The sequence below is a fragment of the Lissotriton vulgaris genome, chromosome 3_1 (assembly GCF_964263255.1).
Source record: "Lissotriton vulgaris chromosome 3_1, aLisVul1.2, whole genome shotgun sequence".
Lineage (NCBI taxonomy): Eukaryota > Metazoa > Chordata > Amphibia > Caudata > Salamandridae > Lissotriton > Lissotriton vulgaris.
The window spans coordinates 1,848,329,844-1,848,401,932 of NC_141689.1; positions in this window are offsets into that span (position 1 = coordinate 1,848,329,844).

Sequence of the window (72,089 nt, forward strand, 5' to 3'; positions counted from 1 at the left end):
GAAATCGCAAAATGCGAATTCGCAATTTCATGCATACCAATGAGGACACACCCAGGAAACCAGTACACTGATTAGACTCAGCTGTAGTTCACTTTAAACTGCAGGAGTGGCTGTTGGCAGTTGGAGCTCTGCTTTCAGCTACAGGAGGAGTGTGTTTGGTGTGCCCTTGAAGGAGAGCTGGCTGCTGAAAGTGCTGTTGAAGACCTGCATTCAAGAAAACGAAAATTAAAGTTCAGTGACCAGGAACTGGAAATATTAATTGAAGAGGTCACTCTGAGGCATGACCAGCTTTTTGGCAAGGATTCCTTGAAGGTCCCAGAAGGATTGAAGAGGAAACTGTGGCTGGCCATTCAATCAAAAGTGAATGCTGTGGGGGTTGCCCACAGAGATATCACAAATTTACAAAAACGCTGGTATGACTTGCGCAGCCGTGCTAAGGACAAAATTGCCTCCAGGATTAAACATGCTAACAAGACAGGTGGTGGCCCCCCAAAGGATAAACCAAACACCCCACTGGAGGAGAAGGTTGAGGGGACCCTGCTCACTGAAGCAGTGGTAGGAGTGACCAACATAGATACATCTGAAATGCCTGGTACTTCGCAAGGTAAGTGTTTTACTGTAAATGTTATTACTCAAAATATGTCACAGATTTTTGCCTTTAGAATCATTCTCAAATGATATAAGTAATGTACAGCATGTACTTTGAAACACACACAAAAAGAGTCATAGGAATAAATGGGAGTCTGCATTGCAGCAGTGCATTGTGGGAGATGTAGTTCGTATGAATTTTAGTCTTTCAATTTGTTTGAATTAAATAATTCCAAATTACTTACGAAGTCAGAGGACAGAAGAGTACACGAATTGCTACAGAAAGAACATGATTTTTTTAATTTTATAAATCAATTTATTAGAGTAAGAAAGGAAAATCACATAAACATAATAATGTTAACTAAACATTTATTTTTAATTTGTAGATTTTCAGAAAGAGAGGGAAAGCATGGATTTGGACAACAATGTCAATACAGACATAGAGGACATGCAAGTCCATCGTCAAAATATGTCATCACCAACAGTATGCAAAAAGAAAAAAAGTAAAAGGATTCTGCAACTGGAAGAGTCTGATAGTGATGAACAGATAAATATAAATGAAAATTTGCAACAATCAGTTGGAAGTAATGTAACAAAAACTGTTAATCAACGCAGTAGACTCCAACAATTTTACAGGAGAAGATCACGTCCTGCTCACCAGGCAATGTCCACACAAGATGAGAGCCAGGCCAGTGTGGTGGAGAAAAAGCTCCTCAAAGTTCAAAGGCTGCAAGGCAAAGACATCAGGGTTATGAAGGGCCAACTGAGCCACATCAAAAGCAACATTAGCACCATGAGTAACAGCCTTGTCAGAATGACTTCTGTGTTTGAAAATGCACATGTGGCCACTAGTTCGAAACTTGAGCGCATGGCAACAGCCATGGAGAGAATGTGTGATGCAATAGAGTCACAGAACATTGCTAATACCAATAGGCACCTGAGAATGTACTCTAGCATACACACTTACACTAGAGCAATCCATCGCTTATGCAACACAAACAGCAAACTTATTACAACTACACTGTGTATGCAAAAGGACTTAAGGAAATGCTGCAAGGCCCTGTCAGTAAGAATGGTTTCCAACAGTAATTCAAAGGAGGTAATGCAGGAAGACATGACTGTGCTTCCATCAACACATGGATGCAATGCAAATGATGGTGCAGAAGCAAGTACTGCATCAAAAACTGAAACAGTGGTTGGCCGACGTAGTACCAGACATGTCACACTGCAGGGCAGCACATCTACAGCTTTGAGGAGTACCAAAAGCAAAGCTTTAGGTGTGAGAGGACGAAAATAAATGTAAAGACTAATGAATGAATCAAAACTTGGCAATACTGGCCTGAGCAGCTGAAAAATTAAAGCTACATGTTGTTTCATTTTCAACTTCTTTTGCATTCATGTTACATTGGTTTGTCATTATTGCTATTTTCATTTTCAATTAAAATCAATCTGAATTCATGAACATTACCTGGCTTCTTACCTGTTTTTAAAAATAATGCTCTGTGATTTCTGCTCGTCTTCGCCTTCCTTCAGCAGCATCAGGTCCACGCATTCTTGCATGAGGTTGTTGAGGCTGGTTGTCATTATTTGGTAAAATGTCATCTACATCCAGTTCCAAGCCTCTACGTGTGGCAATGTTGTGCAGGATGGCACATGTCGCAACAATTTTGCAGCATACATCTGGACGATATTGCAATGCTCCACCGGTTTTGTGCAGTATCCTGAACCTAGACTTCATGACCCCAAAGGTCCGCTCCACTACATTTCTAGTTGTAATATGGGCATTGTTGTAGTTCTGCTGCTTACGGGTTGATGGATTCAGGTATGGTGTCAGTATATATGATCTCACACCATATGCACTGTCTCCTATGAGATTTAAAAATATTTGAATGGCATTTAAGTTATCATGTAACAGTAAAAGGAATGTAATTTGAGCAGTAGAGCATGACTTACCTAGCAAATATCCATCTCCAAATTCACCAGACAACAGTCGCCCATGGATGGCACTATGTTTGAATATATAGGAGTCATGGGCACTCCCAGGGAAACTTGCAACTAGGTCAGTGATTATTGTTTTGGAATTGCAAATTACTTGGATGTTTAAAGAGTGGTAGTTTTTTCTGTTGCGAAAAATATACTCATTGGTAGATGGTGGACAAATGGGAATATGGGTTCCATCTATGCAACCAATGACATGTGGGAAATTAGCCATGTTGTAGAATAGAATTCCAACTTGGTTTCCAACAACTCTTGTTGATTTCTAGGGAAATGGATGTGATGCTGTATCCTTGTCAGCATTGCATTAAGGAAATCTTAGAAAAATCTTGAAAGTGCACTCTGTGAAACCCCCCCAGCAATTGCTATTACTCCCTGGAAGGATCCTGAGGCTAACAGGTGTAGACAACATAAGACCTGCACATGGGTCGGTATGGCTAGGGTCCTACGTGTTTCTCTGCGTAATATTGGGTCTAATTCAGCAATAAGATCTATTATGGAGTCAGCATTCAACCTATACTTGTCATATATTTCTGCCTGTGTCTGACCAAACAAAGTGATCCGCAATCTAAATATCCTTTCACTAAGCATCCTCCTTCTCCTTCCTGCTGCTCTCAACCTCCAGCGACGTGCAAGAAAAATGACTGATGCCATCCTCAAAGAGGTGTACTGCTCATGAACAACCCCTTAAGTACCCAAATAATTGATTTCACATGTTTCCCTAGAAATAAAAAAATTTACCACCTGCTCCCAGTACTTCTAAATTTAGAGATTCCTAAATGCGATTCCTTCAAAAAACGCTATTTGCGATTTTTGATGCATACACTTTTTTGAGATTTTTTTGCGATTCCTTACAATTGCGAGATTTTAAGGAATCGCAAAAGCAATTGCGAATTCGCAGATTGAGAAAAATACAATTTTGAATGATGCATCTCAAAAACAGGAATTGCATTCGCAAACGGCCGAATTCTGCGATTCGCACCGTTTGCGAATGCAATTCAGTTTGATGCATGTGGGCAAGGGTTCCTTTACACAAGCAATGCTCTGTTTGATACCCAAAAAAGACAAAGGTCCTTCCTTGTGCAAGAACTATAGACCAATCTCCTTAATAAACACAGATTGTAAAATGTATGCAAAAATCCTTGCCCTTCATATTAATAGGATTATCCCTGATTTGGTCAACATCTATCTATGTGGTTTTGTTAAAGGCAGATCCATTACAAATAATTCACGAGCTTTCCTTTATATCATACATCTAGCTTCAAAATATACCTCTCCAGTGGGGCTATTACTTTGGATGCCGAAAAGGCATTCATTAGCGTAGTTGGGATTTTCTATTTGGCGCTTTGAAATGGCATAGTTTTAGTCCCTCTATCATTCAACTTATACAAATGTTATATTTGGCTCCAACTACAACTGTTTGGGTAAATGGATGTCAATCACAATATTTCCCTCTCCTTAGAGGAACTAGACAGTGTTGTCCTCTCTCTCCCCTTCTGTTCATTCTTGTCCTGGAACCCTTTTTAGAGACTATCAGACGTTCAACACAGTACACAGGGTTTCAACTGCAAAACCTGGATATCAAATTCACCGCATGCGAGGATGATATCTTATTATTTATTTCTAACCCTTCTGTGTCCTTGCCAGATTTCTTTTCATTATTACATGATTATTCCAATGTCTCCGGTTATAAATTAAATGTTGATAAATCAGAAATCCTACCTTTAAATAAATTCTGTCTCTCATCCATGTTTGCAGATTCAGGCTTTCAGTGGAACTCCTCGCATATTCAATGCCTTGGAATTCTATATTGTGACAATATTAAAGATCTAGTCAAACTCAATCTCTCTGATATTCTTAAGAAACTCTCTACCCTAATTGATGGTTGGTCTCCACTTTTCCTTTCTTGGTGGGGGAGATTAGCTACTATTAAGATGATGCTTCTCCTAATTATTAATATCTATCGCTCAATGCTCCCTGTGTCTCTTCCGAATATTTTCTTTTGTATTATTAATAGCTCATTGATCAAGTTTCTTTGGAATAAACGTAAACCTAGGATCTCATTGGCCCATTTCCAACTATCTAAAGACTTAGGTGGCGTTAATGTTCCCAATCTCAGGAGATATCATTAGGCTTTCACCTTGAAACAAATATGGACCTTTCTATCTGACTCCACCAACTCTTCTTCTACCGCATGGAGTGCCTTAGAGCAACTCCAATACTCTCCTTTCTCTCTTTCTTCTGCACATCACTGTTCTTTGCCTCCGAGGCACATGTCTTGTCCTACTTTCACTCACTCAAGGGATCTTGCGTTTTCGTCTGGGATATACCCCTCTTTGACTGATGGTTCCCTAAACATTCCAATTTGGTACAATAAAAATCTTAAGATTAACAATCGTGCCTTATTCTGGAAGGAATGGATTGACAAAGGCCTCATCACTCCCCAACATCTGATGAAGGATGGTTCTTTTATGTCATTTTCAGAACCCCAATCAATATACAATATTTCCCTTCAATATGCCTCCCAGTATACCTTACTTAAGGATCTCCTTACTCGCTGTTATCTCCATACAACTCCTAGTGTTCTCCCCGAACACCCACATCCTTCCTCTATTTCTATTGATCTTTGCACTCAATTTAAAGCTGCCACCATTTACAAGTTACTAACTCATTCCCCTGTTGTTAGAACTAAATCCTCTTTGGAATCAATATGGGAAACAGAATTAGGCCTTGACCTTCCCCTTCGCACATTGGACTCCCTTTGGTCTAGAATACACACTACCTCACGCTCTGCTAGTACTACACAGACCTTATACTACTTTTATAATATATGATAATATTATTTTTTACCCCCAGTGACCTTTACAGATTTAAATTCATTGACTCTCCCAAATGCTGGTCCTGCCCTGCAGAGAAAGGGGATTTTCTTCATATGTTTTTTCAATGTCCCCTCATTATTACCTTTTGGTCCCGTATATGGTCTAAAACAAACGATATTCTATCGTCAAATATCCGCTTCCATATGAAACATGTTTTTTAGGCAATCTTTCCCCCGTATGAGTTAATCATATTAGTGAAGGTAATTTCATCAACCTTTTCCTAACTGTTTCCTTCCAGATCATCACTACTAATTGGACAGAGCTCATGCCACTACCACTTCTTTGATGATTAAAAGAGACTTACTATGGTTACCATTAACTACGTTTTTATCTAGAGTATCAAGTTGATTCTCTTCCTTATGTATATTGTTATTATTTATTACATGCTTAACACTGCTATTATAATTTTTATTGTTGCATTTTTAGGATCCATTTTTCTTTCTTCCTTCTTTTTCTCTTTCTCTTATCTTCTTGTTCTTTCCCCTCAGCTTTTCCCTTCTTCTTTTTCTTTTCTTTCCTTTCTTTTCTCTTCTTGCTTTCTTAAAACAAAAATCTTTTCAAAATGCATTTTTCTCTTAGTATAGTTTTTCTGTTATAATGGTTTTTTAATGTTATTTCCACCTACACTATGTACTTTTGTATTAATATCTGATGCTTCCAGCCTTTGTACTGATATTTTACATTGTCTATAATATCAATAAAGCATTCTAAACAGTAAGAATGCACAGAATTTTGGAACTGACACTGATGAGACTGTTCTGTCTTTCATTGAACAACATGTTACCTGTACTATACCAAAAGAAAAAGCAGGAAACAACTTGAGACAGCAAGTTTTACGGTTTCAAAATCATCGATGTGGAAAATATTGTTGACGGAAATACAAGTCAAAGGAACAATTTTACACAAAATGTCGTTTTGGATTTACCCGTCCAGTAATTTCTAAAGGAAGAGTGAATAGTTTTATGTCAGCAGTGAGGCATACTATCTCTTGAAAATCACCAAAAAATACTTATAATATAAAAAAAGAACAGAAGAATCAAAGTATATTAATGATTACAATACAGTGATTTTGGCGATGTGGAATGCAAAAAAGACCTGTGCAACTCCCTTGCCTCCTTCTTCCACTGCAAGATCGCAGACATCCACGACAGCTTCGACAACCAGACCACCACAGCAGCCAATGACACCTCAGACCCCACGGCCATTACTCACAGCAACCCACTGCTCTCCTGCACCAACATCTATGACAACGGCACCATCAAAATCATGAGCACCATCTACTCCGGCTCCCCGTCATACCCGTGCCCCCACCACATCTTCAACAAAGCCAGCGCCACCGTCGCACCCTGTTAAAAGGGGTTCAAAGACAACCAGTAACCAAAGACCCCTTTATGTTGCCCGGCGGTGTCGCCTCTATGACCCACCAATATTAATCAATGAAGAAGCAGGCGCTGGAGACTGGAAGGCAGGAAACGAGGATTTTATTTTCTCCGGAGGAGAACACATCAATTCAGACAGCAAGTATCGTCACGAGGTGCTCTAATCACATCTCTGAGGCCTGGCCTCTTATACTAGGGTTTATGACCTTTATTGCACGTAACACATTCTCGCAACACTTTGATATTTGAAAGGACATCCTCGGAATCTCCCCTTCAAACCCGTTCCCACATACATTTACAGTTGAATTCCCCACCCCGGTCACAACAGGTGATGATTGTCGCGCAGCAGGGCATTCCGCCGATTCACGGAATGCGTGGAGTTGATCGGATCTCATAGGGTGGGGGCTTTGATCGGCTCGAGGGTCTTTTGATGGGGAGGGGAAGCTTCCTACTGTACGGGGTAATAAACAGTATCCGCAGGGCCAGGTGGCGGCCTGGGAACAAGGAAGACAAACAGGGACACAGGGAAAGGGGGTTTGCATCAAAAGGATCTGAGACCATGAAAGGAATGAGGGGAGGTGTCGCGCTGGGAACAGGATGGGATTCTGTGGTGAAGCTGCGCTGAAGAGGGGTTTATGACCCAAGGCATGAGAGAGCGGGGGTTGTCAGCGTGCGGGGGATGCTTGCGAGGTCAGGAGAGAGAGAGAGAGAGAGACGCGCTGGCTATCAGCGAGGGGCAGGGAGGCCATGGTGTTTAAAATGGCTGCCGCTTATGCGCAAGGCATGTGAGAGTGGGAATGACCGGTGCGTGGGGGTCTTTCGTGAGGGTGATTCTGATCGTAACGGCTAAAATATGGCGGATGTGCATGACGAAAAGTGTGGCATCGGGAAAAAGGCAAGATGGCGTAGATAATGTTCACCAAACTGTATTAATTTTCCACAGTCCTCCCTTTAACATTTCCAAGACATCTTGCTGGCCTATTTCCTATCTATACCTATTGCAGCGGTCATAAGTAAGGGAGAGGGGACTTAGGCAAAAGAACTGTACATAAACATCACATTATAAACATCACATTGAAAAATCTCATCATCTAGTAGGCGGGTTCATCGTTAAGTTGGTTGCAGAAAAAGTCATAGTAATGCGATATCAGACTAGAATTATGTAGCGAGGGCGTTGGGTACAGATCATAGATACTTATAGTCATTTGGAATAGGAACTGGTAAGTTATCATATAAGTAAGTCCTTTTTGTACTCGGCGGGAGCATAGTCAGTCCAATGGTGGTTGGGAGAGAAATGAGATATAGTAAATATCAGAGTTCTCAGTGTCTTTGTCGTCTTCTGTTGGCACTGTTAAGCACCTGGATTACAATTCGTTCTGTCAACAGGAATGTTCATGTGGATTGAGTCGTTGGAGGTCGGCGGGCGGGAGTGCATCTTTGTTTTGTTTCGCCAGACCTCTTGAGAGGAATGCGTCATGGTTCCGGAGCACGTGCATTTTCTTCCGTAACTCAGAGCATAGTTATTAGGAGGCAGAAAGGATTGTGATAAAAAGTGCAATTGTCTTTGAGTGGTGGGGTCTGTTTGTTTCTTGAGTCTCTGTGATGGGTATTTCCTGTTGCTTCCATCATTATCGAGGCGTTCGGCAGCGGGTAGAACCACATACTTCGTTCATCTTCTCTTCGGGGGCGACCCTTGGTGGAGTTCTAGGTCACCGTTCTGAGATTAATATAGTTCGTGGTCTACTTAGTCGGAGCTCCCTCCCTTTTGACGCAGGGAATACCCTTCTCTGGATAGCTCAGTAGGATTTGGAGGAACTTGAAAGTTCAGGTGGAAAGGTGTGTGTGTGAACAGTCCTTATGGTAGGTCGGAGGAGGAGGGGATGGAGCAGGGCCAAGTCGGGAACAGATCAGGGGGACGGAGAATTTGAGACAGGCGGGTCCATAACCAGGTTCAGAGAGCGGGGACCCTTTTTTTTTTTTTGGCACACGTCGATCATAGAGCAGGGGCTTCAGGTCAGCCCCTTCCTTAGCTTTGTCTGAAACAGTGCCTTATCCTGCGACTCCTTACTGCCGTGGTCTCGCCTTGGCCTCCGTCGCTGAGGTTCCACGATCCGCAGTCAGGCCGCGTGCTCCCACATCCGGTCTCTTTCTCCTCCGACAGTGGTACCCTTAAATGAGTTCGAAAAGACAGTCTTTAGAGATTTTGCAGAAGAGGGTAATTACATAAACCTATTTCTCTCCCAACACCAAGCAACTGGGGTAAACATCCGCTACATTGAGATTTGCAGCCAACGTATAAACAATTGATGATGGGTTTGCTGGATTTCCTACAACTTCCCTTTGTGGCTAATTCTTTGGCATTTTGTTGGTTATTACATTCATTTGTCGTGGTACAAGGTCTGATACCCATTCATTGCATTCGTCTATTACAGTAGATGTCAGTTCTTCTGGTAGAGACCCATTTCCCTAGTACGAGTCTTGCAAGGCTAGGCCGGTCTTCAGGGCTTTGTATCTTACGGAAAAGTGCAACGTGCTATTCACCATAGTCTGATAGGCATCATTCTGAGGGATGAACATAGGCTAAACGACTCTCCATTACATCAATGCGTCCTATCTTTTGGCTAAACATCCTATTTTCAACAAGGTTTACTGCAACAAGTTCCTTCAGTTTTCGATCTAATTTTAACTTTGCACACATCTTTCTAACTTTCTATATAGTTTCTCGCAACCTGGCTACTACAAAAACTCGGGGGGGGGGGGGCTTGCGATAATTATTAAACTTATCCTTGGGGTGGGTGAGGTCTGTTGGAAAACAACTAGGAACACAGCGAATTGGAGCAAGGGGCGTTTTTCAGATTCTCGTTCAGGGCAGCTGATACCAAACTGGGGGCATTTTGGGAAGACGGGGGTGTCTCGATCATTTTTTTACTGCTTGGGGTATGGAGACAACTTGGAATGGGGAAGGTCGCGTTACCACAGACATTTTTTTTTTATCATAGAAGCCACTGACAAATAGTTCCCTGACTGTGGGTCAAATTTAGGGAACCTTAGTCGTCTTACCTGTCCCTTTCCTTTTGGCCAATTTAATTTTCATCCATATTTAGCAGAAAAGGAGAGGTAGTAACGTGGTATCGATACGATTTTATTTAGGATGAATTTGTGCAAATACTTGTGGTATTTGGGGCCAATCAGGAGGTGCACCAGGTTCGCCAATTAGGTGCCAGTCGCTAGGAAGAGGGAAAGTGTGGAAGGGTGAAAGAGAGAGAGAGAGAGAGAGAGAGAGAGAGAGAGAGAGAGAGGAGAGAGAGAGAGAGAGAGAGAGAGAGAGAGAGAGAGAGAGAGAGTAACAATAGGCCAAATAGTACACGTGTGACATGGAGAATGACCGTGTATCGTTTGGGCTATTCAGTGCATTACCCAACGTTAGACGTTTCGGGTCTGTGTTAGGATGTAGAAAGCATGCAGTTTTGGGACGGAAGGGCATTAGGTCAGGTACAAAAAGGTCGCGCATTGAGTAGGGCGTCCTTTTGTGTCGTCTTGCAGCGTTAGTCCGTTTTCATGCATCGGGCGTGACGTGGCTCCAGATCCTTTACGGTACCCTAATCGGGACTCCAATGTAATCTGCAGAGGGAAAAAAGGAGGAAAAGGGAGGGGGAACAACATCCGAGCACATCAAATGTACGGGCACGAAAGTCCTTTACTTACCACATACTCGTACTTATCTCCCCGGGATATAATCCCTAGGGTCTTGGTTTCTGAAGTCAAGGGGGCGGGCAGTGTGATAGGTGGTTCATGGGGGGTTCGAGGGTGGCATTATGGATCGTGTGTAGGGAAACGCTAAAAAGGGGAATCAGAGGTGCCTAGCGCGAGGTACCTGGTTTTGTAGATGTATCTGGCCATCGGGATCCTTAAATCATTCCCAAAGCTGTGATGTTCTAAGGCATATCAGTTCTTCGGTCAACCCTGTCCCTTAGTACCTTCGACCACCATACCTTTATAACATTCTATCAATCACACCGCTTTACTTTACCCATTCTCAGAAGTCGAGGTCCTTCTTCATACGTTAGTTCCTGAGCTTAGTCGCATATTTTGGAGGCAGCGTATCATACCTTTGATTCGATCATCAATCCAGGGCCGAACAACCATTTTTCAGATAACCTAAAAAAAAGAGCAGAACGGTTGCGCACAGAAAAAGCCCTCCCACCAATTCCCACATTTACAAAAGCATGTGATGCCTATTCATAGTTTGGAAAACCTTTATTTGCATAATCGTTCAGTACGTGAGAGTGCAATCATATTTTGGCCGGACATGTCGACGATGGAAGCACATACAGTAGGGGGGTTATTTTGCGGCACAAGAACATGTTAAAAAGGCCTAATTAATTATTTGCAAGTAACTAAAAACGTTCCATTGCGTGATGAGGGATCAGGGGCATTTCAGTTCATAAATGGAAACACAGTCAAGCTCATCGTAATCGCATTTCCTAGATGTATACCGTGGGCGTGCATCATAAGCGACGTTATGTACCAGTTACAATAAATATCAGAATAAATCGTTCATTGAAATCAACATTTTTACGGGACCCCTTTCGAATGTTCGCCAAGTGAACCCTCCTCCCTTTTTCATCAAGTGCGCAAAGGTTCGTATATATATCTTAGTACATCAAGTCTCATTAGCTAAGGAACACCACGAGGCATCCGTTAGTTCCTATTGATACCGGCGCCATTTTGGGCGAGGCCGGTTTAGTCCGGAAGTAGCATCAGGGGCAAAAATGTCTCGGACGATTGGCGGTTGGACCAGGGTCCCTTTCGGCAGTTCAAAAAACCTGTGCTAACAGAGGGGCTGGTGGTGTGGACCGTCAATCAAGAGAGGGAGGGAGGTAGAGTCTTTCTTACCGGGTCATGTTGATGTTCAGCCGGAACTTACTCGAGTTTGTTAGCCCATAATGTTCCTGGGTGGTTCAGACTGAAGCTGGTGCAGACACGAGAGCACCGCCATCTTGCTGCTGTGTCGTGGTTATTTCATTAGTGATCAATGCAGCTGTTCCCCACCGGAAGCCTGAAGGGGCCGAGGGCTCTTGGGACTTTGGTAGAATCTTCAAAGTCGAGGGGATGTTTGTCGATGGTGGGGGCTTGCGCCCAGGTGGGCAAGTGCCCGAGTTGCAATTTCGGACAAAGTTCCTCCAGCGGCCTAGACCCGCCTTCCAGAGGGCCCAGGCGCCATTTTGAGACCCTGCAGCTGCCGCCCTTCGTCGTATCTATCAGGAGTGGAAGAAACTTCTTGTGGTGATGAAAGCGGAACATCATGCTGTTGGAGCAGGGCATTTTGGTTCGGGGCGCCAGGGTGCAGCTGTGGAGCCTTCATCTGGGGAGGTGAGGGAGGCTCGTCCGTGCCGTCTCCCTCTCCCGGCGCATCCCACGCCGTCCCTTTGAATCAGGGGTGTACATGATGACCACCCTACACCCCTGATTCCGACTCTTGGGGGACCATTGTACGTCCGGTGCTGCGCAAGTATGCCCGTCGGACATTGTATGTCCTGTGCTACGTAAATATATGTGCGTCGGACATTGTAAGTTCTGTGCTGCGCAGGTATATGGCCGTCGCCCGGCTGGAGGACATCGGCGCCGGGCCAGGGCTGGGAAACCTCCTACCTGCGGAGGCGGGAGAGGCTCGTCCGCGTCGCCTCTCCCTCCCTGTCCACCCTGCATCAGTTCGATGGAGGAATTCGTGATGGCCGGACCAGGAGATACGAGGGAGGGGGTCATTTGCATCCGCCCCCTCCCTACTCGTGGCCCGGGGGATGCCATCCCTGGAAGGGTAGTATGGGAAGACCATTTCATTGCCTGCTTTGAGGAGCCTCCTGTACCTTCTCGCCGGCGATCTCTTTTGGTCTATGGCTGTTGGCAGGCCCCGCCCCACACGTGCTATGTGTTTCGGGTGGGCGGGACCGTCGAACTGTTACATCTCGAGGACTTCCGGAGTGAGCGTAATATGTTTTGTATTTCTCCTATTAGTACAGTTTGCTTTAGAGAGTGTTTTACTAGTTATTCTATTTACCGTTGGTTGTGTGTTATCTTTACCGTAATTAAATCCTAAATTATATAACAGATGCTTGGCTTCCTTGAGTCCTTTCTCTAACGGGGGTTGTTTACACTGGCCTGTAATTGTTTTTTTTGTTTTTCAGAGTGGGGGAGCAACAGAGAGCAATCAGTCCCAGAACTCTAACATGTCGTTAAGATTGGTCTGACGAAATCTGTGCCATCGAGCATAATCAAACGTGGTGGTTCTATCCGTCCTGTCCGTGCTAGTCTGATTGGTTTTTATCTCGCGCCTTTTCCCTTTCTGTCGGCCAGTTCTTTCTGTCGACCCTCCGCTCTTACCCATGCTCTGTAGAGTCGGGCATTGGGCTTTCCAGTGCCCGGGGCATCTACAGAAAGCACATTGGTTTTGTTTTAAATCTGTTCGTCCTGTGCATAGTGTCGGGGGATTATTTTCGGGTCGTTGTGTCCCGGGGTTGTTCTGTCGGCACATCCCTTTACACCGTTCCCTTTTCATGTCTACTCCTCGGGACTGTGCCATCACTGGCCCTTCCCTTTGCCTACTAGACGTTTGGAGGGTTGTCCGTCGTGTCTCTTCACCCTTTCTGACTTCATCGCTTTCCTTTCGTCGTGTGGCTTCTTTGCGCCACATACCGAGACTATCGAGCATAATAGGTGTTGTTTCATTCCTACGAAGGGCTATTTCTACCGTTTCTATTTTGTCAAGATCGAAGGATCCTATCAGTGGCCACTGACTTTCTCGATCCCTTTTCGTATATTTATGCCACAGCTCGCTATAGGCTATAGCGATCAATCCATGCTTCATGAACATGTCCTTATTAGGGGTGCCTTCCAGCGGAGCCGGATGGTTCATCTCTAATAAGCGGTCCGGGCTAAACAGGCTACTAACCAGTGGGGAGAAGACAGGCATGACGGATCACAATGGGGATAATAGTCAGCACTACCTATCTTATCACTGCGTGCAAAGACTAGACAGAATATTTCTATTCTACGTTGTTTGCAGGCAGTGAATACCTCATGAACCAATCTTGAGCAATCAATGTTAGGTCAAAAATAAAAAATCAATATGGTCAATGGGGAGAATAAGTAGGCTAGCAAAGGTCCGCGTCACCTACCCTTTCACTATCTGCAAAGAGGGGACCTATTCTTCCCTGTTTGCAGACAGAGAATCTCCAGAAAACAATCTATAACAGTTAATCAATGGGGGAGGGGCAATTGTTCAGTGGGGGAGAAAGATAGGTCCGACGGATGCGTACCTATCCTTCACTGTTTATAAAGGGAGAGCCTGTTGTTTCTCCGTTTGCAGACAGTGAATCTCCAAATAAATTAACAAAAAGTAATACTAGTATTTTCTCATCAATTATCAATCACTTTCGCAATTCGTCGTGTTTACACGACCTTACCTGGACCGCATGGACAGTTTCTTGTCTTCCGAATCCAGCGCCCGATCGTCCTCTTCTCTTCGTACTCCTTGTGGCACTCCTGATGGTTCCCAGTCAGGACCGCAGATCACTCGAGAGAGGTCTGTTCGGAACCAGTGAAGTTTGGATGATCGGCTGTCAGACGAGGGTCTATCGGACAGGGTACCTTCCGATCGTTGCAGTCGTTCACTCTGTCGTCAGGACCTCTCCCACTGGATCCACGAGTCGCTGATGGGCCCCACGCTTGGGACACCAATTGTTAAAAGGGGTTCAAAGACAACCAGTAACCAAAGACCCCTTTATGTTGCCCGGCGGTGTCGCCTCTATGACCCACCAATATTAATCAATGAAGAAGCAGGCGCTGGAGACTGGAAGGCAGGAAACGAGGATTTTATTTTCTCCGGAGGAGAACACATCAATTCAGACAGCAAGTATCGTCACGAGGTGCTCTAACCACATCTCTGAGGCCTGGCCTCTTATACTAGGGTTTATGACCTTTATTGCACGTAACACATTCTCGCAACACTTTGATATTTGAAAGGACATCCTCGGAATCTCCCCTTCAGACCCGTTCCCACATACATTTACAGTTGAATTCCCCACCCCGGTCACAACAGGTGATGATTGTCGCGCAGCAGGGCATTCCGCCGATTCACGGAATGCGTGGAGTTGATCGGATCTCATAGGGTGGGGGCTTTGATCGGCTCGAGGGTCTTTTGATGGGGAGGGGAAGCTTCCTACTGTACGGGGTAATAAACAGTATCCGCAGGGCCAGGTGGCGGCCTGGGAACAAGGAAGACAAACGGGGACACAGGGAAAGGGGGTTTGCATCAAAAGGATCTGAGACCATGAAAGGAATGAGGGGAGGTGTCGCGCTGGGAACAGGATGGGATTCTGTGGTGAAGCTGCGCTGAAGAGGGGTTTATGACCCAAGGCATGAGAGAGCGGGGGTTGTCAGCGTGCGGGGGATGCTTGCGAGGTCAGGAGAGAGAGAGAGAGACGCGCTGGCTATCAGCGAGGGGCAGGGAGGCCATGGTGTTTAAAATGGCTGCCGCTTATGCGCAAGGCATGTGAGAGTGGGAATGACCGGTGCGTGGGGGTCTTTCGTGAGGGTGATTCTGATCGTAACGGCTAAAATATGGCGGATGTGCATGACGAAAAGTGTGGCATCGGGAAAAAGGCAAGATGGCGTAGATAATGTTCACCAAACTGTATTAATTTTCCACAACCCCACCTCCGCAAGACCAATAACATGTCATTTGAGACCGCAACCTTCCCGGAGAGCTGGAAGCACGCCGAAATCAACGCCTTGCTCGAAAAATCCAAGGCAGACCTGAGGGACCTCAAGAACTTCCCGCCCATCTCCTTGCTCCAGTTCCCGGCAAAGGTAATTGAGAAAACCATCAACAAACAACTGACCCACTACCTTGAGGAGAACAACATCCTGTACCCTTCCCAGTCCGGGTTCCGCAGCAACTACAGCACCAAAACGGCCCTCATTGCCGCCATCGATGACATCAGGGCCCTGCTGGACAGCCGTAAGACCACAGCCCTCATCCTCCTGGATCTCTCAGCCGCTTTCGACACGGTCTGCCACCGCACCCTACGCACTCACCTTCACGATGCAGGAGTCCAAGGCAAAGCACTGGACTGGACCTCCTCCTTCCTCTCCTACAGAACACAGAGCGTCTGCCTCCCCCCTTCTGATCAAAAGCCTCCAAGATCATCTGTGGCATACCCCAAAGATCATCCCTCAGCCCGACACTGTTCAACATGGCCTGCTCACCCACGTCGCCAGACTGCACAACCTCAACATCATATCCTATGTCGATGACACGCAGCTGAACCTCTCCCTCACCAAGGACCCTCACACCGCCAAAACCAACCTCCAAGAAAGAATAAAAGCCGTCGCTGAATGGATGAAGAACAGCCATATGAAAATGAACTTGGACAAGACAGAGGTCCTCATCCTCGGCTCTACCCCCTCAACCTGGGATGACTCCTGGTGGCCGACTGCTCTATGAGCAGCACCGACACCCACCGACCACGCACGCAACCTGGGATTCATCCTCGCCTCAACACTCACCATGACTAAGCAAGTCAACGCCATCTCATCCTCCTGTTTCAACACCATGAGCATGCTCCGAAAGATCTACAGGTGGATCCCCACCAACACAAGAAAAACAGTCACCCAGGCCCTCATCAGCAGCAGGCTAGACTACGTAAACGTCCTCTACGCGGGAGCCCCGGCCAAACTACTGAAACGGCTGGAACGCATACAGAACACATCCGCACGCCTGACCCTCGGCATCCCTCATCACAGCCATATCCCACCCCACCTGAGAGACCTGCACTGGCTCCCGGTCAACAAGAGTATCCCCTTTAAGCTCTTCACCCACGCACACAAAGCACTCCACAACACCGGACCAACATAGGTCAACAGAACACTCACCTTCTACACCCGAACTGCCAACTCCACTCCGCCGACCTCGCCCTCGCCACCATCCCCTGCATCTGAAGAGCAACCACCGGCGGCAGATCATTATCCTACCTCGCCGTCAAGTCCTGGAACACCCTCCCCATCCTCCTACTACAAACCAAAGACCTACTAACCTTCAGGAGACTACTCAAGACCTGGCTCTTAGAACAGTAGCAGCACCTCCCCCAGCGCCTTGAGACTCTTACAGGTGAGTAGCGTGCTCTCCAAATGCCTGATTGATTGATTGATTGATTGACATACAGTTTGTTGCAGATAACTCATTTGCTGGTGCTCGTTATGTTACGTCATATACAACTAAATCTGAAATGACTGAATTCATAGAAATGTGGGAAGAAATTTCACAAGAGAAGACACTTAGCAAAAACAAATTGTACAGCTTCAGCTTGAAGATGCTTTCACTTTGAGAAATTGGATCCCACGAATGTTCGGATCGATTGACATCTGCAAGTTTATATTCAAAGTATTTGGATAAGTCTAGGTCTTGCTGCAGCACAAAATTGAGTTTTGAAATCTGGACAAGAAATTGAATACTTAGCATTAATGAACCAGAAAGAACAGATATTCTCAAAACAAATATGTTGGATACGTACTATCCAAATAGAAGTCCCCACCTGGAAAAGATATGTCTATATGAAGTACTACATTACATCTTTAAGGGAAATGTTACAGAAAATATAAATGAAGTCAAATATGCTGTTATTGGTTGTGAAGGATATTTAGGAAAACATGCAAAAGGAAACCTTATTAATCACAGGAAACTCAGTTGCGATACTCCAGATAAAAGGGAGTTTTTCTATTTAGCTCTTCTGCAACTCTTCAAACCATGGCACACTGAAATGGAATTACTTGGAGATTTTGAGTGCTATGACGATTATTTCAATACATGTAAAGATAGCAATGAATGTACAATTTTTCCAAATTATCTCTGAATGTTGAACGAAATGATTAATCAAGAAAGTACTATTGCAGCTGAAATAGCTAGAGACAGTTCTCAAGAAAGTCAGAGTTCTGCTGCACAAAGTCAAGATCAACTAGAAGAAGCCATTCTTGAAAATAAAGCAGCAGTAGCAATGAGTGAAGTGGGAACGGTAATGCAACAAGCACAATAGGACAATATTGATGTGAAAAAGTTAGAAGAACAACTGAATACTGAACAGAAAGAATTATATATCACCAAGTTACACAACAGATAGAACATGGATTACTGCATGAAAAGAATGTTTGCCAATGTACATCATTTAAACCTATTCTTATGTATATCAGAGGGCAACCTGGAACAGGGAAAAGTTTCTTGATTAAATGTTTGTCAAGTTATCTACAGAAAACAACAGATTCACATTTATCTTTTGTGGTAACTGCTCCAACAGGGTTAGCAGCACACAACATTAAAGGAATTATATTACATCGCTTACTAATGCTACCTGTTGAACATGAAAACAAGTTGGAATATCACAAGTTCTGGAGAAGCTTGTTTGGAAGTTTCAAGAGTACTAAAGAAAATTAAACTTCTGATTATTGATGAGGTGAGCATGGTCTCAAACTTAATGCTTGACTTTGTGCATTTAAGAATGTAGCAAATTTTAGAAACAGAATACGTAGTCTTATTTGGAGGAAACATGTGATCGTTTTTGGTGATCTACTGCAACTTACTCCTGTAAAAGGGCAATCAGTATTTAAAACACTTGTGCATGAAGACACTAGAAAGTCTTTGGGAAGTATTGGAATCGTGAACATTTGGTCTATTTTGAATACAAAGAACTTATTAAAAATATGCAACAGGCAAGTGATGAAGACTATGAAAGCATTCTTCAAGATATAAGAATTGGTGTATTGACAGAATATGGTAAAGAAGCTTTGCAAACTTGGCTACTTACAAACATGTTTTCAAATGAAAATGTTGCTCCGGAAATAATATACAAAACAATCCGAGAAAATAAATCTATAATCTGCCTAATACCAACGCTGAGAGTGTTCTACATTCAATTAAGAACCTTTAAAGCTAGAAAAACAACAAATAATAAAAATGGAAGCCATTAATAAAATAGAGCACAAAGGAATTACTAATATTTTGACAGAAAAATTAAAAACAAAATTGGATTCTTTGGAAAAATCTATATCTAAGACTGCTGGTTTAGAAAAGAATTTATATGTATGTGAAAACTGGTAATTTTATGGCGTAATTTGGATGTGGAAAAAGGTTTAGTAAATGGAGCAATGGGAAAAGTTGTTGACTTTGTTAATTATCAAAATAGAGATGGAATTTAATATTTGAAGATTAAATTTGATCAGATTAAAGAGGTAAAACAGATTGGACGTTGTTCTGTTGGTTTTTTGCTTGTTAAAGAATTGTATGTTCATAGAAAACAGTTTCCTCTTTCTTTAGCATATGCAGAGACCATTCATAAATCTGAAGGTTTAAGTGTAGACAGTGCTTTGGTAAACATTGAAAGTACTGTGTTTAAAGAGGCAATGGCGTATGTTGGACTGTCCAGAGTCAGAACTTTATCTGGATTGTGTTTGATTGTTTTTGATGAGAGAAAGATTAGTACAGATGCAAATTGTGTAAGAGAGTATAATCGGTAAAGAAGACTGTATGCTCCCAATTTAGGTGAATATCCTGTATATGAAAAGCGTGTTGTATGCCAAAAACGGACATATGAAAAACTCTAAGTGAGGTTGGAAAGAAGAAAAAAAAATCAAGAGAATGTTGAGATTCCAAACAAAAAGAAAAAGGACACTGTATAAGAGATTGTTGGATATCAGTTAGAAAACAGTTCAGGTATCAACTGCTATGCTAATGTAGTTGTGAACACCAAATTTTTCTAGAAAATCTCCAACAACAAATCACGGAGAATTGTGAAAAAAAATGTGTTCCTTGTTGCATTCTATTTTTGAAAAATTGAGAACTGATAAAACTAAAATCCAAAGTGTTTCTGGCTTTTGGAATCTTCTGGATATATGTTCTGGTTCTTCACAATTTACACAGAAGGTACAGCAAGATGATCAGGAATGTCTTATGTTTTTGCTTGCAGTATTGGAAGATGAAGGAATACAAATTGAAAATCTGTTTGGACTTCGTTATAGATGGGAACATAAATGTGAAAATTGTACATATACTTCTACCACTAACATAGACACTGAAAGATTCATACATTTGACAATACCAGATTGTAAAATAGTGTCTTTTAACAAATTAGTTAAATCAGCTAATCAAAATATGGAGTGTAGTCCCTGCAAATCAGAAATGTTATCAACATTATTTATAGAAAGATTTGGACAATATATTATTTTAATGATACAATGTTGCAGAGCAGATGGAAGAAAATTGGAAACTTTAATAAAAAAATTGAAGCAAGTCAACTATCAATATCAGGAAGAACTTTCATAGCAGTAGCAATTATTTTCCACAATGGACCTTCTACAACATCTGGACACTAAACTGTCTATTTCAAGTGCAATAGCACTCGTCACTTTACCTACTCACTCCCTGGGTCACACCCTTGATGGAGTTTGTACAAACTCTTCCTCCCTAATCACACTGCCCCCTTTGCCTCAGATTTGGTCTGATCATTCCCTGATCCCATTCCACGTTATGAGCGTAAATCCGCCTGCCTGCAATAAAGCTAATCCTTACCCCAACAACCACATCAACTGGAAAAAGGTCCAAGATAACATAATTCTTAAACCCCTAATGCAAACTCAAACCCCCATTCTATCTGGTAACGTCGATACCGACGCCGACCTTTTCCACAACTGGATCTCACAGGAAATGAATTCCAGAATCCCTCCCACACGTTCCCGCACCTCCCGGTGTAAAACCAAAACCAATGCCCCTTGGTTCACACCTGAACTAGCCAATGCTCATTTGCTATGCAAAAAGGCAGAACGTAAATGGCGAAAGACATACGAGGTGGTAAATCGTCTTTCCTATATCACCACAAGGAAAAACTATCTCTCTGAAATCAAATCAGCCAAAAAAAACTATTACGTCAACGCCATTAAAAACTCCAGCCAAAAACAAAAGGCGCTGTTCGCGATAGTAAAATCTTTCACGCAGCCCAAGGCACTTCTGCCTGAAATTCCCCCATCTCAGAAGTTTTGCGACCAAATCTCTGACTATTTTGAGGACAAAATTGCCTCTATTCAAAACAACTTTCCCCCTCCAGCTACTCCTCCTGTGCCCCAACCACCGGACCCTCAAGGAAGCACTCTCAGTAGCTTCTCCCCGGTCACTTTAGTGCAAACTAGAGAAGCCATCCTGGCTTGCAAATCGGGTTCCCCGTCTGACCCCTGTCCCCCCAAAATACTTCACCAACTAATCGACGTGGTTAACCCGACTATCAACAATCTAATCAATACATCGCTCAGCACAGGTTTAGTACCCAGCCGTTGGAAAAAGGGAATTGTCAAACCCCTTATGAAAAAGGCAAATAAACCCCTGACAGACCTTACCAACCTTCGCCCGATATCGCTGCTCCCGGCCTTGGGAAAAATAACGGAACAACTAGTTCATAGAGAGCTAAAACGTTACCTGGATGATAACAACAATCTCCACCCCCAACAATCGGGTTTCCGGCCTAAACATTCGACCGAAACTGCACTAATTGAACTGTCCGACACCATAAAAAAATTACAAGATCAGAGGAAAAACTCCATTCTCATCCTTCTCGACCTAACGGCGGCGTTTGATACCATCTCCCATTCCATCCTTATCAGCAGACTAATGGACATTGGCATCTCTGATTCCGCCCTATCCTGGATAAAGTCTTTCCTCTCCGATCGATCTCAAACTGTCGCTCTGGGCCCCTTCCACTCCAAAGATAAGATGGTCTCTTCAGGTGTCCCGCAGGGGTCCATCCTGAGCCCTCTCCTTTTTAACACTTACCTCATTCCTCTTCTGACCCTGATTGAATCATTCGGCATACCTGTCACCTCGTATGCCGATGATACACAACTCATCGTGCCACCAGAGGACAACTCCACTGAAGCAGAACTCAATCTTAAACACTGCTTGACCGAAGTCTTCCGATGGATGGACAACAATCACTTAAAATGTAACTCGAGTAAAACGGAGATCCTCCCGATCGGAAAAAACACCTCCTTCTGTCCAGCACTCTGGTGGCCAGACAATTCAGTTGCTCCCCCTCAGACAGTAGCATCGGCCAGGAATCTTGGCTCCGACCTCTCCTTTGATCAGCATGCCAGAACCGTCGCAGGTAAATGCTTCGGAATGATCAAATCCCTTAGAAAGTTCTTCGATTTTCTCCCAATCGATGCCAGAAAAACGGTGACAGTGGCGCTCATAATCTCACGCCTGGATTATTGCAACGGCCTGCTCGCGGGGGCTAAAATGAGCACGATATCGAAACTACAAAGCGTACTACATACAGCCGCGCGTTTAGTCCTTGGACTGCCCCGCAGAGCTTCCATCACTGCAGCGCTTCGATCCCTCCACTGGCTACCCCTTCACAAAAGAATTATTTTTAAAATTCTGATCATAGCCTTCCGTGCCTTCAACAAAACAGGCCCTAAATACCTCACCAGGCGTTTTCCCCACTACACCCCTAGTCGCCACCTTCGCTCGACCCATGACAATCTCATCCTTCCTGCTAAATACAATTTGAAAACGAAGGATGGGAAAACCCTCAGTTTCCTTGCCACGAAAGCTTGGAATAAACTGCCTAAAACTCTCAGACAACTAACCCAGGAAAAACCTTTTAGAAAGCTTCTTAAGACCTGGATTTTCAGCCTCTCTGACAATTAATCCAAAGCAGCCATCTAATCCTCTTAGGACTGGTTTTTACAGGATCTTCAGTGCCAAGATGCTCCCTCCGGAGCGAACGTTGCGCTCTAGAAATACCCCACAAATAACAAATGTACACATTGTAATGATGCCCATTTGGTTTTCAAATATTGGTTGCCTAATGAATTACCAAATTCATACCTAATATTTTTAATGCCAAAGTGCTGAGAACATCATTCAGCCTATTGGGAAGATGTCAACAGTAATTAATGAGGTTATTTGGGATATTTTCAATACAAACAAATTCAGAAACATCATTCGGCTTATTGGGAAGATGAGAATATGAATTAAGAAGTTTATTTTGGATATTCTCAATGCAAATGATTCCAGAAACATCATTTGGCCTACAGAGAAGATATCTAGAATTGCTGATTCAATTATTGTTTCTGTTCTTTGATATTGTATTTAGAACATAGTCTAAGAAAGAAACATTTCATATATTTCATATTTGTTTTATATGCAATGTTGCTGCAGATGTTTATTTTAGGAAATGTGAACACATAGTTGAGTTTGTTGTAAATATTTTCGACACAGATTTGTTTTTTTTAACAATCTTCTTGATTTGTTTTTTTTGCCCGCTGTTACATGATGAGCAACATTGAAATCACTGTCTATGGTGAAATTCAATAGAGTCTGAGAACATCAAAAAAGGCAAACTGACTATCTTAAATAATGGTAAAATGATGTTGTGTAGTTTAAACTATAATATTATATGTTATTACTGTATTTTTTCTTCTTTTTTACAGACCAAAATTCTAAAGTTTGAAAGTTTTTAAAATGTAAATGATAAAAAAACGTCAAAAATGGTTTCAAAGACTTTCATATCTACTATCGTAAAGGTAAGATTAAGTAATCCAAATACTATCCATGCACTACTACATTTACCTCTGGAGTATCCATGCAGTCCTCTAACCACCTAGACAGTGCTCATTCAAATCTTAAATTCCCCATGTACTACCCATGCAGTCCAGCAACCACCCTGTCACTCCTGATGCAATCCTGAACCCACCCAGCCAGTAACATGTACTAATCCAATTCCTCCGCCAATACTCAAGCACGTATAAATTCACTCAGGCACTCTCCTTGCAGTACTCTAATCATCCAGTCAGTACCCATGTACTCATGCAATGCCCCAGTCACTAACACATGCACTGCTGCAATCCTTTGAGGACTATATATGCACTCCAGTAATCTCCCTGGTACTGCCTATGCACTCGTCAAATCACCTAGCCACTCCTATATCCTTAACCAATCACTGCACTAAAACGAAGCACTTATAAATTCACCATGCATTCTCCACACACTACTCTAATCATCCAGTCACTACTCATGCACACATGCAACGATCCAGTTACTAACACAGTGCTACAATCACATGTGCACTACCCATGCAGTCCTCTAACTACCTACACACTGCTCCTTCACACCTTCATTTTCCCAGGTAGTACCCATGCAGTCAAGCAATCACACTGTTACTCCCCATGCACTCCTCCAGTCACCCAGGCAGTACTAATCCAATCACTCCGCCAATACCCAAGCACTTGTACATTCACCATACACTCTCCTTGCAGTACTCTAATTATCCAGTCACTACCCATGTACTCATGCAATGACCCAAACACTAACACATGCAAAGTTAAAATCACATGTGCACTACCCATGTACTTATGCAATGACCCAGACACTAACACATGCAAAGCTACAATCACATGTGCACTACCCATGCAGTCCTCTAACCAGCTAGACACTGCTCATTCACACTCTTCCAATCACTCAACCACCCCTTATATACTAATGCAATCACCCAGGCATTATCAATCCACGCATGCAATAACTCAGGGATTACAAAAACACTTGTACAATCATGCAGGCAGTACTCATGCACTCATACAACCACCAAGCACTACCCATGCACTCTTTGAATAAATCATGCTCTACACATATACTCCACCAAACATCCAGACATGCAGTTATTTCTCTTTTTAAACCAGATAAGGTAGTTCTGAAAAGAACTCTTTTTTTTCTTCATTTTTGTTTTTCAATTTATGTTGTGTTTTTTTTTAATTTTGTTGGAAATTTTTCGGTTGTTTTGGGAAACCGAAGAAATCAACTGGCTAAAGTCTTAACTTTTGGAATTGTAAAGTCAATCCATCAAAAAAATTAAATAAATAGCAGCGATTTTATGCATAGCTGTTTTAAGTTTGCAAATTCTGAGCGTATATCCGGCACTCGAGATGATGTAGTTTACGCTCTTGAAGTGCTGGGACCAGCTCCCTGGTCACCTTGCTGCCTATTTTGTTGGGCACGTTGCACCTGCTCTCGTGCAAAATGTCTTGTTTGTATTGTCTGGAGGTGTTTGTACATACTCGATGTACCACAATAGTATTTTTTATCACTCCGTCTAGACAAAATCCGTGACAGAAAGTGCAGCTGTCCTTCCTTGCATTCACTTTCTTTTCACCATCTGGGATGGTGAAAAACTTCCAGACAATGGATTCTGGTCCCTTTCTGGGAGGTGGTTCTTCAATCTCTTCTTCATCAGAAGTATGTTGTTGCTCAGGATTGGACGAAGCCATTTCCAAAAACCTCCAAAAAACACCCAAAAGATTTACAGACAAGCTGCAAAAACACAACAGGTGTCTCTCCAATGAAACTGCAGAGAGAATGACAAAAATGGGTGGGGTCCTTGAACTGCTAGAATGGAAAACCTTATGTCCCAATGAAATGCTTTCTTTTAAAGTCACATGGGAGTAGCACACCCAGTGTGCAACCAGCGCGCACTTGACGCGACTTTGTGAAAATATATTTAATAATAATATAAGTTTATCACAAGTAGAAATATCTGATTTTTATAAATAGATTAGATAATCTCTTGCTCTCATATACACATTCAAGTTATATACATATAGTTTTATAACACACAAAAAAATTGAGGGAGTCGCGTACCCGGCGCGACCCCATACGTATATGACATTACGTGGGGCCCGGCACTGCGCCCCTGTCACACACCAAACGCCCACAAGAAGTGACCCCATACATATATGACATTACGCGGGGCCCGGCACCGCGCACCTGTCACATACCAAACGCACATACAACGCGATCCCATATGTATCTATTGCACACCAAACAAGCATCTTTCACGCCTTTATCAATAAGGCGGCTTGAATCCGCACACCCACTGAGATGGGTACACGATGGGTACGCATCTTCACTTTTTCCTAAAAAAACACACAAGACATTACATAATTTAAAAAAATTAAATAATAATAATTAAAGACCATTACGGTTCCAAAATATCACTAAAAATAAATAAATTCAGTTTGCAGAAAAAAAGATAGATTTTATAAATATTATAAACTAAAATTACCATTTAAAAAAACCTTTCAAATCCACTGAAAAAAACATAGGTTTCAGGGACATTATATTTAGAAATTTTCATTTAAAAAACCTTTGAAATTCACTGAATAAACCATAGGTTTCAGTAATGTTATAGTTAGAAATTAGCATTTAAAAAACCTTAGAAATTCACTGAAAAAACCATAGGCTTCAGGGACGGTATAGTTAGTTGGACATTTCACTCGTACAAAACCAGAGAAATTCGGCCGTTATAGTTAGTAGAGCTAAATCGCGCCCCCACAATGCACTGCTGATGATGTCACATAATACATCACTCATGACATGGTCAGTGATATCACTGATGGCAAATGATCTCAAATTACATCACTGATGACATCACTGATGACATCATCCACGTGATAATCTGATGCACCTCCTCACACCCTAATATAACATTTGATACACCCACTCTAAAATGCAGACTACCATTTTTAAAACCATTGACACACCAATACCAGTTACTACATATCCACTCACTGATTCCTAGCTCTACACACATGTCCACTTATTCAACCATACAGTTATTCATATATGCAGTCACTCATTAATACAGCACTATCATATGCACTGATACACTTATACAGACACTCACACACCACAACTCAACAATATAGTGACCCACAAACCTAGTCAGTTATGCAAATAAACCCCCATAAACCCCTCACACACCCATTTTACTAACTTATACAGTTATACACACACCACTTCACTTATTCATACAGAAACAAACACATACTTACTCTCTTCTACAATCACTAACACAAGCACACATTTTTCCATACAGCCACTCTCACAATCACTCACTCTCACATATAGTTCTTTATATACTCTAACACTCACATATACTGCATTTCATATATGTAGTTACTCACACATGTACCAGTGACATCCATTCACTCATCAACACAGCGATACACACACTCACCCACTCATACAGCCCTTCACAGATGCACTCTTAAACCCATATACCCAGTGAATCAACCACTCACACATCTATGCACAGAGTCACACACCAACCATCCACCCACACACACACACACACGCACCCATACAAATACTCGGGGAACAAATCTATATCCCATATAGACACTCATGTAGCTACTGACCAACCCATGCAGCAGCTTGCACAATAACAGACAAACTGATACAGACATTCACACCGTTTAGGCACTAACCAATGCATTCAGTATGGCATATTTAATCACTTACCTATACAGTCAATCACGCACCTACTAAATCCTCCATCCAGACACTTATACACCCACTCATTCTTCAATACACCTTGGCATATATTTAAAACAAATGTAAGCTTTAAAGAAACACAAAGTCACTGAATGATGTCATCAGTGATGCCATTTGAGATGTCATCAGTGATGTCATCAGTGATGTCACTGACCATGTCATGAGTGATGTAATATGTGATGTCATCCGCAGTGCATTGCGGGGCGTGAGTTATAGTTAGCTCTACTAACTTTAACGGACACATTTCTCTGGTTGTGTTCGAGTGAAATGTCCAACTAACTATAACGTTCCTGAAACCTATGGCTTTTTCAATGACTATATATATATATAGAGAGGACACAGGAAGGTTCCACCATTCCGGGTACCTGTGGTGGAGCTGGTACCCTTTGCCAACTGGTTGGGACCCTACTTATGGTCAGGATGTGCCCTGTCACTGCATGGGCTACATTATATACCCAAAGGGATTCTATCAAAGAAAAGTGAAGTGATTTTTTATTTTAATTTTTCTAATAGGAGTGATACTTGGCTCTCTCTTAGAGGTGAAAAGACGAGAGCACAATGTGCTTGTTAAAATACCCCTCACACACTAAAAAACCGTTAGTGTCATGCTTCATCATAGGGGTCTTCCAGCCCCTATAACGGGACGGGGCGTGCTACGACCAGACGACTACGCGGGAGCACTTAAGTTGTGACAGAGGCTATGTGTGGGTGAATGGGAGTCAGTGAAAGTGTAGGGACCTAACACTAGTGAGTGTGAAAAAAATGAAAAAAGGTTAAAAATTCCCTGGCATAGTAGAAAAAAATACACTTTATTGGTTTCTCTAGCTGGGAACGTTAAGAAGGGGTTGTGAGGTAGAGCAATAGCTGGCTACCTAGTCGACATGTTTCGTAAGCAGGCCCCTACTGCTTACTCATCAGGACCGAAATACTGATCCCTACATATAGGTACTCATTTCTAAGAAAAGATATGCCTACTGTCCTACAAACAATACAGCAAAAATCAGCTGACTGTTTGAGCTTCGGGGCATGAGTGGGCCCAGGTGAAGCAAAAGTATTTCAAATGAAAAAATGGACCCGTTATGGTCTCTGTAAAGGAAAAGAGAAAGAGAGAAACCAACATGTATGCATCAATAAGCATCACAATCTGCATGAAAAATACAAACAGATATTCGTGTCCCACAATAGTGGGGGATTCGCTTAGTTAATTCTGGGAGCGATCATGTGCCTGGTTAGAATCAAACAGGCAGAATCTTTTGTCTCTATCGGGTTCGACTATCTGTCGATTCATTTATCTCGGTAGAAAGTAATATAGCGACCTCGTCAGTGTGGGTACACTATCATCTCATCATACACTCCAACACTCATAACTCCATGCATTACCAACAATCTAGCGATTGAAAGGGGAAAAGGGGACCCTCCTTTGTACTATTAACACGTTAAAAATAATTATAACTTTGCATTCAACTCACAACCATGTTAAGGGGATCGATACATACTTTGGCAGTATTGTTCAGAGCCCCATGAGTTTGCAGGCGAGGGGTTTCTGCGCGGTTTACTGTGAAAACAAAACCGCATCTTGTGTTATAAGCAAGTCATTTACGAGTTTCTTAGAATCGTTTGCATCGCCCCTGTCGACCCGTTTATTAGAGACTCGAGGTCAGAGTCTATTAGTCACATGTCCGGCAGGTCTAGAAATCATTATTCCTACCCCTGTGCTCCTCCGAGGATAACTGATCCGTGTGTCCGCTGTTGTTTATAAGAACCCTACATTTCCGCATTGTCATTCTGGTGGGTGTGGTATCACGCATTGATGCTAGAGCGCGAACCTCTCAAGATGGCTGACATTAGTGGCACAATATTAGAGTAAGGCGGAAGTCTTTCTACAGTGTTGGATTTTTGCACTGAATGAGTTTCTTTTATTGATGATAATTCACAATCATATTTATTGGACAAAGTGTATGGATATTGATAATCCTCGGGAGCTGCCGGGTTCAAAAGGCATTCAGAGGATGTTAGTCTGGGTTACCGGGAGGGCTCATCATAGCTGACTCCAGGGTATGTCGTCATTGAGCCCGGTTTTGTGTGACTGGATGTGAAACACCCATCTCTGTTCTTTTTCCAATAGGAATCGTTCGTTGCTGACCAGTTCTATCACAGTCCACGTAATTTCCTCTGGTTTGTGATTTCTTTCCAAGAAGTGGTTCGTGAGTTTGGTGCTGGATTTCTTGCACTTTATAGTACTTTTGTGTTCCCCTATCCTGGTTTTTACTGCCCTGCTGGTCATTCCCACATACTCGAGTTTACAGGGGCAAGTGATCAGGTATATAACGTTGGCACTATTGCAGTTACTGAAGCTCCTCTGTTCCCAGACTGTGCCATTGTTAAACGTTATTTTCTTGCTTTTCTTTGTTAGGCCGCAAACCCTACATCCTCCACATGGGTAGTGTCCCTGAACAAAATTTGTATCTCTTTGTACACTGGTGTTATTTGGTTTCGGTCTGGTATGGACCAAGACATCTCTCAGGCTTTTTGCTCTTTTGTGCGCGAACATGGGTTTGGGTATTTGCATTCCACCACTGTTCAAAATCTTCCAGTTACGGTTAATAATTTTGGTCACTAGATTAGAACTGGTGTTATATGTAGTTACGCAAATTGGTCGGTTTTCTTGCTCCTTCGGTGTTTTTGCTTCTAGAAGGCTTTCGCGGCAATTGTTTCTAGCCCGTGTGTAGGCCTGGTTTATGATCCGATCAGGGTACATTCGTGATTTAAGTTTCTTTTTGAGATCCTCAGATTGTGTTTTAAAGTTTTCAATCTCTGTACAGTTCCTGCGTAAACGCAAGAATTGTCCATAAGGGAGGTTATCCCGGAGGTGTCTCGGGTGAAAACTGTTATACATAAGGAGACAGTTCTTGGAGGTGTTTTTGAAGTGGGTTGTGGTCATTAATCTCCCATTTTTGGGGAATATGTTTAGGTCCAGGAAAACTAGATTCTCTCGGGACTTTGTGCTGGTGAATCTCAAGAAGTCGTCTTGTAGATTGAGCCATGTTAGAAATCTCTCGGAGTCCCTTTCATCTCCATCTCAGATGATCAGGATATCATCGATGTAGCGTTTCCATAGTTTGATGTTGGATCTGAAGGGGTTGTTGGGATTCAGTATTTTGGTCACCTCAAGATGGTGTACGTACAGACCAGCTATACTAGGGGCAAATGTACTTCCCATGCTGGTCCCATGCTTTTGTAGATACAGGGTGCCATTGTATTCAAAAAAATTCTCCTTTAGTGCGAGAGAGCAACAGTTCATCACCACATTCCATGGTGTCTGGTATTCCCAAAGCTCTTCAAAAAGGACATCTTCAATGATTTCTAAAGTTGCTTGGTGCGGTAAACTGGTGTAGAGGCTCTCTACATCACAGCAAATCAATAGCTGGGTTCTGGGATCGAAACTGACTTCCTCCAATAGATTTAGAACGTCTTTAGTGTCCCTGAGGTACGTGGATGTTTTCTGGACCATAGGTCTGAGAAAGGCGTCTGCAAACCTCGATACAGGTTCCAGGATAGATCCAATGCCAGAGACTATCGGCCGACCTGGGGGATTCTCTATACTTTTGTGGATCTTGGGTAGCGTGTATAGATAGGGGGTTCTCGGGTCCTTTTGACAAAGGAATTCTCCTTCTTTCTTAGTGATCCAATCGTGTGCTACAGCTTCCTCTACCATGGTACCAATCTTAGTTTGTATAGAAGCTGTGGGATCCGTCGGGAGAACCTCATAGTTCCTTTTATCTTGTAGCAGCCTCATGCATTCATTGTTATAGTTCTCAAGATTCTGTATAACTGTAGCACCGCCTTTATCCGCAGGCTTGATTACTACTCGTTTATTGTTACTGAGGTCTCGTAATGCTTGCCTTTCCTCATTGGTTGTGTTGTGGAAGACACGTTTCTCTAGGGGGTCGATGTTCTCCAGCTCCATCATTACTGCTTTCTCAAATGTGAGCAGATCCACAGGTAGGGTATTGTCCATGGGAGTGAACTTGGATTTGGGTCTCAAGTTGGTGTCTCCGTTGTCTGATTCTTTGTCTTTGTCTTTAAAGTAGACCTGCAGCTTCAGGCGTCGCATGAATTCCTGTACTTCTTGGCACAGATGAAATTTGTCCATGCTGGCTGTGGGCACGTATCCAAGGCCTTTCTCCAGGACTCTTTTTTGTGGGGCTGTTAGCTCGATATCTGACAGGTTCACGATCAGACTTATTTCTTTATCCCCTTGGCGCCTGTCATGCTCCTTGTTGATACCCGAGGAGTTTCTTCTTCCTCGGCTTTCCAGTGGACCGTGGTGCCTCTCTGGTTCCTCCCCTTCGGGCGTCCTTGGCGCGCCCCTAAAAAAGGAGCGGAGGGATTGAAATATCCATAGTCTTGTTGCTGGTATCCCCAGGTGGGGAATGGTCCCTGTGGGTGTTGGAAGGGGGGTGGTCCGTATTGTTGTTGTGGCGGGTACATCATGGGAGGGTTGAAATTGTTCCACCCTCTAGAGCCTCGAAAGTTCGGTCTACGGAAGTTTCTCCTATTTCCCCGATATCCCGGACTTCTGTTCCTGCTGGAGTTCGAGCTGTTGGATCCTGAGTCTGATGTGTCATCATCTGTTACATTGTCCCTGGTCGATTTATAATCGTCCCTGATGTATGGATAGATTCTTTCTTTTGTCCATCGACTGTTATCTTTCTTCAGTTTCTCATATTTGCTATCTTTGAGAGTGGTTTCGAAATCATTAAGAGATTTATTCATCTCATCTAGATATTTCTTGATATCGGTCGGAGATTCATAGCTTTTTATGCGAACTTCTATAGTTTGTATTTCTACTTTCCGTTCGCTGGCTAATCTGCTCGCAGTTTTTATAATGAGAACAATCCAGTCTCTGGTGCATCGCCACGAGATTTTGGACCAGTCGATTTTAAAGGTCTTATCATGTAGAAAGATGAAGGGTTCATTGCGAACAACAAGGCCAGATGGTGCAGTATTCACCTTCAGGTATTCGGACATTAGTAGGCCGTGGATAGCTGTTTTTATTTGGGTTCTTCTTAGCTCTTCAAGTTCATCCCAATCATTGTTTTTACTGGAGGGACCCGTGGTGTTCAGACCATCAAATGTTCCCAAGGATGCCATCAAGTTAGAGATCTCATCTTCAGTGAATGTTAAACCTAGGTCGGCCATCGTTGGGGTCAGTGAAAATAAAATGTAGCAGGAGTCCCCTTTATCTTACAAAAGCTTGTTGTGGAATGCAGAGTCACTTGTGTGGCGGTAGAGAGGAAGAGTTCGTGAATTCTTCCGTAAGCCTCCGCAGCTGTGCGCTGCCAGTAAATCCAAACCAAAAAGAGGAGCGTAGAGGTATTGATAGACTTGTCCTCCAAGCAGAACTTTATATAACCAAAGGGATTCTATCAAAGAAAAGTGAAGTGATTTTTTATTTTAATTTTTCTAATAGGAGTGATACTAGGCTCTCTCTTAGAGGTGAAAAGACGAGAGCACAATGTGCTTGTTAAAATACCCCTCACACACTAAAAAACCGTTAGTGTCATGCTTCATCATAGGGGTCTCTGAGGACTCCGAGCCCCAGCATGCACCTGCCTGGTTTGGCTCAGCACAGGATACATGAACATCGTGGTGAGAGGAGGGGCGAGAGATCACCTGATGGGGAGTGACCTACGGTATTAAGACCTGCACATTTGGGCCCCTAGAAAGAAGAAGCGGCCATCAAAACGGCACTGAAGAAGCTATTATGTGAAACGTGTCTGCCATACAGTTTCATGGTCCTCGCTTACCTGTGCAAAATAAAAGCTGAATTAAGCCGTCCAATCCCCAGAGCTGAGTCGTCTCTTTTTTCCCTCCTGGGAGAAAAGTTTGCGGTGCATATTTTGCCAGCATACAGGCGCTGGTTGTGAAGACCGCCTTCTTGGTCTGGTGCTTTGCGGAAGAGCCTATGTACTTTGGTAACTGCATAAACTGCAAACGCAATGCCCCCCAATCATGGGAGAGAGCAGGCAACACTGTTTGCCTAAAAAGGGGACACAGGAAAGTTCCACCATTCCAGGTACCTGTGGCCGTGCTGGGACCCTTTGCCAACTGGTTGGGACCCTACTTATGGTCAAGATGTGCCCCGTCACTGCATGGGCTACTTCTGAGAACTCCCAGCCCCACCATGCACCTGCCTGGTTTGGCGCAGCACAGGATACACGAACATCATGGTGAGAGGAGGGGTGAGAGAGATTACCTGTTGGGGAGTGACCTACGGTATTTAGATCTGCATTTTTGGCCCCCTAGAAAGAAGAAACGGCCATCAAAACCAGCACTGAAAGGTTTGGTGTGCATATATATATATATATATATATATATATATATATATATATATATATATATATATATATCCGACTTGTATTCTCCTGATCACTCTCCTACACTCCAGCCGGACATGCCGAGAAGTGGGAAACGGACACCAAATGCTATGGTTGTAGCAGGTCTTAGTTTATTTTGGCCACGGTCAGACGTGTTTCGGATACCGGAGTATCCTTGTTCACTAGCGGAAACGGAGTCCGCTTTCTATTTTTATGCTGTGTTTTTTTCTCAGTGACACTTTCAACCCCCTCACATGGAACATAGACATGGAGAAAACTCTTATAGCTGATCATTATATCGTAGCTTATGTGCCCAGGTGGCTACAATAAAGAAACCTTTCAAGACACATTATGCAGGCATCCCATTGAATGGTAAATATTAAGTGCATAAATGCAAGACATAGTACTAGGTGCAAGTCAATCAATTTCTGCAGGACTCAAACTGATACATTAGACTGATTAAACATTAAAATCAGTAATGTGATAAATATATAAATATACATAAATATTTAATATATAAATAAATAACTAAATAGCAATTCCATATACAGTAATAATAATATCAGAATTGTTATTAAACAGTTCACTTTTGTACCATTGAAAAAAGATATCTCAGAATAAATTCCTATATCATATTGATCCCTTAATGGGTGTGCAAAATAGCATAATGTACAAAAGTTAATGCTTGGTCTGGAGGCTACGAATAGTGTTGGCTGTAAAGTGCTATAAGTAAAGTGCAAATAGTTAGTGCAAAGTGTGCAGATAGTATAATTGTGTATGGAGAGGATTAAAAATATGCATATTAAAAAAGTCAATATGTATAATAAAATGTGATGCTAAAAAAACTGACTCATAGGGAATTGGGACGACTAAATTGCAGTGAATGAATGCTTGGATGTTTGTACTGCTGTTTTTAAATGCCACTCTATTTTCATGTGGGGCCTAATCTTAAAGAAAGTTATGGAGATCATCCGTATTGTTGAGCCCTTTGGGGTGCTTGCTGTCCAATTCAAGAATGAACTTAGACTCCACTTTTCTTAACGCCTTTTCTCTATTGCCACCCCTAGGGTACTCTGGGATTGCTACAATTACAAAATATTGCAGGCATTTAAGATCGTTGCCATGCACTTCTTTAAAGTGCCTGGCTACTGAGTACACTGTATCGTTGTTGACAATAGCTCTCAGATGTTGGAGAATTCTGACATGTACCTGTAATTTTGTACTGCCTACATATTGAAGGCCACAGGTATATGTCATAACGTATACGGCATACACAGTCTTGCAATTATACGAACCAAGGATTTTGGTTTCGTAAGGGCTGAACTGAGTTTTGTATTTGGTTGTGGAGGTACCAAATTTGCAGGCCCTACACGATGTGCATTTGAGAAAACAATTTCTGGGCTTAAGCCACATGGTTTTGGTGTTTTTGGTAGTTTCTGGATTGCTACGCACTATTTGGGATCTCATAGAGATTCCTCTGCGATATGTGATAGTCAGAGTGTTCGGTATCTCTGGAGCTATAACCGCATCTGTCAAAATTATGGGACAATTTCGGTTGATGATTGATCGAACTTGGCAGTGTTGTTTATTAAACGTGAGAATGAGCCTAGGTGTGTTGTTTGTATTTGTAGGCTCCGTGATGGCAACCGGAGAGTCTAAAAGGGATCCCCTAGATCTCATGTTAACTTTGGTGAATGCCTGATTGAGGGTAGATGTTTTGGAGCCTCTTTTATGAAATCTCTCAAGTGCTGACTTGTGCATATCTCTTGTTGTTCAATGGTGCTACATATATGCTTGATTCTGAGTAGTTCACCATGAGGTATGCTTTGAATTAAATGTTGGGGGTGGGCGCTCGTCGCATGAAGCATTGAGTTGCCAGCTGTTGTTTTTCTGTGAAGCGTAGTGCTGATTTTACCTGCTTCTACATACACTCTGACATCTAAAAACTCAACCTCCTGACTGCTCAAATGTGAGGTGAATTTCAGATTGACCTGATTGTCATTGAGATTATCGATAAACATTTTGCCACTGTCATCGTTACCACACCACACAATGAAGACATCATCAATAAAGCGTAGCCAATGTTTGACATGTTTGCTATACTGTTCCAGAAGTACCCTTTTGAGAACCTGCTCCTCCCACCAGCCCACCATCAAACAGGCATAGCTGGGGGAGAAGCAGGATCCCATTGCCCCTCCCCTCTCTTGCTTGTACATTTGTGTTCCTAACATGAAATAGCTGTTGTTTAGACACCATTCAATGCTTTTCATTGTGATCTTATTGTGCTCATAGCACTCAGCTGGTTTGTTGTTTAGGAAGTGCTTGATTGCCTGGAGCCCCACATCATGATCAATGCATGTGTATAAAGATTCAATGTCCAAAGTTATTAATCTCATGCTGGCATCCCATTCAATGTTTCTAGTTTTGTTTAAGAAATCACCCGTATCCTTAATATAGCTTGGAAGATCTTTAACCAAGTCCTGTAAGTAGTAGTCGACGTATTGAGATAGGTGTTCTCCAACACTATCAATAGCTGCTATAATTGGTTGACCAGGAATGGGGCTGAAATTTTTGTGGGTCTTGGATACAAAGTAAATAGAGGGAAAAGTTGGATTAGCACTCCCTAAGAAATAAAATTTTTCCTTGAAGATCATACCGTCACGTTTAAATTGATGTAGATGTTTTCTTAGTGTCTCAGTAGCGTTAGTATATTCTTTGGTGTTTGTATTTTTTTAGCACACTTCGTCTGAAAGTTGTCTATGAGCTTCTTTCAAGTAATCACTTTTAGGCCAGAGGACTATGTTGCCGCCCTTGTCAGATGGTTTGACAATCACTTCGGTATTTTTGCCCAGTTTGTCCATCAGTTTAGAATATTCCATCTCGTTGTTGCATTTCTTTTGTTGTTTATGATTGAGGCGATAGTATAATTGTTTAATGTCATCTGTTACTCTCTCATGGTAAATGTCTATCGCATCTTTGGGCATCTGTGGTACAAAAGTAGATTTTGTCTTGAAAGGACTGCTACCGGCTCCTCTTTATGTTAATGCAGCCTGTTGTAATTGTACTTGGGTTGACATCTCTGGATCATTGTCATCGTTGTCTGACATTATTGATTGGACTGCTTGAAGTAGCGGTACATCTGTGACTGACAGCTTGCTTTTACTCAATTGATCTATCGTAGTTGTTGTTTGTCTATTCGCTAAACCATTTTTCACAGTAAAGAATTTGATTAATTAATTAATTTATTTATTTAAGAAGTTTTATATAGCGCGAACAAGATCTTTGCAGATATCAGAGCGCTTTACAGAAACAGGGGGTAGGGGCAACAGGAGGTTGATTAAGCAGGTTATTGAGTACAATATAGTGATCAGTAGTAAGTGAGTAGCTTAATAGAATAGCAGTCATGTGCAGATATAATACCAAAAACAATCAGTTAACCAATAATACAAAAACGGTGCAAGGTCTTTGATCCAGCAACAATAGAGTTCAGTGAACTATGGCAAAAAGGATGGCTTATACCTTTTCATAACATAAAAACATGGGGTAGGGACATCAAGAAGGTGATTAAACAAACGATTGGGTACAATATAGTAGTCAGTAGTAAGTGAGTAGCATAGTAATAATCATATAAAAATGTAGTAACAAAAAAACAAAAACAATCAGGTATCCAATGATACAAAAACCGGTTCCAAGTCTCTGATCCAGCAACAGTAGAGTTCAGGTGAACTTGGCCATAAGGATGGCTTTTACCTCTTTCTTGAAAAGTGCAGTGGAGGAGATAAGCCTGGTTTCAGGAGGGAGTGCATTCCAGATCCTGGGTGCCATTCCCGAGAAGGAGCGTTTGTATGTTTTTTCCTTCTGGAATGTACGAGGTTTCAGGAGTAGATTTTTTGGACTTCTATTGGATCTCGAACCTCCTGATATAGTCAACTTCTGAGTGAGGTAGAGGGGTGGCTTGTGGTGTACGGCCGAGTGTGTCATAACGGCAATTTTCAGCTGTATTCTGGCTTCAAAAGGCAGCCATCCCAGGAATTTTAAGTCAGGGGATATGCGTGAATGTTTTCTTGAACCAGTAATGAGTCTCGCGGCAGCGTTCAAAGAGGCTCTTAGGGGTGCGGTTGTTGATAGGGGGAGTTGAGAGGGCCACAATTCCATAGTCTATGCGGGGGGTGACTAGGGCTTGTACAGCAGTTTGGAAGTCCTTGGCTGGGACGAAGGGTTTAAGTTTGCGAAGTAGTTAAAGATGTCTATTCTGGTTTGCGTGTACTTGAAATTATGGGACAGTATGACAGACCTAACTTAAGGATTTGTAGTTCTTTTGCACTAAGTTTCATATTGGTCAAATTTATGATTGTTTTGTCATCTTAATCAGTCCTTATTTTTAGCGCCAATATCCTCTTTTTGGCTTTGAATTGTTTTTTTTGTGCCTTTCTCTTCTTTTGGGGTTTCTGCTTTTGTTTGAGGCTGCGTTATTTTCCGGGGTCTTAAGGTGTTGCGCCGGTCCTCCACCAAAATATCAAAAAAACAATTTCTTCGCCCAGGTCCAACCTTCTGGTTTCCACATTTTCCTCTAGCTGGCTTCTATTACTGCCAGTGGAACTTATCTCACTATAAGTGGAGTCCGTATCTGAACTGACCTCTCTTGAGCATCCTGCTGATGGAGGTTTTTGTTGTATATTTTCTTGTACATCTTTCTGTGTAGGGTTGGATTTAAGTTGTTTTGCCGTGTCGTATTTACGCGCAAACGTATAGATTCTACCCTGTTCAAAATCAGCCAAGTCTCTGGCAAATTTTTAGACCTTGTGTTGTTTAATTTTCTCTTCTTGTTTTGACAAACATTCTAGTATGTCCTTGCGTGTCTTGGTGATTAAGTCATTAGGTTCCAATTTGCTTAGTGCCATGTTGATCAATTTCAGCCAATAATTTTATATTGTCCGATTCCGAATACTTGATTAGTATACGCATAAGGTTCATAGAAGCTTCCAAATTGCTTGTGCCCCACTCCCTCAGCATATTGGGGTCCGGGTCCTCATAGCTAGGAGCTAAGAGAATGCGAAGCCCGCGAGGCATCCTACCAGCTTCCTCATATTTACTCAGGGATTTCCTCTCCCACCATTTAGTGGCTTCTACCTGCATGCACTTCTCTAATCGCTTGAGTAATGTCTTAGCAGTGTCATCAACTTGTACATTCATGTTATTCACATCACTGTTGTCCCGCGTTGTAAGTTTTGGCAGGTTGCTAAATAGATTGTCTGCCGCTGCTTCCCGAGCGCGGACCGCGTCCGCTGACATAGTGGCTGTATAAATGCTTGCTCCAGTCGTGAGCTCGCTGCGCCTGCCCACACCTACCCACCAAGCGAATTAGTACCCAGACACTCACCGCTGTGTGTGCATAAACTGGAAAGTCCTCCGACCCTTCCACAGTTTGCACCCACTCGGAACCAGTCCTTCGACTTTGCTCTGGGCCTGCCACTTAGGGAATCCTTTGAGGAACCAATCCAAAGTGAGGTTGTAAGCAGCTGCCCCTTCCGGGATAGGGGGTCCGTTAAGCGGGATCAACCAGTTTTCCGCGGGATAATAATCGACTCATATTCTCCCAATCAATTTCCTGCAATTCAGCCGGACATGTTGAGAAACGGGAAATGGACACCAAATCCTGTGGTTGTAGCAGGCCTTAGTTTATTTTGGCCACGGTCAGACGCGTATCGGATACCGGAGTATCCTTGTTCACTAGCGGAAACGCAGTCCGCTTTCTATTTTTATGCTGTGTTTTTTTCTCAGTGACGCTTTCACCCCCCTCACATGGTACATAGACATGGAGAAAACACTTATAGCTGATCCTTATATATATATATTTTTGTAAAGTTTAAATATGTTTTGCATATTGAAGAATGAGTGGATGTATAAGAGTATGGATGTAGGATTTGATTGTATAAGTGAGTAAGTATGTGTTAGTATATCTGTGAAAATGTAAGCTGTTCTGTGTTTAACTGTATAGATTAAGAAATCAAAGTGTGATTGATTCTTTACCGGACTGACTAAGTGTGTGAGTAACTCCATGGATGAGTGGCAGTGTGTGAGTGTCTGCATATGTGTATGAGTGCATATGATACTGTTGTAATGATGAGTGACTGTATGTACGAGTGACCTTATGGGTGAATGAATGAATGTGTGTGCAGACGTAGGAAGCAGTGAGCGCGTATGTAGTAAATGGTATTGGTGTGTCAATAGTTTCAAAAATGATACTCTGTATTTTACACTAGGTGTAACAGAGGTTATATTAGAGTGTAAGGAGGTGCATTGTATTATCACATGAAGTATATCATCAGTGGTGTGATCATTGATGTTAAATGAGCTGTCATCAGTGATGTCACTGACCATGTCATGAATGATGTAATATGTGACATCATCAGCATTGGATTGCGGATGCGCGAAATATATAGTTAGTGCAACTAACTATATGTGGAATTTCATTGGTTTTATATCAATAAAATGTCGAGCTAACTATATAGGAGGAATTTCAATGGTTTTTTATATGTTAATTCCTAACTATATAAGGCCTAAAACCTATGGTTTTTAAAGTGAATTTCCAAGGTTTTTTAAAGGCTAATTCCTAACTATATATAGTCTATAACCTATAGTTTTTTCAGTGAATTTCATTGGTTTTTTAAAAGCGAATATATATATATATATATATAAAGCACCTGCTTGTTTTTACATACGTTTAGTGTCCCACTTTTCTACACCACCTTACGCTCAGCTCCAATCTATCAACACTACAAGACAAAATTAGGTAAGAAAGAAGGGATACAGTTCATAGCTGCAGAAACTAGGTCCTAACTATATATACCTACTGGCTACCGCCAGTAGGTAATATATATATATATATATATATATATATATATATATATGATATATATATATATATATATATATACATATATATATATATATGTATATATATATATATATATATATATATATATATATATATATATATATATATATATATATATATTACCTACTGGCGATAGCCAGTAGGTATATATAGTTAGGATTTTTTCTCTATGGAACTTTTGAAAATTCTATGCCTAATAACTTTGGCGTTTGTGGACGGAATTGGCTGAAATTTTCAGGAAAATGGCACATTTTGTTTCTGAGCAGCTCCTGGAAATTTGGGGGGGTTCGTCAAGGGGGGGCCGAGAAAAAAGGGGGGTCCCAAAACGCGTTTTTCCCATGTTAATTTCCATAGGGCGGTTGGCCTCACTTTTAGCCCGAACGGCTGAATGGATTTCCACGAAACTTGGCAAAATTGTAGGGACTGATAGCCCGATGTGCCTCTGCTAGGTCTCAATATATGTGCTTCAGTGGATTTTGAGAAATTAACGTTTAAAACAAGATATATATCTGTAACAGCGCTCCGGGTAGCGCTCCGGTTAGCGAACTTTTCGCGTATCGGAACTTTGCGAAGCGAAGCTGATTGGCTCTCCGGTGTCTGTCAACATTCTAAACAGTCCGGAGCGGCCGCCATCTTGTCTCTCGGTAGGATCGAGAGACAAGAGGAGGCCAAAACAAAGGGGGAAATGAAGGAAAGGGGGCAAGGTAGACCCCTTCTGACCCCCTAGGATTGATGAGGGAGATATTATAGAGCCACGCGGGGCCAAAAAAAAAAAAAATCCGATTTTTTCGCCGTAGAGACGCGTCTTGGTAAGCGAACCGGGCAGCTAACCGGGCAGCTAACCGGGAAGCTAACCGGCAGTGTAACGGGAGTCTGAGGAGTAGCTGATTGGCTGTCAACATTGTAAACAGTCCGGAGCGGCCGCCATCTTGTCTCTCGGTAGGATCGAGAGACAAGAGGTGGAAAAAAAAAAGGTGGAAATGAATGAAAGGGGTAAGGCAGACCCCTCCTGAACCCCTAGGATTGATGAGGGGGCTATTAAAGTTCCCTGCGGGGCAAAAGAAAAAAAAAATTGCGATTTTTCGCGGTAAAGGTGCTTCCTGGTACGTTAACCGGGCAGCTAACCGGCAGCGTAACGGGAGTCCGACATATTGTGTTTTTTGAACGTTTGTGATATGTGCACGTGTGGATTTTGTCTAATTAAGGTTAAAAAAATATATATATATCTTTAAGCGTGTTCTGGCGCGCTTACGTTTTGGGTTTGGTTTGCGCTGCAGAGACGATACGTCACGGTTATGCGATGCATCATGAGGCGTCTCACGGGCTACGTGATACGTCACTTAATAAAGAATATATTTTACAGCTATAGATATTAGCTTTTAAAAAACCAATGAAATTCACAGAAAAAAACATAGGTTATAGACCATATATAGTTAGGAATTTGCATGTACAAAACCTTGAAAATTCACTGAAAAAACCATAGGTTATAGACCATATATAGTTAGGGATTAGCATTTAAAAAACCTTATTTTATTTGCACAAAACCATTGAAATTCCATATATAGTTAGTTGCACTAACTATATATCGCGGACCCGCAATCCACTGCTAATGATGTCACATATTACATCATTCATGACATGGTCAGTGACATCACTGATGACATCACTGATGACATCTCAAATGACATCACTGATGACATCACTGATGACATCTCAAAACAACCAAACTTTTCAGTGCTAGTTGTTGTGAAACCTTGACGGACTCACCCCCCGTCCGGAGGCACCTGCTGCGTGTTCGATGGGGTCGGTGAAGCGAGAAATTGATTTACGTTCACTATCTGAACCACTGCCAGCAGGAACACCGTCAAGCCAAAAGGATGTGGATTATTCAAATCCAAGGTACTCTACCATATGAGAGATATCTGCGGCGTTCCGGTGAAATTCATAGGCAGCAGGCGAGGGAAATTGACACAGCAAGGAAAAAGATTAAATGGGGTTACCACATTGGCGGCGAGATGGAAGGGAACAGTCATGGCATTATTAAAAGACGTTCATTGGATCACAATGAATTAAAGCTATTGTTGCATTGTGGGACATTGAGGCCGTCGGTTCCCTGTAAGACACACCCCTGACAAAGGAAATGCCGCCAATTAGAAGTGTCAGAAGCCCCAATAATAAGGGAAGACATTGTTGTTTTTAAGAAACCCAGTGCTGTGTACATAATATGGATTTATTTGCACTGATGAAGGTAGATGCCGAAATGCATATCTAGATAATAAATCTCAACTGGACTCCTGAGTGTGCTCCGAAGATTCGTAGCGTAGTTATTGTGCAACATTGACGGACTCACCCCCGTCCGGAGGCACCCGCTGCGTGTTCGATGGTGTGTGTGAAGTGAGAAATTTATATAAATATATATATATATATGTATAGATATATACATATATATATATATGTATGAAACAAAAGTCCTGATCCTCCAAATCCGAGGAGGAATTACTCGCAGGCACAGACCATAACAGAATTTTCTTCAAAAAGGTACGTAAGCTGGTTTTAAGGTTCCATCGTACAGTTTATTCTTCACCCATATTGAAGAGACAAGTGTCCGCCTCAGACGCGTTTCGATCGCCTCCGCGATCTTGTTCACCTGACGCGCTGAGACCGGACCACCATTTTGAAACAGTATGTAACCAATAATACAAGTGCGTGTAGAAATATGCAATAGATATAAAAGACATACATAGTCAAAAAGGAGCACTGAATTGAAAAACAATTATTTGTTAATCGTGCAAATTGTTTGTAAGTATTTTAAAAGCAAGCCTAAATATGTATATATAATACTTAGCGTCAACAGGTCCATATCATTTATAGTGGCGACATATCGGAGGATATATAAGTATTAGCAATACATCTATGGCTAAAATCAAGGCGAGTGCCTAATAGTGCCATATAGTCATACTTAATAAGCCATGTAACTCTGATGTGATGAACCACTTCTTTAGGCCATTGTCAGTAAAAGACCTATGACAAAAGGCATAAGATAGTGAGGGGCTGCCAATAAATAGATAAATAAATACAAATACAAAAACTGCTCCTAAAAGACAAGTGTCAAATGATGTGCTGAAAAGATATATAAAACCACCAGAGAAAAATAAGTTAAAAACACGTACAAACAGTGGGGCTAGTGCAGATAATGGCTAGATAATGTAAACAATTTATAATAAAGTGCTAATGCTGGCAAGTGCCCTACCACATAAGAAGTCAGAGATAAGTGTAAATTCGCAGTATGAATGATAGCACAAATCAGAAACAAAGTCTAGAAAAATACGTTTTTCTTTTTCTTTCATAAAATGTCTACACCTTGATTGCAAATATAAACCACTATGATTTTAGAACAATAGATATATAATACAGTTTCGCAAAAGGATTGGATACAAATTTACAAATAATTATGGAGATCTTTGCAGGTGTTTAATCCTTTAGGTATTATGGTATCTAAAGACAAAATAAAGCAAGACTCCAGTTGGCCTAACTTTTTCTCCCGATTGCCCCTACGAGTGCATGGAGGGACAGCTCCTATTACAAAATAATTGAGATCACAGACTTTGTTGAAATGGACAGCTTTGAAGTGCCGAGCAACTGGGTAATTGGGATCTGAGTTAATAATCGCATGGAGATGTTGTAATATGCGATTGAAAACTGGTAGCTTAGTGCTGCCAGTGTATTTGAGATGGCAAGTGCACTCAAGAACGTACACTGCAAAGTCTGTACGACATGTAAAATGGATTTTGATGGGAACTGCAGTGTTACTAAAAGCTGTGCAATATCAGAAACATGTTTCCCAAATTTACATGCTCGACAGGATGAGCATTTGAAAAAGCCACTTCTGGTTAACCATGTAGATTTACAGGTAAGCTCTGGGCTGGATCTCACTAGGGCGTCCCTCATGGAGGGTGCTCTCCTGAAAGTAATAGCAGGGATAGTCAGTAACAAAAATGTGAGAGTTACGTCAGTTAACCTCATAGCTGCTATTACACATTCCTCCCCAGTGCTGCGCTGTCCATTAGAACTAGTGCTGAATGGACGTTCAATGGTCGTGCACTGGGGAGGTAGCGCTGCTGACGACCATTGGCCGTCAGCAGCACTTAAGGGGTTAAAATGATTGGCCAGTGTTTGTAAATAATCTTGCGAACAATTTTATCCTGTTTACAGTATGTGGTGATAAGTCTAATGGGATGCAATTCTTCTGTTGGGATCTCACAAGTACTGGTTATGTCACGTTGCAGTTTGGTCATAAGGCAAGATTCATGAGAACAGGTATTGGCTTTTTTCAATGCTGACTCTAGATCACATATTTCATAACCTCTAACTAAGAAGGGATGGAATGCTTCTTTCTGACAACTTTCAAGATCTATCTCACGGCTGCAGATGCGCCGCAAACTAAGGAATTCGCCATAAGGGATACTGCGAATCAGGTGGGGTGGGTTGGCACTGCTGGCATGCAGTATAGAATTGCCAGCAGTGGACTTACGGTGTAGTTTCGGTTCCATATTATCACCCAAGAAGAACACCTCCACTTCCAAAAACTCTACCCTCTGGGAGCTAATGGTAGCAGTAAACTGCAGATTCATGGCCTTGTTGTTAAGCAAAGTTACAAATAGCAGTGCCTCTTGTTCAGTGCCTTCCCATAGGGTAAAAATATCATCTATGTCCCTGCCATAGTATTTGATGTTTTCGTTCCAAACTGTCTTGTGCGCCACTTTGAGGACGTGCTCCTCCCACCATCCCACCAAAAGGCAGGCATAGGTGGGAGAAAAGCACGCCACCTTCGCGACTCCCCTCAGTTGCCGGTACAGAATTTTGTAAAATAGAAATAGATTGTTGTGCAAGCACAGGTCGATCATCTGCAGAAGCATCTCATTGTGGTCATAGAGGTTAATGGCACGTGAATTTAGGAAGTGTTTGACAGCTTCCAAATCTTGTGTATGGATAAGGCTGGTGTATAAGGACACTATGTCAAGAGTGATCAAAAGGTAGTTGGCTCTCCACTCTTGGTTTTAATCTTGTTCCAAAAAACTCCTGTATCTTTAATAAAAGAAGGCAGGGACATCATATGAGGCTGGAGAAAATAATCAACATATTTCACATGGCCTCCAAGAGATTGTTTCTAGCTGATATTATAGGTCTCCCAGGTACTGGGGAGGTGCCCTAATGGATCTTCGAAATGAAATATATGACATTCCTCGTAGGGAAATCATTTTTAAGAAAGCGAAATTCATTTTTTGACAAAAGGCCCTTTCTTTTCCATTGAGACAGCTGACTCGTAACAGTGGTTTTAACCTGGTTTAAATATTCACGGCCAACCTTACAGTATGTGGGACTTCGGACCGGGGTTGCGACAGTATTGCGGGGTTCTCAAAAAGATTCGCACACACTGGGGTACTGGGTAGTGCAGGTTTTATTGCTTTATACAGGCGTCGTTTACGAATAGGCACTCTGTAAAAGGGTAGGGGTGAGTCCGCCTCCTCCGTTCTGGCCCGACCTCCTATTCCTCGCCAGTCCCAAGGTCTTCTGGGCGTTGTAGGCCTTTTCCCTGCCGTCCTGCTGGCCTTTGGGCTCCGGTATCCCAGAAAGGAAAGAAAGAAAACAAAGTACGCTTCAGTACTAGTGCTGAGCCAAACGTTCCACGGGTAAGGGAGTGAGGGGAATCACACGTGCAAGACCCAAATCTGACTGTGGGACGTGAACCCTTGAGAAAACCCCAAGGGTGTGTAGGGGGGGTTTTACTTTATGCGGGTTTCCCTCGGCTACCCGTTTCCCACGCTCTGGTGTCGGACCGTACCTGGGTGAGCCACACTTCCGTGTTAGTGTGGCTGGGCGATGCGCGTCCCGCAGAGCCCCCTGGCTTCTCGCGGTACTCCACCTCAGGTCTGTAGACTGGTCCCGCCGCCGGCTTCCTCCTTGGAATCGTCCCGTAACTCAGACTCGTCTCCGACTCCGTCCGGCTCCACCTTCCTGCTTTCTCTCCGCTCTCCTTGTCCTCCGACCTCTGATCTTGATCTTCCTCCGACCTCCGCTCTTGATCTTCCTCCGACCTCCGCTCTTGATCTTCCTCCGACCTCCGCTCTCGATCTTCCTCCTCCTCCGTCCACTCGACTCCGCTCTCTCTCCACTCGCTCCACCAACCTCCAACTCCGCCTCCGGGTGTCTCGCACACCTGGCTGGACTCCGGAATGGGTTTTACGTCGTCGGGACGGGCGTGGCGCCAATCCGTCTCCGCCCCCTTAAAGGTGTAGTCCTGTAGGCTCACGGCTGCAGGGTGTCTCCGGACGATGTCAGGTGTATTCCAGGCCTCGGTGTTCTGTGAAGAGAAAGTAGACACATTACTAGGCAGACCAGGGGGGCCCTCGTCGGGGTCCCCCGCGTCACACATCCCCCCCCTAGGATTCTCCCGATCGGGGAGAGGGTAACGAGACAGGAAGTCCGCATGGACGTTCTCGGCCCCCTTCTGGTGCCGGACCTGAAACCGAAAGGGCTGCAAGGCCAGGAACCAGCGCATGACGCGAGGGTTGTTCGAAATGTTCCGAGCCATCCATATGAGAGGGGCATGGTCCGTGTACAACAGGAAAGAGCGCCCTTCAAGGTAGTAGCGTAGCTTGTCCACCGCCCACCTGATGGCCAGGCACTCCTTTTCAATAGTCGGGTACCTAACCTCCCTCGGAAACAGCTTCCGACTGATGTAGAGAATGGGGCGGAGACCGCCCTCCCCAGAGTCCTGGGACAGCACCGCCCCGATACCAAAGTCAGAGGCATCCGTATGCAATACAAAAGGCTTGTTAAAGTTGGGCGAAGTAAGAACCGGCCTGGTGGTGATGGCTTTTTTTAGGGTCTGGAAGGCAGTCCACATGGCCGGCGACGGGTTGTGGAAGTCCAGGCGGGCCTTGGTTTTCCTGAGGGTATTGGTCAGGGGCGCCGCGACCTCAGAAAAGGAGGGAATAAAACGCCGGTAATACCCAACCAAACCCAAAAAGGCACGCATGTCCTTAAGAGACTTCGGAAACGGGGTTTCCGCGATAGCCCGAACCTTTTCTACCTGAGGTTCAATGAGTCCGTGACCTAGAAGGTACCCCAAATATTTCACTTTATGGTACCCGATCCTGGACTTCCTGGAATTGACATGTAGACCTGCCGATTCGAGCAAACTGAACACGGTATCCAGATGTTGCAAGTGTGTCTCCCAAGAGGGACTGAAGATGATGATGTCATCAAGATAAGCGGAGCAATATTGATGATGCCCCCTTAGAACCGTGTTCATGAGTCTCTGGAACGTGGCGGGCGCCCCATGTAGACCGAAGGGCAAAACCGTAAACTCGAACAGCCCCTCCGAGGTGGAAAAGGCCGTCTTTTTCCTGTCCTCTTCGCGCAGGGGCACCTGCCAGTACCCCTTCGTCAGGTCCAGAGTACTGATATATTTTGCCTCCCCGAGTTTCTCGATGAGCTCATCGATCCGGGGTATGGGGTAGGAATCACAAGCCGACACTTCGTTTAATGCCCGGAAGTCCATGCAAAAACGGCTGCTGCCGTCTGGTTTGGGCACCATGACTATGGGCGACGACCACTCACTCCGGGAAGGCCGTATCACCCCTAACCTGAGCATTTCTGCCACCTCTTTTGCTATGGCCTCCCGCTTAGCCTCAGGGATTCTATACGGTCGTTGCTTGACCACGGTACCAGGCGGCGTCTCAATTCGGTGCTCAGCCAAAGAGGTTTTTCCCGGAAGGTCCGAGAAGATGGATGCGTGTTTCCTCAGTACCGGACGGAGGCCCTTCTGCTCAGCCTCAAACAATTCCTCGCTGACAACCAAGTCCTCCATCGTGGAGCTGAGGGGCTTGGCGGGATTCAGGACCAGATGGGCCGCCCTGGGTGGGGTTCCCAGCCATTTTTTTAGGAGATTTATGTGAAAAATCTGAGTCTTTCTGCTGGTGAGACGGAGACGATATGTCGTTTTACCGATCGTCTCAATGACCTCATAGGGGCCCTGCCACTCGTTACTAAACTTTTTGGACATTGATGGCAGCAACACCAGGGCCCAGTCACCTACTTTTAGCGACCTCCACTTTTTCCCCTTGTTATAATGGGTCTGTTGGTGCTTCTGACTGTCCTCCAAGTGTGTAAACGCGAGTTCCCTGATCTTTCCTAATTTGTTCCTCAGATTCGAGCTGTATTCGAGAAGACTTCTTATTTCACCGCCTTGTTCCTTTTCCCACATATCCTTTGTCATATCCAGCAGGCTCCGCGGCTGTCTCCCATACAGCATCTCGAAAGAGGAACACCCCAAGCTGCTTTGTCGCTGGCCCCTGATCACATATAGGGCTAAGGGCAACAGGGAGTCCCAGTCGGAGTGGTTTACCTCGACCATTTTCTTCAGGACCGTTTTCAAGGTCCTGTTGTAACGTTCAACCAGCCCATCCGTTTGTGGGTGGTACACGGACGTCTTGATCTGGTGTAAGCCCAACAATTGGCAAACCTCCTGCATAACCTTGGACATGAATGGGGTCCCCTGGTCCGTGAGGATTTCTTTAGGGAACCCAACTCGAGAAAACAACTCGAGGAATTTGTCGGCAATGTTCCTGGAGGTGGGGGACTTTAGAGGAAATGCCTCAGGAAATCTAGTGGCGTAGTCCACGATAACGAGTGCATATCTAAACCCTTTTTTTGTGGTTGTCAAAGGGCCTATTAGATCCATCCCCACTCTCTCGAATGGGGTCCCAATGACTGGCAGAGGTTGTAAGGGCACCGCCACCGGACGTTGGGCATTCTTCCGTTGACATAGGTCACAGGTTTGACAATGTTTTTTTATGTCGCTGTAGATACCCGGCCAGTAGAAGTTCCGGAGGACATTCTGGGTCGTTTTTTCACTCCCGATGTGTCCCGCCAGTAGGTGGGTATGGGCATAGTACATTATTTGGTCGCGGAAACAGACCGGTACCAGCAGTTGCATCGGGTCATCCTTAGAGGGTACTCTATACAAAAGTTCATCTTTTATCAGAAAGTGGGGGTAGGAGAGACTAGGATTAGTTAAGCTAGCATGGGCCTGTTCCCAAGCATTGATGAGGGTCTCGTCATTGGCCTGGGCAAACCGGAAAGATCTATCTCCTTCCCAGGGACCCGTGGACAGCAAGTTGGGTAGAGACTCTCCCTGTTCCTTGTCTCGGCCCAGCCGGCGTTTGAAGAGGTTCAGGAAGTTCGGGTTATCGGTGCCCAAGATCAACGGTTCGGGTAGGGCATCCATGACCCCCACTTTCACTACCATCTGTTCCATCCCCTCTAGACCTAGCGGAATGTTAGCCACTGGATACTCCTTTACGTCCCCATGTACGCATTTGATGTACACACTGTTCTCTGGTACTAACTGTTCTGGAGTCACATATATCCCTTGTATGACGGATTGCTTGCAGCCAGAATCAAGAAGGGCCCTAACCATCACCCCATTAACAGAAACACTCACATGAAAGGATCCTCCTAGCTCAGCCGAGTACAACACTGACTTTGGCAGATAGTTAACGTCCATTGGTTCTTCATGCGCTCTTTTCAGGGGGCACAGACGGGCTATGTGGCCCCACTGGCCACAATCGAAACACTGTGGGCCCCGGAAAGGGGGATGATCGCCAGCCGGGGGTCGGGGTGGAGGAGGGAGGGGTCCCGACGATGCCCTTGGTCTTCGCTCGGGTCTTGTCGGTCCTTTGCTTGGCTTCTCTGGTTCCGCATTATGTAGACGGGGTTGGGCCCGGGCGTAGGTGGTGGCCATCTCCATGGCTTGAGCCGTGTTCAAATTAGAGTGCTGGCGTAGCCACCGCTGTGTCCCATATGGAAGGGCTTCTAAATACTGTTCAAGGTAGATTCTGTCCATGATTTGCTCCTTGGTGCTTGTGGATGGGGTGAGCCACTTGTCGGCCGCGGTTTTTAAACGAAAGAACAAGGTCTTGGGGTTGTCACCAGCTTGTCCCCTCTCCTTACGGAACCTGACCCTATAGGCTTCGGCATCTAAGCCTAGGTGATCCAAAATCACAGTTTTGATTTGGGCATACGGGGTAGTACCGTTGTTGTTCGCGACCTGATAGGCTGCTTGGGCCTCTCCACTCAACAACGGGGCCAGGAAAAACGGCCACTTGTCCACAGTCCATCCACAAGCAAGGGCCACCCTTTCAAAATTAGTCAGAAATGCGTCTGGGTCCTCCCCCGGGACATATTTTTGCAGGGATATGCCTGCGGGCGTGGGGTTAGCCCTGGTCTCACGTACGGTGACCGTGGCCGGGTCTCCCGTTACTCTCATTCCTTCCAATTGTTGTACTACTGAACTCCGGAACGTATCCCGGTCTAATTGGGCTGCCGCTAGCTGTTGCTCCACTGCCCATGCCAGCTGTTCTTGGCCCTTCACGAGGGCTTGCAGGATCGCATCCATCGTTGTGTCCTCGATGCTGCTCCCGGTTACAGTGCCCGCATTCTCCACCACTTGTGGGACTTCGGACCGGGGTTGCGACAGTATTGCGGGGTTCTCAAAAAGATTCGCACACACTGGGGTACTGGGTAGTGCAGGTTTTATTGCTTTATACAGGCGTCGTTTACGAATAGGCACTCTGTAAAAGGGTAGGGGTGAGTCCGCCTCCTCCGTTCTGGCCCGACCTCCTATTCCTCGCCAGTCCCAAGGTCTTCTGGGCGTTGTAGGCCTTTTCCCTGCCGTCCTGCTGGCCTTTGGGCTCCGGTATCCCAGAAAGGAAAGAAAGAAAACAAAGTACGCTTCAGTACTAGTGCTGAGCCAAACGTTCCACGGGTAAGGGAGTGAGGGGAATCACACGTGCAAGACCCAAATCTGACTGTGGGACGTGAACCCTTGAGAAAACCCCAAGGGTGTGTAGGGGGGGTTTTACTTTATGCGGGTTTCCCTCGGCTACCCGTTTCCCACGCTCTGGTGTCGGACCGTACCTGGGTGAGCCACACTTCCGTGTTAGTGTGGCTGGGCGATGCGCGTCCCGCAGAGCCCCCTGGCTTCTCGCGGTACTCCACCTCAGGTCTGTAGACTGGTCCCGCCGCCGGCTTCCTCCTTGGAATCGTCCCGTAACTCAGACTCGTCTCCGACTCCGTCCGGCTCCACCTTCCTGCTTTCTCTCCGCTCTCCTTGTCCTCCGACCTCTGATCTTGATCTTCCTCCGACCTCCGCTCTTGATCTTCCTCCGACCTCCGCTCTTGATCTTCCTCCGACCTCCGCTCTCGATCTTCCTCCTCCTCCGTCCACTCGACTCCGCTCTCTCTCCACTCGCTCCACCAACCTCCAACTCCGCCTCCGGGTGTCTCGCACACCTGGCTGGACTCCGGAATGGGTTTTACGTCGTCGGGACGGGCGTGGCGCCAATCCGTCTCCGCCCCCTTAAAGGTGTAGTCCTGTAGGCTCACGGCTGCAGGGTGTCTCCGGACGATGTCAGGTGTATTCCAGGCCTCGGTGTTCTGTGAAGAGAAAGTAGACACATTACTAGGCAGACCAGGGGGGCCCTCGTCGGGGTCCCCCGCGTCACACAGTAGTAATTGGAATCAGTAAGATGGCATTGTGCCTCTAAAAGATAATCACATTTAGGGCACAAAACAATGTTTCCCCTCTTGTAGTAAACAGGAAACACTGAAACTTGATAAATTAGGATAGAAGTTTAATCCAAGTTATTCACCCACATTACAACTGCGTCCTGTCACGCTGAGTTCCTTCAGTAACTGAGTGCTACCAGTGAACCTCGAGCCAGGAACTCTAGAACCATTTGAAAGTATACAGAAAGGTAGAAAGGTAGAAAGGCGTCATTAACATTTTAAAACATACTATTACATTCTATTACATCACCTTCCCCCTTATCTAAATACAACAAATAAAAAAATAATAATAAATAAATAAATAAATAAATAAATAAATAAATAAATAAATAAATAAATAAAACAAAATGGGAACGACAACCACATATTATTCTTAATATCTAACAAAATCATCAAATCTGGTAGGTGCCTTCGTCAGTCTTCCCCTACTGGTGACAGCAGAAGAAACCGAAGACTGACCAGCAGATAAAACACCTAAATTCAAAGAACTGGAATGTTGATTTGAAACAGACGCATTAGGCAATATCCAATGCGCCCACCCACAATGATCCGTGGACCCCCTGTTTTTGACTCTGTTGACCACCAGAGCCTGATCCTTAGACATCTTCACCAACTGCCTCATGTTCCACCAACCTTTTTCCCTTAGGAAAACGGCTCCTTTACTAACTGTAACCACCTGCACCGGATTAGAAAAAACTGAATTCCCCTTTGAAACCCTGAAAGGTTTCTTAATCATCACCCGATCTCCTACTCCAAACCTCTGGGGATTCGAACATTTCTTTCCATCAAAATTCTGGAGAAGTGTGGCTCAATGATTAGAGCGGCAGACCCTGATGCACAGGTCTAGCCCGGGACCAGGGTTCAATTCCTCGCCTCGGCGGGTCTTGGGCTCAAAAAAATTCCACGGACCTGATCATTCTCGCCTCGGTGCCTATTCCAATCATGGAGTCACACTCTGCAACTCTGGGCAATAGCTTGCTTAATCTCCACAATGGCCCCCACAACGCTAAGGATGCCTGGCCTCCACCTTGGGGGTGCCCAGGAGTGGACGCCTCACAGGGAAAGCCATGATGGGTTCCACAGCGGTATTCGTACAAGCGCCTTGAGACCCTTGCGGGTGAGTAGTGCGCTATACAAGTATACAAGTTTTTCATAGACTCTTGCTTATTTCTGACAACCTCAGCTAAATCACCATTATTATTTACCTCACTCGAGTCTGGACATTTTTTTTCTAACCAAACTGGGAACAGAGCTGAATGCACCGTTCTAACCCTTAGTAATTCAAATGGCATAACCTCCGTAGTGCAATGAGGAGATGTATTGTAACTCCAAACCTTTTCCTCAATAAAAGAACCAACGTCCAACCCAGAGGCTATAGCAGTTTGAATACCCTCCTTCACAACTTTGTTGCCACGTTCCACCAAACCATTAGAAGCCGGCGAATAAAGGGCCACTCTGAGATGTTTCACATCTTGTGCATTTAAAAACTTACACATCTTTTCCGACACAAAGTGTGTCCCATTTTCCGTTACCAAAAATGTGGGTGCCCCTTCCAACATGAAAAGTTTTCCCAAAAATGTTATAGTGTTGACTGAATTAGGAGCATCCACAAACTTATAATATAACCACTTTGAAAAGTAATCCACAGCCAAAATCAAAAATCTCATCCTTTCCGGTAAAACATTATAAGGTCCTGAGAAATCTAAACCGACTTTCTCCCATGCTGAATCAAGAAAAACCGTAGGATGCAAAGGTACAGCAGGTAACTTCCAGTGTTTATCCGAGAGTAAACACTCTTCACAATCATTTATTAGAGACCTCACCTGCGCATCCAACCCGGGCCACCAGTAATACGCGCTTATCTGCATGCAAGTCTTTGACACACCCAAGTGCCCTATATGAGCCAACTTAATAATCTCCTTCCTTAGCTCTGCAGGCGGAACCACCTTATCCCCTCACAGTAAGACATTGCCCTTAACCGATAACTCTTCAGACACCTAAGCCATGACCTTAAGATCACTAGATACATTTCTTACATCCGGCCACTTCCCTGATGCAAATCGCCTTGGACAGAACCAAATCATTCCCCATAGCTCTCATCCAATCCTTTTCAGCAACAGGAAGATTAAAATCCTCAATGGCATCTACAAAAGTCACACATTCCACATCATCATCCACAAAATCTTCTTCCTCCTCCTTGTCAAGTGACATCCTAGACAGACAATCAGCCCGAATGTTTCTACCTCCCGGTATATGCCTCATCTCAAAATTGTACTCCTGCAGCTTAGAAACTAGCCTTGTCAACCTAGGGGATAAATTATTATTCTCCGAAACTCTACTAAAAATGAAAGAGGCTTATGATCTGATAACATCAAAAATCTTCTCCCTCATATATACATTTTGAATTTTTGAGCCGCCCAGACACAAGCCAAAGCCTCTCGCTCTATGGTACTATATTGCTTCTCATACTCTTTTAAAGATCTAGAAGCAAAAGCTATTGTTCTTTCCACACCATCCACTTCCTGACTTAATACCGCCCTTAAACCACTCATACTTGCATCCACAGCAATAGTAGCAATATAATTATCACGAAACGCGTGCAGAGGATGAGCTGACACAATCAACTCTTTTACCTTATCAAAGACCATTTCTAAATCCTCTGACCACAAAAATGTCTGCCCTTTTTTAAGCAACACTCTGAGGGGTTCCACCACCTGTGTATAATTACTCACAAATCTGGCATAAAATTCTGCCAACCCCAGAAACGAGCGCAGAGAATCCTTATCTGAAGGAGCCTTCGCCTCCTTCAAAGCATTAATTACAGAGAATTTAGGTTTGGTACGGGAGGCAGATATAGTGTGCCCAAGATATTCTAGCTCTTGAACCCCAAACTTACATTTATCTTCTCGGATGGTCATTCCTCGCTCTCCTAACAAAGAGAGAACCTTTCTCAACAAAATATTGTGTTCATCTAGACTGTTAGCGAAAATAAGAATATCATCCAGATAAGCCTGGACCCCCTTTAAATTCTTAAAAAGGGTATCCATCAGTCTCTGGAACACGCTGGCAGCTGACGCCAACCCAAAGGGAAGTCTCAAAAACGTGAACGCCCCAAACGGGGTGACAAATGTGGTCAATTCCTGAGAGTCCTTGGTTAAAGGCACCTGATGGTATGCGGATTTCAGGTCGATCAAAGAGAACCATTTTGCCCAAATTTGCCAACAACTCCTGAATTTTTGGAAGGGGATGACAATCCACCTTGATATTTTTGTTCAAACCCCTGAGATCCGCACACAATTTGATCTCATTATTCTTTTTTCGAGGGACCACAATGGGGGTGACCCATTGTGATGACTCAGTGGGTTGAATAATCCCTTGATCACATAAATCCTCAGACCTTACACTTAAAGGGACATTACGCACTTTGTGAGTAACCGGTGAAGCATTAGGAAGGAGTCTGATTTTATGTTCCACCCCCTTCACCAGACCCACTTTGTTACTAAAAACCCCTTTGAACTCTTTTATCAGGTCATTACGGTCAATCATCATATTCTCAATAGAGCAAATAGGAAGTTCCCTTGTCTTAATGGGATGTTCATCACCCGGAACCAAATACAGACCCATCCTGGCAAGATCCTTCCACCCCACAATGTTTTTGCCCTTAATAGCTACGTAAATCTTTGTACAAATAGATCTTTCCAAAATTTCAACATTTCCCATGAAGAAACCCAACATATCAATATCTTTTTCCCCCAAAGCCTTGGGGTTAACATCGAGTTCCATAAGGACCATCTCTTTACCCCATTTCTCATAGAATGTGGAGTCCCGGAGGATCGTGATGGGTGACCCCGAATCAGCCATCAACTGTAAATGAACCCCATCAACAATAGAAGAACACAAGGGACCTCTAATTTCCTCCTCCCCCACATCCAACATCAGAAGCAAATTGTCCATAGATTCAGCACAATTGTCCAAATCCACATTGTTAATTTTAACATATTTCTTTTGAAACCTGCAAACTGTTTGAAAATGACCAACCCTTTTACAGACTGCGCAACGTTTATCCAAAGCAGGACAACCTTTAAAGTTGCAGATGTGAAATTTCGAACCACATCTAAAACAAACATTTTGACCTTTATTATGAAAAGGCTTTGCTTTATCCTTGTTACCGACAGCATATAAACCATCGTCTTCCACCCCATCTGAAAACATATTAATTTTAGGGGAAACATCTAAAGACATTGCTTTGGATGACAAAACTGATCTCTCGATGCTTAATGCCAAATCAATTACCTCAGACAGGGAAGGGTTCTTACAACTAAGAATTCTTTCTTTGATTTTGACAGAGACACAATCAAATACTAATTGGGCTCTCATATAATTGTCCAAAAGAAGACCAAAATCACAAGGAATCGCCAAAACCCTTAATGCTGCTACATATTCTTCTATCTTTTCATCCTCCTTTTGTTTTCTTTTATAGAAATTATGACGTTCAAGCATTATATTAGGAGACTCGTCAAACTGTTTCTTTAACCTGGCTAGAGCCTCTAAATAAACGTTCCATTGCCTGTCTCCTGACTGACCAACTGGAGGTGGAATAGGAGTGAGACTATTGAAAATACGCTGAGCAGCAAGCCCTAAACTCCCAAATAACAGGGCAAATTTTACGAGGTGGAGAATAACCCAGAGCGTCTATGGCCACAAAATGATTCTCAAACAAACCCAACCACTCTGGCCACAGAAGAGCAGGTTTGCCAGGTTTATCGAGGAATGGTGGAGGTTGAGTAATTTCTTTAATTGAAGACATAATCCCCAAAGTCCAGACCTAACAAGGAGTGTTATGGTTACCCCCACCAGACTCAAAACCTGTTAAAAAAAAATAATAAAAATACAAACGTCAAAATAAAGAGTCTCGAAGTCCCACAAGAATTCTTCCGATGTAGACATTGATAATAAGAGAGTCTCGAAGTCCCACAAGAATTCTTCTGATGCAGACGTTGAAAATAAAAGTTCCTTCTTGAAGTCAACGTACTCGTTTAAACTTGAACACAGATTGTTTTCATGAAAAGAAACAAAATGGAGTCACGTTGACAACGTTGCCGCCGAGTGGCTTTCAGCACGTACAAGCAACACAGGAGCTGCAGAACGACGTACGTCACACTTGACTGATCGAGAGTACGTCACTTCCGAATTCCCGGGAAAAACAATTCTGAGGAGAATCCCAATGGAGGTAAGGAAATGAACATTAAAAAATGTGAGTTCTTTCAAACTGCCGTTAGTAGCCTTCTTACAGTGTCAATCGCAAAAAGGCTCTTTTTAGACGGAATACAAGCTTAGACTTCAGCGATAGATCCAACACAACACTTTTGACTGCCAATAGGAATTCAGAGAACCAAATAGTAACTCTGATATCGAAAGGCAGAGCGTTGCAAAAAGCCAAAGTTATAAAAGTACATGAGTAAGGTGATTCTACCATAAATCGACAATCAATACCAAGCAGTGCCAACGGTTGTCAATACATCGTAGGTCATAAGCAGCTCATGACAACATTTTCCGTAAGCTCTTCAATCCGAAGTAATTCATCAGAAACTTTATCAATCTTCAAGTGGGTTGGTGGGTGAATAAAAATAATCCCAATCGTCGCCAAATTGTAGTAAACAGGAAACACTGAAACTGCATAAATTAGGATAGAAGTTTAATCCAAGTTATTCACCCACATTACAACTGTGTCCTGCCACTCAGAGTTCCTTCAGTAACTGAGTGCTACCAGTGAACCTCGAGCCAGGAACTCTAGAACCATTTGAAAGTATACAGAAAGGTAGAAAGGTAGAAAGGCGTCATTAACATTCTAAAACATACTATTACATCCTATTACACCTCTTATCAGCACTCATCACAACAATAACATTTTTCTTATGTAGTTTTTTAATCAGTGACCAATATCTTCTTATTCTGTATGACTGTCTGCGACCTTGGGATCGAACTGATACATTGAGTTTCTTTAAGTCTTCAGTGACCATATCATTGAACACATCAACAGAGTCTTTGGGCATCATGGGATAGAATGAAGAGGGGGGACGAAATGGACTGGCAGCCGCCATTCCCATATTGATTTCTTCAGAGCCCCCTGAAATCACTTCTGATGCACCACAGTCCAGACTCTCTTTTGCCATTGAGATCGCAAACTTGTAAACTATTATGTGGAGTTTTCTCATCGTGGGTGACATTTGTAGTTTTGTTCAGATGGAAAAACTTTTTTAGCTTGATCTTTCGTATAAATTTGTAAATGTCAATGCATGATTGTTCATAGGAAAAAATGGACTCTGGACAAAAAGACAAACCCAAGGTTAACGGTTGGTTCTCTGCTATAGTTAATGTTGTTTCAGTAAGGTTGATAATAGTGTTGTCCTGTGAGTCTAGCGCTCCCATCTTCGCCTCTCTTTTCCTCTTTTTGATGGATTTGCTGCACCTATCTCTCCGGCGCTGGCTCCTGCTGTGCTCGTTTGGTTTTGAGGGTTTCTGGGGTGAAGAGTGGCACGCCTGTCCATGGTTAAAAAATGTAGCTCCTCCCCTAATGTATGTTTAATTGCTATTCTTTTCAGGCTATTCATCGGGGGCCCATTCCATCATCAGATTCACCACTAGTTAATGAGATTGCGTCAGAGTCCTCTTGGACAGTGCTAGTACTGGCACCATCAGTTGCGTCCTTGGGTGATAGCTGGCTGGTCAAAGCTTTTCTTTTTACATTGTCATATTTGCGTGAAAAGGTGAAAACCCTTCCTGAAGCATAATCATCGCGATCTCTGGTGAATTTGAAAGCTTTGCGAGTCTTGATAGATTCCTTGTGCTGTTTTAGTCTAGCCAGAATATTGTCTTGTCCCTTGGCAATCAGATCCTTTTGGTCACTAGCATTAATAGTGATATTCAATTCATCTATTTCTTTGATGATTCTGTCTCTATCAATGAATGCGTATTTGATGAGGATAATAACCATGTTCATAGACGATTGAGGATTATTAGTGGCCATTCGGAAAGCATATTGGGGTGTGGGATTTTGTATGAGGGTAAAATCATCACTCTTAAACCCCGAGGCACTCTACCCACATTGCAATATTTTTCTAGCGATTTGCTTTCCCATCACTTACTAAGTTCATTTTTGTTTGTAATTTTTCCAATTTTCTTAAAAGACTTCTGAGGTACTCTGCCAAATGAGAGATACCTGTGGCATTCCCGTGAAATCCACAGGCAGCAGGCGAGGGAAATTGACACAGCAAGGAAAAAGATTAAATGGGGCAACCACATTGGCAGTGAGAGAAAAGGGAACAGTCATGGCGTTATTAAAAGACACCGATTGGGACACAATAAATTAAAGCAATTATTGCATTGTGGGACATTGAGGCCATTGGTTCCCTGTAAGACACACCCCTGACAAAGGAAATGCCGCCAATTAGAAGTGTCAGAAGCCCCACCAACAAGGGAAGACATTGTTGTTTATAAGAAACCCTGTGCTGTGTACATAAAATGGATTTATTCGCACTGATGAAGGCCAATGCCAAAATGCATTTACAGATAATAAATCTCACCTGGACTCCCGAGTGTGCTCCGAAGATTCGTAGCGTAGTTGTTGTGCAACATTGACGGACTCACCCCCCGTTCGGAGGCACCCGCTGCGTGTTCAATGGTGTGGTGAAGCGAGAAATTGATATAATATATATATATATATATATATATATATATATATATATATATATATATATATATATATATATATATATATATATATATATATAGATAGATAGATAGATAGATAGATAGATATATTCACTGAAAAAACCATAGGTTTCATACCAGTTATAGTTAGGAATTAGCATTTAAAAAACCTATTAAATTCACTGAAAAAAACCATAGGTTTCACACCAGTTATAGTTAGGTGGAAATTTTACTGACATAAAACCAATGAAATTCCCACGTTATAGTTAGTTGGACTCACTATAACTTGCGTGTGTAATGCACTGCTGATGACATCACATATTACATCACTCATGACATGGTCAGTGACATCACTCAAATTTCATAGGTTTTGTAAATGCTACTTCCTAACTATAACGTGTGTAAAACCTTTGTTTTTTTCAGTGAATTTCATAGGTTTTTTGAATGCTACTTCCTATCTATAACGGGTTTAAAACCTATGGTTTTTTCAGTGAATTTCATAGGTTTTTTAAATGCTACTTCCTAACTTTAACGTGTTTAAAACCTATGGTTTTTTCAGTGAATATATATATATAGGAACAAAACTACAGACATACACAGCGACGTTGGGTTCAGTCGCAGAGTCACCGCACTACCAGTAAGTGTGCCGATGACAGCACCCGCCTTGGATCCAGACTTCACAAACTCGGTCAAACGAACATTCTAAGGGTGCTCGGCACTACCAGACACCAGAGCCTGGTATGGTTCCCCAATGTCTTCAAAAGTAAAACATTGACGGAGAAACGTTTCTGGAAGGCAACAATCCAGTGAGAAAAGGAGAGAATGCAGGCACAGCCCAGCGGGAATATGAACAGCCTACAGATATCACAGTGAATAAAGCACTCAGGTAACATCATGCCGCTTGACTCACCTTGTGAAAAACCACCAGAGGTCGGCAACAACATACAGGAAATAGCAGTAACCACGAACGTCCCCGCTAGCTGGTGAAACGTTTGGAAATGCACGGAGAGATTCACGTTCAACTAGCAAAGCATCACGGGGCTCGTGAACTACAGATACCACCATGCTGTGCTGATCACCACCGTGAAAGTCCACTAGAGGTCGGCAAGAAAATAAAAGCGCCTGGGAGTAACGAACATTTCCGCTTGTGGGTGTACCTCGGAAGAAGTTCAGAGCCACTGAAGGAAATGCGTCAGGAAGATCGCCTGCAACCTGCTCAATAAATGCCCCTGCATTGAAGTTTCATGTGCGACTCATCCTTGTTCCATAATAGGAACAAAACTACAGACATACAAAGTGACGTTGGGTTCAGTCGCAGAGTCACTGCACCGCCAGTAAGTGTGACGATGACAGCACCCGCCTTGGATCCAGACTTCACAAACTCGGTCAAACGAACATTCTAAGGGTGCTCGGCACTACCAGACACCAGAGCCTGATATGGTTCCCCAATGTCTTCAAAAGTAAAACATTGACGGAGAAACGTTTCTGGAAGGCAACAATCCAGTGAGAAAAGGAGAGAATGCAGGCACAGCCCAGCGGGAATATGAACAGCCTATAGACATCACAGTGAATAAAGCACTCAGGTAAGATCATGCCGCTTGACTCACCTTGTGAAAAACCACCAGAGGTCGGCAACAACATACAGGAAATAGCAGTAACCACGAACGTCCCCGCTAGCTGGTGAAACGTTTGGAAATGCACAGAGAGATTCACGTTCAACTAGCAAAGCATCACGGGGCTCGTGAACTACAGATACCACCATGCTGTGCTGATCACCACCGTGAAAGTCCACTAGAGGTCGGCAAGAAAATAAAAGCGCCTGGGAGTAACGAACATTTCCGCTTGTGGGTGTACCTCGGAAGAAGTTCAGAGCCACTGAACGAAACGCGTCAGGAAGATCGCCTGCAACCTGCTCAATAAATGCCCCTGCATTGAAGTTTCGTGTGCGACTCATCCTTGTTCCAAAATAGGAACAAAACTACAGACATACAAAGCGACGTTGGGTTCAGTCGCAGAGTCACCGCACCGCCAGTAAGTGTGCCGATGACAGCACCCGCCTTGGATCCAGACTTCACAAACTCGGTCAAACGAACATTCTAAGGGTGCTCGGCACTACCAGACACCAGAGCCTGGTATGGTTCCCCAATGTCTTCAAAAGTAAAACATTGACGGAGAAACGTTTCTGGAAGGCAACAATCCAGTGAGAAAAGGAGAGAATGCAGGCACAGCCCAGCGGGAATATGAACAGCCTACAGACATCACGGTGAATAAAGCACTCAGGTAACATCATGCCGCTTGAGTTTGACTCACCTTGTGAAAAACCACCAGAGGTCGGCAACAACATACAGGAAATAGCAGTAACCACGAACGTCCCCGCTAGCTGGTGAAACGTTTGGAAATGCACGGAGAGATTCACGTTCAACTAGCAAAGCATCACGGGGCTCGTGAACTACAGATACCACCATGCTGTGCTGATCACCACCGTGAAAGTCCACTAGAGGTCGGCAAGAAAATAAAAGCGCCTGGGAGTAACGAACATTTCCGCTTGTGGGTGTACCTCGGAAGAAGTTCAGAGCCACTGAACGAAACGCGTCAGGAAGATCGCCTGCAACCGGCTCAATAAATGCCCCTGCATTGAAGTTTCGTGTGCGACTCATCCTTGTTCCAAAATAGGAACAAAACTACAGATATATGGATATATATATATATATATATATATATATATATATATATATATATATATATATATATATATATATATATATATATATATATATTTTCTATGGCAAAATGAAACCCCTCATTTTGTTCCTTTTCAAATTAAATGTATAAAGTGTTACCACTTTATTCTAATCAAGATGACTTCAGGTGTGCCATACTTTTGTCATAAGTAAGACTGTTAGCGTTCTAGTTGTTCTTTAGATCACTCTGGGACATTCTGTCATTGGGATATAGTTGGGCTACATCTGGCTGATATTTGGGCTACATTTGGGCTCTTTTGTCTCTGGTGGCCATCTTGGGAGACTGCATATCAGAATTTTTTTAATGAAATATAAGAGGATTTGAGAAGTCACTCAAAATGTGCCCTAATTTTTCTTTCTTCAGCACTAATCATAATTTCTATGGCAAAATGAACCCCCTCATTTTGTTCCTTTGCAAATTAAATGTTTTAAGTGTTAACACTTTATTCCAATCAAGATGACTTCAGGTGTGCCATACTTTTGTCATAAGTAAGACTGTTAGGTCAATAGTTGTTCTTTAGAACACTCTGGGTGGGATCCCTGCGCTGTGTCAGCGCTCACTCTCCCTGTCTGTGGTGCTCGAAGGGGAAAGGACTCTGTGTGAAGCAGACGCCGAGGGACTGCGAGGTCCAGCAGGCTCTCTGCCTACCCAGCTGCTGCCTTTTCCCTCGGCGTTCCCGCCCCCCTGCCTTGGACATCTAAAATACCTATCGCGGCCCCCGCTCCGCGGGAGCCGCTCACGGACTGCTGCTGTTACCGGGAACTGAGGGCAGGTCGTCGTGGGATCCCTGCGCTGTGTCAGCGCTCACTCTCCCTGTCTGTGGTGCTCGAAGGGGAAAGGACTCTGTGTGAAGCAGACGCCGAGGGACTGCGAGGTCCAGCAGGCTCTCTGCCTACCCAGCTGCTGCCTCTTCCCTCGGCGTTCCCGCCCCCTACGCCTTGGACATCTAAAATTCCTATCGCGGCCCCGCTCCGCGGGTGCCGCTCACGGACTGCTGCTGTTACCGGGAACTGAGGGCAGGTCGTCGTGGGATCCCTGCGCTGTGTCAGCGCTCACTCTCCCTGTCTGTGGTGCTCGAAGGGGAAAGGACTCTGTGTGAAGCAGACGCCGAGGGACTGCGAGGTCCAGCAGGCTCTCTGCCTACCCAGCTGCTGCCTCTTCCCTCGGCGTTCCCGCCCCCCCGCCTTGGACATCTAAAATACCTATCGCGGCCCCCGCTCCGCGGGTGCCGCTCACGGACTGCTGCTGTTACCGGGAACTGAGGGCAGGTCGTCGTGGGATCCCTGCGCTGTGCCAGCGCTCACTCTCCCTGTCTGTGGTGCTCGAAGGGGAAAGGACTCTGTGTGAAGCAGACGCCGAGGGACTGCGAGGTCCAGCAGGCTCTCTGCCTACCCAGCTGCTGCCTCTTCCCTCGGCGTTCCCGCCCCCTCGCCAGTAGTGATTTAATTTCGATCCCTTTCCCGCGACGCGGGACATAGCCCGGGGCGAAGCCCGGGCAAAGGGCGGGCCCTCCACGGCCCTCAAAGGCCGGAAAAGGACAGGACGGGCCACCCCCCTTGGCTGCCACATCGTAGGCATACTATATAGTAGGTAAAGACCCCCTGTAAGATTCTAGTGTTCCTATTAGTGGACTCTTTCTCACATCAAGGCCCTACATTCCTATACCACCATGAACCATTTCACCTACGAAGACAGCAGTGGGCAAACGTGCTCCCTGCTAGATGAGCTGAATCTCCTCTGCAAAACCACATATGCCTCATTGGATACTCCCCTTCTGCCCAAAAATGTTAGTTCACTTTCACATAAGGCTTCACCTCGAGATCCATCCATATTGGATAATAAATTCTGCTGTCCGAATACACAAGGCAATGAGTCCCCTCTGATCCCATCTCCATCCACTGCAAACTCCCCAACGATCCCTCTGTCTGCGGAGCTTCCAGAAGCCATAGCACCCCCTTCCCAACTGCAATTAATACCCATTATCGAACAACTGCTTACTTCTATGATAGCACCCCTATTAGAAAAAATGAACCTGTTAGGGGAACGGCTTTCCGTGATAGAGAAAGCCATTATGTTAAATCCGCTGGTTGGCAAACATAGTGCTACAACCAATTGCCCTAAGACTTCCCCTACACATCCAGGCTCAAAACCTCCTGTGCAATATAAAAGGCATCAAATAAAACCCACTGGCCCTACTGCTTCAGAGCAACAAACACCTAATGTCCCCACTAAAGTTTCCCTCCCACAGCTGACCGCACCGAGAGTAGGTCAAAATAAAACTAATTCTATCCATTTACCTCCGGAAGCGGCCCCATACGTGTGCATCCTTGCGGGTGTACCTTCTCTGCCACCGGGAAAAATTGAGAGACAATATGATTTAGTCAATAAAACCAAATTTTGGCTCTCAAAAAATAGACCATTGCCTCCCAATTTATACGGAGTAATAAGGAGTGTTAGAAGGGTTGGTTGGCTGGGCTCTCTTCCCAAAGACGTTGCGGGGGACCTGGTACTCGTGAGATTCAGGGATCGAAACATAGTACCTTATTTGAAATCCTGCCCGCCTCGAGTAAGAGACGGCCCAATATCAATATGGGACTTACATGACTTTTACCCCATAATCCCGTGCTTTCCCCCCTGAATATCTGGATATGTAACAAAGGCTAACCATGAACTCCTGTGTTTAAATCACGAACCCCATTGATACTGCCATAATCTTAGAGTGGAAAATAACTTTCTATGTCAGGGACCCTTCCTTACAGTACGCTGGTCATTTAAAATGTTTTTTATTGTAAATTGTATTTTATCATGAACTTTTATGGTTTTGTTTTTCAAAAGCCGAATAAAGTATATTTGATTTGATTTGATTTGACACTCTGGGACATTCTGTCACTGGGCTATAGTTGGGCTACATCTGGCTGATAGTTGGGCTACATTTGTTTTTTTTGTCTCTGGTGGCCATCTTTGGGCTACATTGGGCTACATTGGGCTACATTTGGGCTCTAACATATATATAGCCCAATATATATTTTTTCAAAGTTAATTTTCTCAGCAACTACTGAACAGATTTACACCATTCAAAGAAAAGCTTAATCTGCAAGCCAGACTCTACCTTTCTACCAAATTTCTTATAAATCCATTCAGCCGTTCGAGCTGTAGCCATGTCTAAACGTCCTATGGAAAATAACATGGGGAAAACATGTTCTGGGATCCCCCTTTTATCTCAGCCCCCACTAGACGAATCCCCCCCAAACTTTCAGGGAAGGAGCGGAGCGGAGCAGGCCATCTTCTTTGAGAAATTCGCAAAGATTCGTCCACCGGCGGCAAAGTTATTCTCAATAGAATGTTGCGGATTTCCTATGGAAACTAGGTCCTAACTACTGTCTTTGGGCTATAGTTGGGCTACATCTGGCTGATATTTGGGCTACATTTGGGCTCTTTTGTCTCTGGTGGCCATCTCGGGAGACTGCATATCAGAATTTTTTTAATGAAATATAAGAGGATTTGAGAAGTCACTCAAAATGTGCCCTAATTTTTCTTTCTTCAGCACTAATCATAATTTCTATGGCAAAATGAACCCCCTCATTTTGTTCCTTTGCAAATTAAATGTTTTAAGTGGTAACACTTTATTCCAATCAAGATGACTTCAGGTGTGCCATACTTTTGTCATAAGTAAGACTGCTAGCGCTCTAGTTGTTCTTTAGAACACTCTGGGACATTCTGTCATTGGGCTATAGTTAGGCTACATCTGGCTGATATTTGGGCTACATTTGTTTTTTTTGTCTCTGGTGGCCATCTTTGGGCTACATTGGGCTACATTGGGCTACATTTGGGCTCTAACATATATATAGCCCAATGTAGCCCAATATATATCTTTTCAAAGTTAATTTTCTCAGCAACTACTGAACAGATTTACACCATTCAAAGAAAAGCGTAATCTGCGAGCCGGACTATACCTTTCTACCAAATTTCATATAAATCCATTCAGCCGTTCGAGCTGCAGCCGTGTCTAAACGTCCTATGGAAAATAACATGGGGAAAACACGTTTTGGGACCCCTCTTTTATCTCAGCCCCCACTTGACGAATCCCCCCCAAACTTTCAGGGAAGGAGCAGAGCAGAGCAGGCCATCTTCTTTGAGAAATTCGCAAAGATTCGTCCACCGGCGCCAAAGTTATTCTCAATAGATTGTTGCGGATTTCCTATGGAAACTAGGTCCTAACTACTGTCATTGGGCTATAGTTGGGCTACATCTGGCTGATATTTGGGCTACATTTGGGCTCTTTTGTCTCTAGTGGCCATCTTGGGAGACTGCATATCAGAATTGTTTTAATGAAATATAAGAGGATTTGAGAAGTCACTCAAAATGTGCCCTAATTTTTCTTTCTTCAGCACTAATCATAATTTCTATGGCAAAATGAACCCCCTCATTTTGTTCCTTTCCAAATTAAATGTTTTAAGTGTTAAAACTTTATTCCAATCAAGATGACTTCAGGTGTGCCATACTTTTGTCATAAGTAAGACTGTTAGCACTCTAGTTGTTCTTTAGAACACTCTGGGACATTCTGTCATTGGGCTATAGTTGGGCTACATCTGGCCTGATATTTGGGCTACATTTGTTTTTTTTGTCTCTAGAGGCCATCTTTGGGCTACATTGGGCTACATTTGGGCTCCAACATATATATAGCCCAATGTAGCCCAATATATATTTTTTCAAAGTTAATTTTCTCAGCAACTACTGAAGAGATTTACACCATTCAAAAAAAAGCGTAATCTGCGAGCCGGACTCTACCTTTCTACCAAATTTCTTATAAATCCATTCAGCCGTTCGAGCTGTAGCCGTGTCTAAACGTCCTATGGAAAATAACATGGGGAAAACACGTTTTGGGTCCCCCCTTTTATCTCAGGCCCGACTTGACGAATCCCCCCAAAACTTTCAGGGAAGGAGCGGAGCGGAGCAGGCCATCTTCTTTGAGACATTCGCAAAGATTCGTCCACCGGCGCCAAAGTTATTCTCAATAGAATGTTGCAGATTTCCTATGGAAACTAGGTCCTAACTATAACTACCTACTGGCGACCGCCAGTAGGTAATATATATATATATATTCACTGAAAAAACCATAGGTTTCACACCAGTTATAGTTAGGAATTAGCATTTAAAAAACCTATTAAATTCACTAAAAAACAATAGATTTCACATCAGTTATAGTTAGCTGGAAATTTTACTGACATAAAACCATTGAAATTCCACGTTATAGTTAGTTGGACTCACTATAACTTGCGCGTGTAATGCACTGCTGATGACATCACATATTACATCACTCATGACATGGTCAGTGACATCACTCATGACATCACTGATGACACCATCCAGTGAATGTGTGGCTTTCTGAAAAATAAATATATTTTATATATGTATATGTAAAGGTCGATGGAACAATAAATGTTTAAATAAGTGTGTAAATGGATGTTTTTTTTTTTTTTAAATGATTGATTAACTGGCTTATTAAGTGTATCTTAGTGAATCCATATATTAACGATTAATGTTTAAATATTTAAATATATGTATCAGCGTTTCACTTTGTGTATAAATGGCTGCATGGGTTGGTGAGTAGCTATATATGTGTGTATATAGATTATTAGATGTTTTTTTAGTATCAGTATGAGTGTCTGTATGGTTTGGTGGGAGTGTTACTTAGCACATAGATGCATCAATGACTGACTCACTGTTTGTATGTTTTTTGAAGACGGCATATGTGCAGGACTGTATGGGTGGATGAGTGTGTATATGCGTGTGTTAGTGAGTGAATGACTGGCTCATTAGTGTCTTTATCAGTAACTACATATGTTTTAATCTAGTGTATGTGAGTATTGATGTATATGAGTGAGTATATGTGAGAGTGAGAGATTGAAAGAGTTCATGTTTAAATAATTATGTGTTTCTATAAGTGATTGTTTAAGAGAGTAAGTATATGTAAGTTTCCTTAGAAGTAAGGTGGTAGTGTGTGTATAGCTGTATATGCAAATACATGGATGTTCAATAGTTTATTTGCATGTGTGAGTATGTGTGTGAGTAACTTTTGGATGACTGTCAGTGTGTAACAGGATGTATAGGTGTATCACTACATATGATGAGTGTATATATGTATGAGTGACTATATAGAACTGTTGGTGAATGAGTGAATGTGTATATAGATGGTGGAATTATTGAATTGGTTGTTGTAACTGGTATGGGTATCTCCATTTTTAAAAAATGTTTAATTTATATTTTTCAATATGTGTTTCATGGGTTACATTACAGTGAAAGGAGGTCTGTCACTCTGTCACAAGGATGATGTCATGAGTGATGTCATGAGTGATGTCACTGACCATGTCATGAGTGATGTAATATGTGATGTCATCAGCAGTGCATTACACACGCAAGTTATAGTGAGTCCAACTAACTATAACGTGGAATTTCAATGGTTTTACGTCAGTAACATTTCCAGCTAACTATAACTGATGTGAAACCTATTTATTTATTTATTTTTGCTATTTTTAAAGCGCGCAAATACCTATACAGGTGTCTCAGCGCTGGTGATCAGAGAACTCCTTACTCTTTGACGGTAGTTAAACAGAGGAAAAAAGCCACGTCTTGAGGCTCTTTCGGAATTTAATGAGGGTGGGGGCAGTTTTGATATGCAATGGGAGGGTGTTCCATAATTTAGCAGTGGCTGTGGTGAAGCACCTATCTCCCCAAGTGGCTTTTTTTGTCCGAGGGACAGACAGCATACAGGTTGTAGAGGATCGGAGAGTTCTGCGATGCTCCAGAGGATGAAGAGCTATTTTTAGGAACTTAGGCCCTGGGTAATTCAGGGTCTTATAGGCTATACAGAGAGCCTTGAATTTTATTCGGCTCCTGATTGGGAGCCAGTGGAGCTCTTTGATGCGGTGGGATACTGATGTGAATTTGGGGATAGAAAGTAAAATTCTTGCAGCCGCGTTTTGAACGGTCTGGAATTTATTGAGGACTCCTTCTTGCGCATTAAGAAGCAGAGAGTTACAATAGTCCGTTTTTGAAAACACTAGAGTACTGATAAGTGTTTTGCCGGCTGACTGTGGTAAATATGGAAGAAGTTTTTTGATTTTTTTGAGTGTATAGAATGCAGATGATACGACGGCATTGGCATGGTGGTGGAAAGTCAGCTTGTTGTCGAAGGTGACTCCCAGGTTGCGGACCTTAGTCACCGGTTCGGGGGGGGATCCCAGCTCCGGTGGCCACCATTGTGGGGACCATGCTGGTTTCAAGCTCCCGAATGTCATCACCTCCGTTTTATCAGAGTTGAGCTTGAGGCAGTTTGATGACATCCAGGAGCTTATTGCCTTCATACCCTCTTGGAAGTTGGCTGCTACGCTGGCTCCGTTATTATACACCGATAGCACTAGTTGCGTGTCATCGGCGTATGTAGTCAGTGCAATACCGTAGGATTTTATCACCCTCGCCAAGTCCGATACATAGATATTAAAAAGCGTCGGACTTAGCGAGGAGCCTTGTGGAACACCACAGGGAAGAGAGAAGGTCTGGGAGATGAAATTACTCATTTTGACAGTCTGTGGCCGATTGGCGAGGAATGAAGCAATCAGGTCTTTAGCTGTTCCTCCTATTCCGAGGGCTGCGACACGGTCGATCAAGGTGATATGATCGACCGTGTCAAATGCGGCGGAGAGATCTAGGAGTATCAAGACAGCTGATCCTCCCTTGTCCATGGTTGTTCTGATTTCGTCCGCAGCTTTCAGTAGTGCCGTCTCTGTCCCGTGTCCCTGCCTAAAGCCGAACTGAGTGTCATCTAGCAAATTGTTGTCATTGATGTATTTTGACAGCTGCAAGTTCATGGACTTTTCAAAAATCTTTGCTGGAAATGGGAGACAAGCGATAGGTCTATAGCTTGCTGGAAGAAGAGGGTCTAGCGTGGGTTTTTTCAGCAATGGCTTTATGATCGCTTTTTTCCAGACTGAAGGATATGTTCCCGTTGTGAACATAGCATTGCATATTGTGGATAATGATGGTTTTTTTAGGGAGCTAGAGAGCTGCAAAGTGCTGAGGAAACACCAGAAACGCCACAATCAAGTAGCGTGCAGGTTGCGGAGCGGGAGCAGGCAACCAAACAACAAGGAACTAGTTCTGGAACAGCGTTTCCAGCCGCCTTGAACCCCCGGCCCCCGGCCTCGCCCGGCGATAACCCCACGGAAGCCTGCACGGGAGCTTGCCGAACGTCTTTGCACGTTTTCCCCACCTGGTCCCTTGTTGGTTGGCTCGCTGGGAGTGAGCAGTTTGCAGTCGTGCGGACTAGCTGTGGCACTGGGACTAGCTGGGACTAGCTGTGCTGTGCTGTGCAGGACGCCGCCGGGAGGAGTCACCGCGGAGCTGTGGCAGCCATAGAGCAGAGCAGAGCAGAGGAAACATTGACCGCGGCGGTCAGCTGCTGGAGCAGGTGCGGGGGGGGCTGCCGTCGTTGGAGAAAGCCGAGGCCAGGCAGTGTTCAGGAGGCTGGATCAGGGGGCTGAACTTCTGTCAAGACAGCTGCTCGTGTTTTTGTTCTTTTGCGGGGAGCTGTTGGTCAGTACAGGCCAGCTTGCTGACACGCCGCAGGTCCTTACTGTCCTTCACTGTTGGGGTATTGCTGGGTCACTGTTGAGACACTGCTGAGACCCTGCTGAGACCCCGACTCATTACCTGATACCTGATACCTGTTATTACTGAGTATGTAAGGCAGGTAAAGCAGGTGAAGCAGGTGAAGCAGGTAAAGCAGGCAAAATCGGAGGTAAATCAGAGACGGAGACGGGGGGAGCTGCGGGCAGCGGAGCGCGTGAGAGCTCCGGCCCCCGCCTCGACCTTGTCTTCAAAGCACAATACCGCAACAGAAGCTGCAGTTGACAACGAGGAGGAGAGGAGGAGAGGGGGAGTGGACTTGCCGCCCACACCACGCCACTCGGTCGTCAGGGCATCGATTACTACACCAGAGGTGAGCCTCTAGCGCCTGTTTTGTAATTGAACCATCTCCATCAACCTGTTTCTGGTTCAGTGACTACCAACACCAACACCAACTACTCTAGCCTAGGTTTACTGGCGGGGCGCATCACGTGGGCTGGCCTGCGCCTGTTGTGTTGACAGGGGTTAAGTTGGGTTAAGTTGGGGCAACCAGGAAAAAAAAAAACAAAAAAAAAAAACAGCTCAATTCGTAATTAAGGGGCAGTGCCCATTAAAATGAGTTCAGGAAGGATACGAGGAGGCCCAACAAGCAAAGGAAAAAAACGCAAGCAAACGGACAAGACCCCCGAGGAAACTAAAGGGTCTCCGCCAGCCAAACAAAGCTCGTTAATAGACATAACGTCGGACAAATCAACTTCTAACAACTTAAGAAGCGACCCTACCGCTAATGCAAAAAGGAAAAAAAAAAAAACAATCTTCATACCAACCCAGAAT